The sequence below is a fragment of the Rhea americana genome, unplaced genomic scaffold (genome assembly GCF_003343005.1).
Source record: "Rhea americana isolate MKP2758 unplaced genomic scaffold, rheAme1 scaffold_26, whole genome shotgun sequence".
NCBI classification, from domain to species: Eukaryota; Metazoa; Chordata; class Aves; order Rheiformes; family Rheidae; genus Rhea; species Rhea americana.
Window position 1 is genome coordinate 226409 of NW_028186379.1, and position 72089 is coordinate 298497.

Genomic DNA, 72089 nt, shown 5'->3' on the forward strand with positions numbered 1-72089 from the left:
GTTTATACCTAAACTTATCTTTAAGATCATTGGGCAACAGGAGAAGGGTGCTTTGTTTGAGATGAAGGSATTACCAGATCTTGCTGTTGCTTTTATTAATATCTAAGTTGCAGTAAAATTTGGGAGTGGAACAGGGGAAGACACTGTTGTGTAGAAATGTCAGAAAGAATTCCAGTCCATTGTGAGCCTATCATCTRGAAGTAGGAATGTTCCAACACTTGCCTGGAAAGGTTCAGTCGCTTTATTTTTTAATGTTTCTTCTTGTCTCAGATAACTTCTTTTGGGGTTTCAGTGCTTGATGTTGATGGAGAAAGTGCTTCTCTTTTCATTTTAAGTAGTCATCTGCACATGACACATAGAATTAGCTAAATTTACCATAAGAATGATATGATTAGTAACTTAAAGGATAAATTTATAAGAATAAATAAATGTATAAATGTTTAACATTTAAATCTGTCTTCCCCAGAAAGTGAAAGACAAATTGTGCCAAAGAGCTATTGAGAAGATCAAGATAAACTTAAACAAAGATGCTAATAGGAGCAAAGACCGCTCTGAAAGGACAGAGGAAACGGGCTGCTCTGAAAGGACACAGGAAACTAGCATCACWTTTTCTCAAAATAATAGTCAAGGTAATTCAGCAGAACAGTTATTTAGTAGGAGGTATACAAGTGGGTGACTTGTGCACATCTTTGTTACAAGAAGTCTTGTTTTTTCCTCTATTAAATGAATCTACTTTTTGAAAACAAGGGGRAAAGGTAATATTTGTTAAATACACATGCTTTTTGAAACGGAAAATACTTCAATATGAATATTTTCTATTGCTTTTTGATCAATTTTTTTTTCTCATTTTGCATATTACTCTAGTACACAGCCAGTGTTGTATTTTGTATATAAAACTTYGTATACTTGTATTGTTGTATTTTGAGGTCTGCACTGCAATTYTTCCTTTTCAACAAAGGCAATATTAAAGTAGACTTTTTTTGTAGCAGTTTGGCACACTTACCTGCCTGCTAAATACTAGTGATTGCAAACTCCCATTGAGAATGTGACTCACTAATTCAAGAGAAGGAATCAATTACTTTGTTTTCTTTGCCAGACCTGCTTTGTGCAGGCAGTATTCTATTACAGCAATAGGTAGTTGATATCTGTAGTGTCTGGAGTGTGATACTGRTGCCTTTCCCTGTTGCTAGTTCATATATTGGAGGCAGAGTTTTTATTCATTTATGTATTTTTATTTGTATTGCTATTTTAAGAGCTTGAAGTGGAGGAAGCCAGAAGACTTTACCTTTTGCACAGCTTGTGCAGTTTCAAATGCCTTAGTAGTGTCCTTTCTGCTGGTGGCATAGGCAGTCTAATGTTTTTGGTAGAAAAGCAATGAGATGAAACTTAATTAGCTTTTTCTTAAAGCAAAGATCTTGATATGCAACTGTCTGAAGCAGAGGCTACTTTTTTATTTGCATTTATTTCTTTTCTAGTGGATTACTTYAAAGCTTTAGTGTGTTTCTGGAAGTGTCTAATTATATCTTCTATATTTATTTGTTTAAATATTTATTGGATGGGGAACTGGAGGCATGCTTCTGAGAAAACACAKCTTCCTATTTCTAGTTTACTATTAGCTGTTAGCAGAAAACAGTTACTTTTTGGTGTGAATTTCTCAWGAAGAATGAATTTTGAGCACTCTTTTTAAGCAGACTGTCCTTGCATCCTGTAGGAGAAAATGTTGTTCTCTCTCCCTTGCTACTCATACATTTGGGATCATTGAAAGTAAAGGAACATTTACTACTTCAAAAATGTATGAGATAGCTGTGAAGCAGAAAGGGAAACAACCATTACTTTTTGTCCTTCAGTTGCAATAGGKGAGATCTATATCAGAGGTTAGGAAAAACTTCCTAGGAATAACATAGATTCTGTAAGAGAGAAACTTCCTATAATTCTTAAAATTTTTAAGAGGAAGCTAAAATAATTTAGATTTTACTTATCTAATTTAGGGTAGGGATATAGCTATAATGACATGTTAAGCTTCCTTTTAGCCTTATCTAATTTACAGAAAAAGTATGTGTAAGATTGTATGGCTTTTTATATAACAGCAAAAATTTTAAGTACTAGTATTTTGGTAAAGTAAAACTTGATCATCTATGATTTCTTTCTGCACTGTTGTATTTAACAGAAAATAATGAAGAAGCTGATCATACTCCAGTCAATGAATTTAAAAGTAAAGCAACTGCAAAATCAAAATCAACAAGAAACAAAACTGGTAGAGGTATGCACTATCCTTTTCTGACTATAATAACAGGATTTTTTATTAAAGAATTAGTTACTAGGTTTTATAAACCTATACATGTAAAAATAATGCAGTCTTCATACTGTGTTGTAGTTTTTAAAAATCTAATTTGTTAAAAGATAGACTCTCTTGTGGAATCTTTTGGAGCAGTATAAATCACAGAATGGTTAAGGTTGGAAGGGACCTCTRGAGAGGTCCAACACCYCTGCTCAACTACAGTCACCTACAGCAGGTTGCTCTGGACTGCCTACATGCTTCTGAGCATCTCTCCACAACCTCTCTGGGMAACCTGTTCCAGTGTGCAGTCACTCTCACAGTAAAAAAGGTGTTTCTTGTATTCAAATAGAACTTCCTCTGTTTYGGTTTGTGCTCATTGCCTCTTGTCATGTCACTGGGCACCACTGAGAAGAGACTGGCTCTGACTGTATGCTTAATGTTATTTCAGAATCAGGGAAATGCTAGACAGTCATTCTGTCTTGCTGCTGTCATGAATTCCTTTAAAAACATAGGAGCCAACTGCAGAGTAATTACAGTGAAGCATGAAATTTAAAATGTAATTTACAGATTTCCTGTGGCAAGGAATCTGTTTGAATTCAGATGTTTAAAATGGTGCGTTAAAGATCCATACTTCCTAAGAGAAGTGTCTTCTCTGTGCGTTTAACTTATGTGTAATGAAAATATTTTCCCCAGTTGCTTTAAAAGTTGGAAAGTGTGGCTTGCTAGACCCTGCTGGTTATCTTTGATACCTTTTAAGTATTGCCCTGGTATTTACTGCAGGATAAATTCTGATATGAAACATACTGCTTCAAACTGTAAAYGAGAAGTATTTTTTTATAAGTTTGAGACAGAGCAAATAGTTTCTCTCTCACAAATATGTTGAGAGGAAAGGGTATGTAGGCATCTGTAGCTGAATAAAGATTCAATCCCTGAAGCACCACTTYTATTTCTTAGTTTGTAGTGGAGGCTTGTAAATACGCTAAATACCCAGATTAAACCTATGCTAACTTAAATTCATTAAAATACACAGATAGCATTAGTGATAGTGATTAAAAAGTGGCTTAATTGTTTAGTTAAATATCACTACACTTCTATAGATGTTAATGAAGAAATTCAGCTTAAATGTGATTTCTTACACAAAATTATGTATAAATAATTAAGTTTTTGATAATGTGCCATTAGCTGCTCCCAACACCACAGTTGATAAGGAAAAGAAAAAAAAAAAAAAAAAACCTCCCTGGCTACAGGTTTTTAGGATAATTTCAAGTCATTTACAGTAATGTAGAAGATTTTTTAATATGAATACAAGTAGACTGTGGATTTTTGTGTGTTTAATAAATTCTATCTAATGTGATAACTAAGTATTATATTTTTAAGTGAAACATCAGAACAAAATAAAGCAGGTTTGTATATTTCTTCAATATAGTTTTAAGATGCAAAACTGTTTTAAGAAAAGAAGTAGTTCCATGATGTAAAAAGTGACTTTTGCTTACACTTAGGACAGCGAAAAGTAGCAGCAGAAGCTAGGTCTGTGAGCAGAAGAAAAAATCGCACAACTGTAACCTGTGCCAGTGACAGGTAAATCCCTCCTCTTCCACCCTTGCAAGTGTGATGTCAATTCTAGCAAAAGAATTTAATTCAAATATTTTTCCTCCCCCAAACTTGTATCTTTATCCTCTGYTCCTAACATGGAGAAGAATATTTAAGAAAAATTATTTATTTGAACTGATGAGGAATGATAATGGCAGGTTTGACAACTTCATGTTTTATTATCAGTGCCTAAGAGCATGTCATTCATTTTTGCATGTTTGGTACATAAATTATGTTCTATTCAACTTAGATTTCTGACTTCGGTTAACTTTTTCTAATGTTTACTTTTTCCATTTTTTGATTTAATAACTGCTGTGCAGAAGAATCTGGTATTTTTCACATTTGGCTGCTGCTTTTTTCTCGTTTTTTCAACATTTAATTGATAAGCTTATGGGAATGAGAGATAAACAAATAAACACAATACATTTCTTCCCTTTAGATCACATAGGCCGTAAGTGTTAAAAAGCCATTATCGTTAAAATTTTCCGTTGTACTCACTCTTTCTCATGCAAATAACCCATGGACCTTAGGTCAGGGTTAACCTTTCCAGTTTGCTTATTCAATGTATTCACTTTGATCCATTCACCACCTGATCTTTTTGTGGGTTTTTTTTTGCATATTTTGCAACTATAAACACTTGATTATCTTTTCTGATACAGCTATATCACTTAAACATAAGTACATTATTCTCTAAAAATGTCAAGTACATAATTAGTAGGAAGTGTTTTACTCTTCAAGACTGTTTTTATTAGGCATGGCTTTAAGTTTGTTAATATAAATACTTTTAATTTTTCTTATGGTCTTTCTAGCCTTAACTTAAAATATTTTATATTTCAGTGGTGATGAAATTCCAGAACCAGTCCCAATGTCAAGTTCAAGGCCTTCAAGACGAGCGAAAACAGCAGCACTGGAAAAAACAAGAATGAATCTTTCAAGCCTTCTGAATAGAGAAGCAGATGAATGAAGACAAAAGTAGTGAAAGTGTTCCAATGCTAATAGTTAATAGCAGGCTTGAAAAATAAGCTTTGTTTTGTTGTTGGTCAATTTAACTTCTATAATTATGATCATTTAAAATTGTAGATTTTTCTAGGAACTCTTTTATTTTTTAATACTTTTTTGATAATATATCCCAAATTAAGTGCATCATTTATGTAATAAAAATCTTATTCTTAAAATATAACCGGAACAAAACTCTAGTTTTTTGTTTTACTTTACAGTAAAGAATTTTTTTTAATCTTCAAATGAAGATTGTTATTGGTGGTAAGTATGGTTTTGTTTATCAAGAGTTACATATTTAAAGTGAATTAAAAAAAAAACATATTATTCAAAGATAATATTTGACATGGAGTGAGTGCTCTTGATTGCAGCACCTTTAAATATACCTGCCTTTAATGCACCTACTTTCTCTATTTGTTGGCCTGCATGTCTGGTGACTGTCAAGGGATATTTTATGGTTCATGTTAACATAAAATACAATCGATCCGAATTGTGCATTATGCTTACTGCAGGTGTATGTGTCTACTTTATTTTAAATAAAGTCAAAATAGTGTAGTTGGCTATTTGAGACAGTTTTTGGTATRGAAACCCTCTATCAATTACGTCCTTGTTACATTTGTATAATTTCCAAGCTGATCAGCAAAAACTCATGTTGATTACTTGACGTGGACATGTTACCTACTTATGTTGAATGCAGCTTTCTAAGGAAGTTCCATCTAAAATAAATATATTGCAGGCGATCTTCAGTAATTTTCAGAGATGTATTRGAGATGCTAGTGAATAAGTAGTGTCCCCAACATGCTATGCCCAAAGTACTAYGCTGTTTTCAGATTTATATATAGAAAATGGAGACTGGATTGTGTTGCTTTTCATCCTTTCAGTTTTTGCCAGAAATCTTTCAGACCATGAAATACTATGAAACATTCTTTGTGCAGTAATATTTGCTATTAAGAAGCTTATATAACTTTAAGTGTTTTTATTATAACTTTAGACAGAATTTTGAAGCTTTGAGCTCCTTCTGTTAATTTTTCTCCTTCAAATGCTTATTCTAATTTGTATTCCTAGTGTGAGTTTGTGTGTGCGACCACTTGAGATCAGTCATTGCCTGTGCCCTTGAACGCTTCCTGAACGTAGTTCAAAAGGGTGAAGTATATCCTTCGTTTTTTCCCAGCTGTCTGTCAATCAGACCTTCCCCTGTGCTTTAAAGTTTAGGCTGTTTTTATTCTTTATTATTCAGTTAAAAGTTTCCTGTCTTTGCTTTTCTCTTCTCTCTCCAGGAAGGAATGAGTGGCTCACTCTTCTACCACTAATAGGCTTTCAACAACTGCTGGTAGTTCCCTTTGTTTTTTTGGTCCAAATGAGCTTCTAGGAAAAGCAGGAACAATAACAGTTTTAAAAGGCTTCTCTGGAAATGTAGTTCCAAATAAGATGGAGACCTTGAGTTTTGCCTTCTTGCTGCCCCATCGTGCCTGGCCACGCTGCAGGTTGTCTCCCTGTGCTCTCTTCAGGTATGCTATTGTATGGAATGATCAGGCTCCCCATCAGTCACCTGTGTTAATCAGTGGATGTCTGTGCTGTGGATGTGGCTTCACTAGTATTTGTTAATAAAAGTATTGACAAACTGGACCAGGTTCATTTGAGGACTCCCAGCTGGTTGGGATCCGGAGTGCTTCCCTTTGACGTGAACCTGGGGGAGTGGGGCTTGGTCCATCTGGAGAAAAGGTGGCTTCTGGAGGACCTAACTGCAGCTCCTGGTTCCTACGACAAGGTGTTTGAGGAGATGGAGACAGGCTCCACACAGTGGCACAAGGTGGGAGAACAAAAGGCAGTGGGCCTAAGCTGAAGCACCATGGGGGCAGATTGGTATGAGGAAAAACAAGCAGCGGAAYAGGTTGCCCAGAGAGGTTGCGCAGTYTCTGACTTAAAAYGTTTTCAAGACTCAACTGATCCAAGCCTTGAGCAACCTGGTCTTCAAAATTGGCCCTACTTTAGGCAGGATGTTGGGCTACAGCTCTCTGGAGATCCCTTCCAACCCAAGTTATCCTGTGATTCTGTTTCACACTGGAAAGTTGACCAGGAACTGGCAGGTGATTTCCAACCCTTCTCTGCCCCCTAGCCTGAGAAGGGTTTTTACTACAAGGGATATACTCTTGCAAAATTACTWCTTCTTTTGAGAAGAGATAGCTGCTAAATTACAGGTGAGCATGATTTAATGCATGTGAAAAACACAACAAAAAGGCATTTGGCAGTCGGTATTGGCAATAATCARAGTTTAAATATATGCAGTTGAATTTCTCAGTGTCCCATACAATTGTAATTGGGTATGTTCAAAGGAGATAAGGAGCCAAATTCAGAAGTAGCTTACAACCTGGAGGCAAAAGATTTGGTATGCACTACTATTTATAGCTATAAAATAATGTTACTGATTTTTATCTCACGCTTGCACTCATTCTCTTGCTCTCATGTTCTCTCCTGGCTAAAGACAACAGGGTTTTTCCTTTGGTATTTTTGAATGCTGRTTTTGCTTTTGGAGGACACTGGATATAGCAAGGCTTTTGTGGGTTTTTTTTTTTCTTGTCTACCTTCTTAAAACTATTGTTTGTGTGGAGCAATGGGAGTGAGTTAGGTGGAACGTCTTGAGTGCAAGAGCCAAACTGGACCTGAATTACAGAACTTGCTTGCACGTGAAAGAATTATAAGCTAGCAGTGGTYTCTTACAAACTTAGTGATCCTCCAACATTTATTTATTCCCCACTAATCTTTGTTTCTTAACACCAGATTTAGCATTGTTGTTTGCTTAATCAACCTCTTCAGACAACTCAGTATTTTCTTTTTTCAAGATTTTCCTTTGGTCACTATTGAAATTTGAATGGTGAGTGCTACGACAATAATATAGTGTTTTTGAGGTGAGACACCCCTGTAACGAAAAAGCTATTCTGTGTACTCAGTTTGTTTGACATGGAGAAAAACCTCATGGCATCTCTTCCTTGAGACATGTGAATCAGGACACAGACCTCATTAGTTCTGTGCAAAAGCTGGTTTTGTACAAGCTTACAAACCAGCTTGTAAGACTGTTTCAATGTACCTTTTTGGCTAGCCCAGATTACTTACTGTTCATTGTGYTTTGGTTGTGCTCCATTCCAGAGCCTGTCCCCCAGGAAGTTTCATTCTCTCTTTGGCTTGCTTTCCCCATGGAATCCAAACACATTAAAGACCATCTAGACAGTGTGGCTTGGTGATGAGTGTTTATTAGGAATTTTGTTCTGCCTGTCTGACATTTCAATGACTTAATATCCTTGTGGGAACTTGTCAGACTTACCTGAATTCACAGGAATCTAATAACTGGATTGTATTTGCAACTAACAAACTTTTAGAAAGAAGACTCGTATCTTCATTTTATTAAATAGGACAATTTAAAGTGAATACTCAAACCCCTTGTTATATAGAATACAATGTCTTCCAAGGAAATTTTCTGCTGGAAAACTGGCTCTTGGCAAGTAAAGGATATACAATTTATTGAATTAAGGAATCTCTACACTAGTTGTTGAATGTATGACTCCAGAAAAGAGAGAGATCTAGTACAGTTTTATTCTAACATTTTTGTTATAGCTATAATAAAGTTTTGATGAATGAAGCACATTAATTTTACTAAAGCTGATTTAGACTTGAAATGTCTATGATGTAGTCAACTACAACCATACCTTTTCTGAATAATTTTTGAAATTTGATATTTACATTAAGTTTCCAAAGTACAAGAAAAAAATGAAATAGGAAGAGCATTTACATCCATTTTAATTCGTGGTCGGCATAAATTTATAAAAACAAAAGGGGAAGAAAGACCGTTTAGCAGAAACCTCAAAAAAGTGCAGATACAGATTTGCTGAATGATAATCTTTCAAGAGAGTCTCCTGTAGAGTTGGCCTTTCATTCAGACATTATAGTCAGTAAACACTGGCACACAAAAGTCCTCCAGATAAATGAAGATGATAGTATACTGCAGAAATACATGGTTGTTCAATATGTTTCAAACTGTTTATGAAGGAGATCTCCTTAGATAAATTATCTTCTCTTTTTACTGCTTTGCTTGGAGGTAGTCAATCTTCACCTGTTGCAGAGTTGTTTGAATTGTTATTACCATAAATCTTTACATGGTGACCTATGTCACAAATTACATAATATATTAATTTTCGTGCACAAAAATAAAACTGGAAAGTAATAAACTTAAAGAGCATAGAAAATCACAATACTCCTAAAGGGGAACATCTGATTCTGATACAGACTTGTACTGCAAAAATTTCATGATGGTCAGATGTGAAACTTCATGTTTTAAAAAAAGTACATCAAAATGAATAATGCTAGTAGTAATATAAAGCCAAATCACACAAGATCATTTCAAGATCAATGTAATAAATGCTTATTATTCAGCAGAAAAAAAAATCAAGAACAATGTACAAAATAATAGTGCAAGAACAGCTGCAATCTACTTGTTCTCATCAGTTTTGAGATTTTGGTTAAAAACTTTACAGCTGGCAAGAGATGCTGCTGCAAAACTCAGATTCCACTCAGTGGGCTGATTAAGGCACATCTTTATGGACTTCAAATGTTCGTTTTCTGTGTTCACGTCTACTGAATTCTGCGGCTCCGAGACTTTCACTTGTAGTGTGCTGTAAGAAAAGAAGTGGAGTTGAGTAAGAGAAAAGAATGGGAAGAATTTAATTCCCCCCCTCCCCCCAAGCATACAGGCATACTGAAAAGATGCAAAATGAGGCGGTGGTTGATCAAGTATATTGATTTCTTATCGCAGTACATTCCAGAAACGCCAGCTGAGAGCAGGACCTGACTGCGCGAGGCTGCCTGCGGTGTAAAGGTAGAGGGGGCTTGTTTACGGGTAGGAGTAGCTCGAGTCCTGTTAATTTGTGTCAGCTGTTGGTGTAAGTCAGTCTTCTGCTAGCGCAGTTGCTTTGCATAGGAGCACTAGTATTCTGTGGACTGGCCTAAATCAATGCCCAAATGATAGGAACTGATCACAGTAAACCCCTGGGCAGGAATTGAAAGAACTCCCTTCCTCTCCCCCCCGCCCCCCAAGTTACTGTTAAAAAACTATGCATGTATTAATCCTTTTATAGCTGTATTTATTAYTTCGTTTCAAATCTAGGAAAGTAAGTAATACAGGAAGGAAAAGAAACCAGCCTGTACGGGGATCACTAAGCAAACTGGCATGTAAATGTGGATTGATTCATGCTTATCACTGCCAAATAAAGCATGTAATTTTATACACTTAGACAAAAAAGAAAAGTTTGGAATACTCTCTTATCACTTAAAAAAATTATTTCAAACCTATTTATGTCTAATCTCTTTCTTACTGCCTACCATGTGCAGACATCTATAGCTGTATTAGCTGCAATTCACAGTCAGCATCCTTTTCAAGGGTTTCAAGAGCTGGAAGAACAATTCAAGTTGGAAATATTTCTAATTACTTATACTAAAAAAAAAATTCTATGTATTGCAATTAAGGGCAGGAAGTGATGTTTGTGCTATAAAATACCTGTACACACAGTTTCTGCTGTTAAAGGGGTCTTTAAGCAGCATGACTATCTTTTAATGGCTTTTACTTGCTAAATTTCAGGAATACAAGTCTGCCATGTGCACTAGGTGCAAATTATCAAGGATCTAATCTGCTCAAGTATAATGTTAACTTTATCAATTATTTAACTATATGTAATTAATCTTGTTGTACATATGAAGAYCTATGCAAAAGTGCTTATAACATGGATAAACAGTCTAATTGAGGACATTTAGTTATTTAAGGAAGTTACAGACTATGACCTAGAATAAGATTACTTTGTATTGCTCAARTATTATTGATTGATTTTTTTGGTTAAACTGACTTTACAGCAAGAGGGGAAGACAACTTGTGTAACAGTTAAAAAGTGACAGTTCACCAATATTTTTCATATATTGTCAGCAGCATGATTTTTATGCTTTTAAATTTTTATACAAGATACCTAGAATGACAAGAGCCTTTTTAACRTATTAGTAAAAGAGGCTGGACGTTTCTTGTTTACTAACAGTAGCTCCTATCCCTCATAATTAGGATATACCCTAATACTCCCTTCCCCTAACCTGTATTTATTTCCTGTATTTTCCTCATTTTTCTGTTTCTGTCCTTCTGACTTTGTACTCTTTTCCTTTATTGCTTTTTCTGATTTTCAGTCTTTGTGTTGTTCTRGTCTTTTCCTTGTTGTAGGAAACAAGGTTATACCGAGTGCAAGTTTAGATGTCACAGAGAAGACTTTAGTTAGCAAGGTTAATTTCTTCAATTTGTAACCTCTTCAGATTTGAAACTGCTCTCAGTTGCTGTGAGGAAAGCTGAAATCTTTTTCCAGTGGCTTGTTCCCTTCCTGACTATGGGATTAAGTTTATATGATATGGTACTAGGGCTGACTTCAGAAGTCTTGCAGCTTTTCTTATCCCTGCTACCCCTACTACTTCCCACGCTTTCCCAGGTAGCAAAACATGAACCATTAGCTATTGATTATTTCTGTTCATCACTAAGTGAAGTGGTAGTGCCTGTGTGCTTTTTCTGTGATCCACAAGCAATATAAGGCCTTTGGAGTCCAGATTACAAGCAGTAATAAACTATGAAGAGTGTGTATGCAGAGTGACTTTCTGTTTTCTTAAAGCAGTAGATGTGCAAGCCCTGATTAACACTGGGCAAGTGCTAGACAGCAAAAAAAACTCCAGGTTCAGGCTTCTCACATGATTTGGCATATTACTTTCATATATAAACTAGAAAAATGCRCTAAGTAGGTATGTCCCATTCTCTAACCAATACTATTAGCAATAACAGACTGCATACTAAGACTTGGTATAATTCTGAAGAGAATTCTTATTGTTAGCTTGGACTGCAAATCACAATGCAAAATGCTATAATATTGTCAGACCACAGTATACAAATAGGCCTCTATAATCATTTCCCTCTCCAAGGAACTGTCATAGTATTTATCAAGTAATGTTCACAACAACCATAGCTATGCCAAATGCTTTGCTTAGGTTGCAGAGATATAAAAGCCCAAAGTAAATGTGAGTCACTGTCTGGCAGCAACAACACCCTGGTCTTAAAGCATTAGTCCATTTAATGGGGCTATGTCCCATTCTGTCCCTCAAACAAACCGCATATGTTTCATTCGGAATGTGTGTGTTATCCAGGAAATCTTAAATTGCTCTGAAGSAGCCAAGCTCCTCTGCATCAGGAGTATTTTCACATTCCATTGACGGAGAAGGGGCAAAGCTGACTGTTGCTGTGAGCTAACYGTTTTCACTTCTCTGGAGGCTAGGAATTGTTTATACTTCTATGGATTCCTYGCTGACTGAGAAATCAAACTCTGGGAGAAAGCTATAACAGACTAGCTGTTCTTACTGAACAACTGAAAGCAACAATTTGAAAGCATAAGACTGAAAATGTTCAGACTGACACCATTCTTCAGGATTACTGTATGCTTTAAATTTTAGTTTTTGTACAAATTTCTGTACAAAGTGTAAGCAGGAGTGAATTGGCAAAGCTAGAGCCAGAATATATGCTGGTAATTATGCTACCCCCCCACCTCCAAAAAAGGCAAAAAAACCCAAAAACAAACAAACAAACAAAMAAACCCAACACATACAAAGTGGGACTAAATAAGGTTAGAGATCTACATTAATATATTTAACCAATAAGGACAGTTTTTCATCTCACTTTTCTTTTTCTACCAGTACTGATTTATTTTTTAGCTGTTGATTTAGTTAAAGGTATTTTCTAAAGCTATGAAAAAGGATATATTTAAATAGTGTTTTTAAAGTAAGTAATAGCATTAAAGTGTATAATCAACAYAGAAGTAGCTGAATTTCTCTAGCAGTAGATTCTATTCCAAATTTTATGCTGTTCTCTGTATGAAGGGTTAACTGTATATGAAGCATTCCCAGTAAAAGAAATAAACGCGTTTGTAGGACAATCCTTCCGCGAGGAGGAGAACTGCTGGTTACAGCATGATGCTACCAGAAGTGATGTGACGTCCTTTGGCAGCACTAGGAATTGGGCTGCAGAGTATCTGTCTCCTCTCTGCGTTCTCCYAGTGCGCAGTGCTTCCAGGGCTTGGACTCCATGTGACTTTCTAGCCAACAGGCACTTACKTACTGATCTAAACATTTTTAGAGGCTGTCATTATAAACTGTCCATTCTGAAGCCATCTGTTTACAGCAGTAAATAGGTATTTGGTTTTTATTTATTTGAGACTGACTCAGTTAATTAGTTTGAGTTGATTTTGGAAGTCAGACACAGGTGCTTCTGTAACATAGCACTTGAATTTCAGCCATGGGATATTCAATAGATCTGCTTTTACTAGGGGATTTGAAGACAGTGCAATAGGGTTAAAAGAGCAGTGAAAAAGAAAATGTGTTAATTCATCATACAAAGAAAGAACGTTTTAAAAAAACCTGAAGTTTCTTGATTTTTTTTTTTTTTTAATTACACTGTCATAGTCTTCTGACTACCCTAGGACTGCTGGTAAAACAATTACAGCAGAAATAGTTCCTGATTAACTCTTTAAAATTAGAGATTTCATATTTCAGAGGGTAAAGTAACTGGATCATATCCTTCTTGTTTCTCAAAAGGACAAAGTCGTACGTACGTACGTACGTACGTGTGTGTGTGTGTGTGTGTGCGCGCGCGCATATATATGTATAGGAAATGAGACTGTTCCTATTTTTTGATCTAAAATAATACTTTTTAAAAAGTACAATTCAAGGAACTAAATTGTGTGCTTCTGCACTCTCTTAGTATGTACTATATCATTGCTCTGTGGCTTACAAAATGTGYATGTGTGTATGTGAAGAAGTGGAAAAGGAGGAGGAACAAGGAAAGAAATATCTAAATAGCTTGCATCTTGTCTCTGCCTCATCGAGGGTGTTTCAGTATCAGCATGCTGGAGGCTGCACTGTGGGGCAGGGAAGAGCAAAGCACCACATCTTYCTGTATAACATCCAGCCCACCCACCTGTGCAAGGCAGGGCCCACAGCCACTGCCACCTCTGGCTTAACCAGTTAGTGTATATCTCTTGTAGCTGTGGCACTGCAGTACTGCATCACAATTTGAGCTATCCAAAAACGATGGTTCACTCTGTCCCCAGGGGCGGCAGACTCCACTCCTCTTGCTCTGCCAGCAGCTGCTATCACAGGGTTAGGGATGGCAGAGGGTACATTCCTGCCCACTCTGTCCTTACTGTCTGACTTGGTCCTGTTGGCTGGGAAGTTTTCCAAGCCCTTTTTGTACCCACTGACATCACATGTATGTCTCCACAACGTCCTGTAGCAGCTACAGACACTCACAATGCTAACTGAAAGTCCCTTCTTTTATTTATTTCCTATTAGTTTCAGTGTGTGAGATATGGAAAACAAGTAATTCTGCTATCACCCCATTCACCATCTACACCTCAAGCACAACTTAAATCAACCTTCATTCTTCTCTCCAAAATGAATAGTCCTAGTCTTTTTATTTAGCTTTCCTTAGTAAGGGAGCTGCTCCAGCCCTGTAATCGCTTTCATTGCCCAACTCTAACGAACGCCACTGTTCTCTGTGAGGTGCAAACACGACTGCACAGAGTACTGAGGACGCGGACACATCCAGGGTTTATACAGTGACAAAAATAACAYGTCCGCTGTCTTGTCAACACAATATCATGATACCTCACATTTTGCTGGCTTTTTCTGGCTGCTACTGCACATGAAGCCAGTGATTCTAGAAACTTGTCAGTGATGACTCACTCCAAGATCTATTTCTTGAATTGTGAACCTCAATTCCCAAATCGGTATTACTGCCTCATCTATGAATTCAGGAAAGGAACAATGGCCTATGTTATTCAAATAAATGATAGCAGCCAAGAGAGAATAATCCCGATGGCCTCTAAGGTCTTATCTCATCTCCTTTGGCCACGCAGACCTTATGTGTGATCACCCGATGTGTGTGATTACAGTCTCCAAGCTGCTGGAAGCTAAAAGGCTTCCCTCTTGCTGCTAAAAGCCACTCCTACCATTAAAGCAAAAGGAATTAAATAGAAAGGGCTTTGAATTCAATCTTCTACTAAAATAGGCAACAAGGGGCCTTTCAATACTGCTAAGATTTAAAATCTTTGTTCTTTTCCATGTTCCCATTTGAAACTACTAGAATACAAGTATTTCTTTCTGAAATTGTTGTTCTTTTAATACTTTAGTTTTACCCAAACAATCAAGTTTAATAATAGAAATACTGATTTTTAATAATAGGAGGTGAGAGGAAATAATAGGCTGCCAAGCACAACAAGAAAATAATGTTCTTTAAGCTTCTTATTTTTTATATAGTTTGGAACTTCATTTCTCAAGACAAACAGAGGAACAGACACCTACTGTATGCAAATGACAAAGTTTTAAAAAAGAGTGTGGCTAGCTCAGGTGCATACAACTGCTAAGTCAACCACTATSTACTAAATGATAAGGTCATAGAATAAAAGAAATCTACAAAAATCTTTGTATACCTCACTTCCACTTATCAGACAGGTTCTCAGTGTAATATGAAGTAATATTTTTCATATGACTGGATGGAACCATACTTGGGAATCTAAGAGAAAGAAGTGCCCTGGAAATAGCTGGCATACTCAACTAGATCTAAGGGAGTTGAGACAGACAATATCCAGGGAGACTTTCAAAAATTAGAAAACTTGGTTTTAGCACAGCTGAAGTACTAAGTACTAAGAAAAATAAAACCATAAACAAGACAGAGATGAAGGTGAACTGAGTGGAGACAGAAAGACAGGATGAGAAGTCAGAATGGGTTATAGTACCAGATAGATTTTTTTTCTCTCTCTTCACGCATTTAACTGAGAAAAGTTTTCTTGGCTTGAGGAAAAAAAAGAGTGAGGACAACAATAAAAGGCTGTTTAAAAATAAAGGAAATAATAAGAATATGGAATATAAAAGGCTGGCAGGGATTTGCTGAGCACTGGTGTCATATCGGTAAAAGAAGCTGACAATTTTCTGAAGACATGCATTGAAATAGCCACCCTCTGTTCAAGCGCTAGTTAAACTTGCACAGAGACAAAGTTATATAGCAGTGCATGTATGTTGCACCTATCAGTCAGGTCCATCTTCAAAGAAAATACCACTAAACACCACRTATTATGCATTTTCAAATAAAASTGTGGTAAATGGAATACAACATAGYTTCAGAGTGCACTCTCAGAAATCATTTCTTCCTCCAAACCAGTTATCTATAAAAAACTGTTTCCCTCCTTTAAACATAACATTTTAGGCAACTTAGAATGTCTAAATAGCAATTTCAAAGCAAGAATATGGACCGGAAACCAGTATTTACCAAAAGAAAAAAAAATCATATTAAACTTGTAAAGCTGTAGAAAAATGAAACTCTACCCTGATAGTTCCCCAAAATACAGGACAGATTTAAACCTATGCTGTCAACTTTGAGGATAGTTAAAGTTTAGGATAGTTATAATTATTTAAAGCAGCTATAGAAAGTTATTTAGAACTGAGATGTACTTTTGTTAAAAATGGCGATGCTTTGTGGAATGAGCTGTAGCAGGAAAGAAGAGAGAATGCAGATGAGTGTGGAGTGACTTCCAGAGTGAATGGCAGGGACCCTGGCAAAGTACAGTGCCACGGGGGGAATAAGCAATCATACACATACACAGTTCTTTAACGAAGGAGTGGAGAGCTTTAAAGAATCACATATTAAGCATAACATATTAATTCAACAASGTTATATTACTGTAAAAATACAAATAAATATGATATATAAAAAGCAGTGGGATAACTAATACTGGAACAGATAGCACTGAAAATGGCATAATCTTCATTATGGGAGCTAAACATTTTCAAGAAATCATCAGGCAGAACCGTTTGGGCCCATCAACCTTTCCGAAAATGTGGGCACGTTTTCCCTGAATCTGTAAGAGTGGAAAAAAGGGTAGGAAGGTGCAGGGAAAACATAGCTAGTCTAACTTAAAGGGAGTAGAACAAAAGAGTAATGCTGACAAAATTGAATATTGAGGAAAAAACAGAAAGTGAACATTAGATGACAAGACAAGACAAGTACRGAAAGTAGCTAAGTCAGTCAGCTGAAAGCTGGCAATCTAACAATTAAGAAGAAGAACAGATGGAGGAACTATGAAAACTGAAGTAATTCAAAGTACACCTTATGAGGTTGAAATGAGAAGATGGAGASACGCTTCTGAAGAGCAGACATTACCTTATCAAGGTACACTGCCACCAATCAAAAAAGAATTTTATTTGAGTTGTAGCTTGGTTAGGAACCTGACAAAAATGTATGGAATATATTATAATTATTGCAGAGTTGTTAGAAAATAAAATAGAAGTCGTTTCACTGCTACTCAAATAACTTTTTAAAAAACATTGCGGACTCTCTAACATCTTAATAGGCACTATAAAATTCACTTGCTAACAACAGAAAATAATTAATAATGCCAATTAACTTCTAAATTGGGACTTCTCTCCAAGTTCCATTTGTAGTATTTCAAGAAAGGGATTCTTTCTTAAAATGGTACGTTTAAGGTGGCCACATAGCCTACATATGGAGATATGTATCTGTAAAACATAGATTTATCTGTTAAAAAGCATAYCTTGGGTTACCAAAAATAATCTTTATTCTGACCTGTTTGTTTTAAAACACCTAATAGTATCTTTCAAATAACTAAGTAGTCAGCTTTGTTAGTGAAGAACGCGTAAGTGTTCTCTGCCAGCTACAAGCACAAGCACACCATCATGTTTCACATTACATTAAGGCCACAGACCACGATACTAACTCAATTATACTGCTTAAGGGCAAAAACGTCAACAGTGATGTTGCAAGTGCTGCGTGTATGCAAATGCAAAATGTGGCTCTTATAATGTTGGGTTTTCCCTATAAAACAGCTTCCGTTCAGATATATCCAAATAGTTGTAGGTCACAGCAAAAATATCAGGTTTAACTGGAATCTAAAGGCTATCGAAAGCTTTTTGAAACACTTGATAACCTAGGGAACACTCAAGACTCAAAGGCATTTTAAAGGGTAGAGTGTCTTTATTCTTCCTGTTCACTATGGGAAGCCTTATAAGTACCGTTCTTAAAATATTGCCAAAATTTGTATTTAAATTTGCATTAAACTTGTACTAAAATGTCTAATTACAGCAAAATTAAAGGACAGTGTTAGCAAAAGGATAAGCAGTTAATAAATACAGCAGTATATTTGGCTTGAGAMTCTGAAGAAGGTGTCTGAACCTCAAAGAATGCACAATCTAAAGCTGTCTGACTGGCGGAAAGAGGAATTAAGGAAGGAAAACGATCTGGCCACAAATACATGCAAAGAGCAGCCCAGTCTTCTCAGCACTGTTAGAAATCTTCACCTCGCATTATTGAACTAGACTGTACTTTTGGAAGGTAATTAAACAAGGATTCTAGTTTAAGACACTTTACAAAAATTAAGTGCAAGAAGAACAACGCTAGTGTTTATAAGCAATACAGGAATGTGCAATAGACGCAAAGCATACATGCTTCTATGSATTAAAGTATCTTTCCTGAACAGGAATATTTTCCCACAGCAAGACACAGTAATGTGGAATTGTCTCAGTAAGTATTCCTGATCGTGTCATCCGTACCATCAGTATTCCTGATGATGGTCAGACTACGTAATACTGTACTGACAGTATTAAAGAAAAATACAATTTTCTTTTTCTGTATAATTTATCACGTCCATAGAAATTTTCATGTATTTCTTTGCTATTCATTCCAGTTGATATAAATTATATGAAAATTTTGCACCATTAATTTAAAACTGTTTTCTTAAGGATACACTAGTACTTCCTTTGTAACGAAGCAGTATTTTATACAGATCTACACTATTTTCATACGAATTTTTCATATTTTCATAAGAAACCTGGCTTAGCTGATCAGCTTACATGTGGATAGCTGCAGTGACTTCATGAACCTACTCATGCATTTTGCTGACTGAGAGTTAAAGATACTTAAATATTTTTTTCGTTATCAAATTAGTTTCAAAGAAAGATGACTATTTTTTATTTTACAACTTGTGACCTGTAACTAGCAGAATTATAGCAAAATCTATGCTGACGTGTACAATCAAGACTTAAGAATATACTTTGTACAAACAAGTTCTGCCATCACAGACTATTGTTTGATCTYTCTCCTTTTCCTGAGCATCTAACATCAATTGCAACTCTTTAGAGCACTAAACTCTTAACAGAAGGCAGCATTTTAGAAGGGGTACGCACTTGCTACATTTTCAAAATCACTATAGAGGGCTGCAAATACTCCTATTTTCTCTTCTGGAGGAAGGTTTAAGCAAAAATATAGAAACCATGTTTATATAGTGTTATCAATTTCCCTAAAGAAAGCTACAAAGTTGAACAATAATTTTCTCACAACTCAGGGCATGTAGGAAAGGATGAGAATGAGTTTCTCAGTTTTTCTGGAAATCACTTGTTAGCATATCAACTAAAAAAAAAGATGAGATAATACTGAATAAAATGATGAAAAAGAACCCTTATATATAACCTTGGGTATGTAATTCATATACAAAAGCTTAATGAATGTGTCACTGAACTACAGAAAGACTTCAGAGTTGTGTTCTTTAAAAGCAGTCTATAGCTCAGATAAGTATCCCAAATGTATACACCTTTTAACTTTTTACTGACCTAGTACACTAGATTACATGATGGGGGAGGAAAGCCAAGGGGAGGATCATTGCACTCGGCATGTGGAATTCCAGAGTGTTAAAAAAGACACCAGAGTATTTGACTGTGGTAGATCTGCTACAGCTGTATTAAGGGGAATTGATGCAGAGACCACTGAGTTTATTACGTGAGAATGGATGTATTAGTATATAGTTAACTAAACATATGTAAGTTTACATTTCTGCTTTTATAGCTCTGCATTAAAAAGCTCCCCTTACTGAGAATGCCAATGTGTTTTTCTATATGTTTGCTATTAATTTGCTTAGTTTGTTTTATGGTTCTCTGCAAAAAAGTTACTTCCTTGCTGACAATGAGTTATAAAAAGCTCCATCTGCCTACTCTGCATCACGAGTGAAGCTTATTCTGAAGCCAAGAAACACTTCTGGTGAAAAGCCTTTGAGAAGAGATCTAAGACATGGCTGTTGAAAAGGTTTTCTCAAAAGCAACAGATTTAATGACTGTTTCAGTAYGTCTCTTTTGCATTTTAACTGACTTAGCATTTTAATTTGTCCCACAGCRGGAGAGTAGAATGTGTTCCTTCAGGAACTAAAAAGCTTGAGAGATTTGCTAAAAAACTTGGTTTTGTCACTAGATCTTTGGTGTGGGACTGATGTCTTCTTCCACTGTAGATGTAAAGTGATTCACTTTGTAGAAGTAAAAGAAGTAAGCAACAACGCTGGAATATTAGTAYCATACTACTATGTATCTACAAAAGGTGCAAATGTACCCTTTCAAATTTAAAAATATTTCAGGTAAGGCAAGGAAAGTTTGAGAAAAGTTTAAAATAGATACTACTTTTACATGCAAAATCAGGAGTCCAGACTCCTAAAAATACAATGTCCTGTTTGCAGTTAGATTCCCTAATTTTGTATTCAGCTTTGAAACGACTATATAGATTAGCAAATTCTCATTTCAAGCACTGAGCTAACTTTATCTCATTAAGATAGCATTTAAAAATAGCAATCAAACATAGTAAAAAAACTAAAATTGAAATTTTAAATCCTCTGCCAACAAATAGAATAGACTTTTTTTAAAAAGCTCTAGACTACTTGTCTAACAGCCACATTATAAGAGAGAAAATGGAAAAGTTCCTATTAAATGAAGAAAATATTCCAGCTTCAAGTGACCAGAATTGATTTTTAGAAGCTTTTTCATGTGGGCTCCCACCCTAATAAGAAGGGTCAAGATAAAGTTTATCATATAATCAAAGCGTGTGATAACTGCCTGCTGCTGTGGTATGTCCACAGCTCCTTTTGTGATTCCGATAAATCTACATCTACTCTTGAAGGAAATAATAAAATATTTGTTATATGTTAAGCTCCTAAAATGGAGTATTTTAGCATGCCCTATTTTATCACTGGAAAACAGTTTCTCTTGTTTTAGCTTGGCTCTCTTGAAGCCTTTTTGTGTCTACTTTGGCCAAATCCAAAGCATCTGAACGTGGTCTTCAGCAATACTAAGGGAAACACACTGAACCATCCTCATGGAATGAGGCTAAAAGCAGGCTTAAGTGATTTTCTTTGCTACCATAGGCAGTAAATAATGTTTCACTATTCCCAAAGAAAATAATTAACATGGTCATAACAGATTTACAGTGAAAGGGAACCGCCCTCAGCAAATTGAATACATTGTTGAAGCAACAGTTTACAAGCCAAGTAGTGTTAAAAACATGCACCAGTGTATCTAACATCCACCTTACCTTAAAAAAAACAAATTAAAAAAGCAATCAAATCTCTTCCGTTGCTAGACTGAATGCATGGCTAGTTCTAGTTGCTTAGAACTATCTTAGTCTCAAGAATTCCATTGACTCTATTCTGCTTGTACAGTTTTAACAAAAAATGGGTATGCACAACAATTTGATAACATTCTCCCTACTTGCCTCAGTGCTTCATAGCAAAACAGCATCACAACACCTTTCAACAATATTYGGCAAGGCACCCAGATCAATATTTAGTTCTTCTTCACGTTTTATCATAAATGTGTGTATAATAGCATTTCAAATATGGCAACAGAACAATGACATAAATTATCATCAAACATCAACAAAAATGCCATCCAAAGAACATAGGAATGAATAATGATGTTTTCATGTGCATAAAACTTCCAGATGCAGGAGTTACGTTTTGAAATGCATGCATGCACAATTAGAAATCATATTCTTCCTTTTTAGCCAGTAACTGTATGCTTGACTAAAAATGTTTATATGATTTCCTTGGCTAGTGCAGACAGTACACAAAGGTGAATCAACATGCCAAGAGAAGACACCTTTTCTGTATCAGACAATCCCCTGATACTGCAACAGTACCCCAAAAAGCTTTGGGTTCACAAGCTTGGACAAAGTTCTGGAATCACAGTTCTCTAGGTTTAACATTTCTTTCATCAGTGAACTTCCTGTCATATCCTTTCTAAAGACAACAACTGATGTGAGAGGCTATGAGTAAAAAGGGAAACTAACAAAAATTGAAAATGAAATAATGTAAAATCTTAAAATAGTTATCAGATTTCCTAAAGAGTCAAAACTGAAGGAGGAAAGTTATCAGGTAAAGTTATGAGTCCCAATTAGAACTAACATGAGTCCATATTACAGTAACAGTTCTTACATTTTTATAGTAAAAAAAAAGTTTAAGATGAATATAACTTGAATGCAAAATTTTCTTGACTATAGTCAAAATTATGAAATAAATTAAGTATGAGAGAGCTCTTTCTTGATTTGCAAAAAATGGATATATATTACCCTTTCCCTTTTCTAGTTCTAGCTTTTTTATAGCAATCCTGTGTTAGGGTTTGAACTTTTTAAAAACAAATTTTTATGTTGCATTTGGCCTGAAATCAGTGAATTAAAATACAAAATAATAGCATAAATATATATTTTTTAAAAATGYACTTTTGGAAAAGTAGGATTATACTGAATGAGCTTAATACAAAGAATTTCATACATTGCATAAAGCACAAAAGACATGAAGTATATCATATTGTAGTAACTATAATATTGTTTACATTACAACTTAAATTAATCATTAGTTCACCTTCATGGATAGTTTTCTTCATTATAGAATACAAAGAGGGACATCAGATTTTGTTACGATGTTTTTTTTTTTTTTTTTTTTTATTCTCTGGGCGATATATTCAGATTAGATAATACAATATTGTTTCTATAAATTAGTACTTCTGCAGTAAAATAATTCCTATTGCAAAACCTTCTTCTGCTTTGGTGAGTACTTAATACCTTACTTATTTTATGAAAGCTAGAACTTCTGTTCAAGAAGTTCTCTTCATTTAAAAGAAAAAATAATTTCACAAGTAGATCTCCTTTAAATGGACTTTCCGAGATATTTCCAGTTGTATACAAATGTGTTGTAAATATCCTGCTTTAAAAAAATGGATTTAATTTCAGACTAGCCTAAAAATATTCCGAACAAATACACTTAGYATGATAATTTTATGTTATTCTTGACTAGAATAATTTCATATTTAAAATTGTTCTGCAGGGAGTCAATACAACAAACCCCTTAGAGTCAGCAAATTTCATTTGGCATTGAACTGACACTGAAACAGATTGAATGAATACTTCTCAGAAGTATATAGTACTATTTGTTACTTTAATTATAAATCCATYAGAGATTTACACTAGAAATCATTAAATGACAAAAAAAGTTTTTCTTCTTCATTTTATAGGTTAATACCTTTTCTCATAATATTAGAAACTACACAGTAGAATGAAATTCTGTTCCTGTTGAAATCAATAATCAGCTGCCCCTAACTTAAGATATGTCAGAATTTAATTTGTTGTCTGTCTGAATTATATTAGCTAGCTCTTTTTCTTCCATCTTGGTATGCTATTAATAGCCATAATAGATTGTAATATACCTATTGTAGTTGAAAGACTACATTGTAAATTACTATATACATTTTAAAATTGCATTTTCTGTACTATTCTGATGCTATAAAATGTTAATTTTATTATTTTTCTGAAATTAAAATGAATATCATGCAATAAAAAATATTCAAAGTGTCTAGTTATTTGATTTATCCAATTCTTTAAGTTTACAGTGTTAAGGTGAAGGGGGGAACAAGAACTTACCAAGTTCGTACTTGGGATAATAAGTTGCCATTTGTCCACTATTGCATGATTGTCTCTTATGCCTTTTCCTTATATTTGTATCTGTTGTCTCCCATTGTGGACTTTTTCTTTTGTTTATTCTGATAAGAACTTCAGAATTACTAGCAGGATTATCATCATGGTTTACACCACTACTTAATTTTCTGCTGTGAAACTGGTCATCCAGCCTTTCAGTCACTTTAGAAGAATTAGTTTCTATGGACGTTTCCATTTCATTTTCTTGTTTCTTTAATGCATTTTGTTTAGTGGAATGGGACCTTACAAGAGGATGTCTTTTTTCTTCCATATAGGCCTGACTGCTTTTACTTTCAACACCTTCAGGAGAATAAATGATATTATTTAACTTAAATGAATTGTGCTGCTCAATATGGTTGATTTTTCTCAGAAATATTCTACAATCTCTAAAGGTTTTGGCTTTCCATGCATTTTGAAACAGTTTATCTTGGCTTTGTTCTTTTCTAACATTTTGTTGGCTACAAATTGTTCCATTTGTCTCAGCATGTGGTTTAAGTATGTTTGCTAAACCAGGATGTGGGTTAAAGTCAGAAGATCCCATCATCTGTTGGGCAAATGCACCTCTGGCTTCATTTCCAGTTGGCAAGACACTACTCTGAGATTCCATCATAGTTTCAGTGGTCTGGATTTCTACAGTATTTTTTTCCTGGAGCTTGGACATTTCATCACTGGTTTCCTCACTTGCACTTTTAAACAACTGGCTTTGGCAGAAGAACTGTAAATTTTTCTTTTTCGATTTCCAGCCTCCTGGAGCCTGGTTATATAGCTTTTTTGTTTGTCCCCACCTATCATGTTGTAACTTGCTAAATTCACTTCTTTTTAATCTGGCTAACGTGAAATTACTTTTCATGCTTAAGACTGGAGAGCTGACCACATTATGTAATATTTGTAATTTCCCTGCTGGTTTTGAAGGAGAAGATAGTGCAAACTTTTTAAAGTGCTTTCTGAAAGGGCAAGTACTAAGATCAGATTGTTTAGTTTCCATCTTTATCTCTCTGGTATTAACTACTTCTAAAGGATTGCGAGCATTTGCCTTTCTCACTAGAGAGAGAGACTGTGTTTCTGTAGTCTGCATAAACCAGGCACAGAGTTCATTCATATTACATTTTTTCTGAAAAAGCATTTTTATAGGTGATGTTTCAAGTTCTACAAGGCAGGAGTCTAAAGGGTTTGACATTTCAGTGTTACAGTCTCGTTCAATGGGATCCCTTTTTTCACACACCCATTTATCAAACTCATTTCCCCCCACTCGCAACCAGGTATTCGTTATCTGTTCAAATCTATTATTTAGTTCTTCCAACAAAGTGTCGCTTGAAGTGGAAGTAGCCCACCACCTGAGAGACGGCTTTGATGAAAAAATGGGATCTGATGATACTTCATTAATGGGCCTGAATTCATCATCCTCAGGACCCTTTTTTGCATTCCCTGAATTTCTCATTTCTGAGGTATCTTTGGATGCTATGCTCTGATTTGATTGCCTAYGTTTATCCTTTTGATCTTTAGCTTTTCTCAAGTGGAGTTTGTAAGATTTATGTAGCAAGGCACTTCTACAAGTGAACGCACTAGAAGATGCTAACGAATGTAAAAAGTGGAGCGAGGGTTTTCTGTCTCTGACAGAATGTCTCAATGGAGTTCCACATTTTCTTGATGCTGYTGTAATAACTTTGTCTGATCCATCCTTTCTAGAATCTTTCTGAATGCTCTTTACTTGACCCACTTTATTGCACAGCGGATTGCTTTTCTCCTGTGGTATGTTTTTTTCTAACACGTTCTGTTGTTGCAAAGGAGGCAAACAGTTGCTGATACTCACTTTTCTTTCCTGAGGTGAAAATCTATTAACAGTCACTGATATGCCAGAGATTTTTACTTTTGCTGGTCTACCAGGTTTTCGAATGGTGGTTAAAGGTTTCTTAACTGTCCGTATAATGTTGTTGCAAGGATGTGGTGACGCTGGGTTACTCTTGATAGGTCTAATATAGTCATAACCAGAGACCTCATTTTCAGTAGTAGAATTCTGTAAGGCTTTTACTATTTCAGTCAAAGCATTTTCAGTTTCTGCCTTTTGCCTTGCTTTATTATGATCACTGGCAAAATTGGAATCAACATGATGTGTAGGCAGAACACTGATTACATTTAGATTACCTTCAGAAACATGTCTTTTAGTTCTTCTTGACCTTCCAAAAACAACTGTTACAATAATATTTTTGTTACTGTCAACTTCTTCCATTAYTGCTGCATCAGATTTGGTACTTTTCCCACCACTGCTAAGTTCAGTTCTATGTTCTCTACTTTCAGTTAGGTCTGCTTTTGGTTTAGGAGGTCGTCCAATAGGTCTCTTAATCTGCTTAACCACTTGAGGACCTATTTTCTTTGGTCTACCAGGTTTTCTTTTTAAAACCAATTCACTGCTACTGCTTGATTTCTCCACAGTTTCTTCATTTTGTTTAGAATTATTTGAGTTAGTTTGACCAACAGCACCAGAGCCTGCATTTGCTTCAGCATAAATGCAACTTGATTCCTCCTTAGTGCCATTTTCATTGTGATTACAATCCTTGATATGGATCGAATGAGAAAGGTCTCTTGTGGCCTGTTCTTCCAACACAGTGTTTGTTTGCCCCTGCAACAAACAACTCTCTGTATTTGCTTTAGAAGATGCAGTTGCAGATGTCAAAGTGTATTTGATTCCATCACTACTATTAACCTCTGAAACAAACATAAGCTTAATAGGGCTAGAGTAGTTTAAGGCAGATGAGATCTCTCCAGCTTCACAAGTTGTATGCAAGTCCCCATTACTGGAAGTTGAACTGGATAAATCAAAGGATGAAGATTTCAAAATGATGTCATTCATTTCTTCATCTATACCCGCTTCTTGCTTACTTGTGGCTACACACACAGTTGTGGTTTTACCGGTGCTCGGCCCATGTGGATGTGGAAGGAAATTTTGTCCTATGCATCTTGTTTCACTCAGACTGAAAGGTAAGCCACTCCTAACAGCTGGGCTCATAACATGCTCATAAGCACAATCTTTTATTTTTTGGCTTATTTTGTAATTATCCAACAATGGATTGTTAGTCTTTTTGGCTAAGTTTATTGTATCTTCTAAACGCTCTACAACAACTTGTAGATTTGTATTTCTCACAATTTTGCTTACATTTCTGTCGCTACATCTTTCAGTGTGAACGTCTTTCTTTATTTTCATTTTTTCCATGCTTTCCAAAGGCTTTTTTGCTTTAGACGATTTTTCAAATACAATATTGTTTGTTACATACACAGAGTACCATCCAGGYGGCACAATGTTCCGTTTAGTTTTGCCCAAAATTCTCTTGCCTTCCTCATTCAGAGACATCTGATCAGTCTCTTTTATAGTTGCAAAATCTCCTTGTGTTTTTGAAAAGTTAATTTGATTGCCTGCAATAGGGCTGTTTTCTGAAAGAGACAGAAAGCCAGAGCTGCTTTGAAAATCAGCAAGAGGTAGTTTGAAAGATTCTGCTTGGTGTATTGGAAAGCACACTGGTTGGCTTTGGCAATTCATACATGGATTACTGTCAAGATTTTGCAAAGCTTTATCTTCTAACACAGTAAAGCTGCGTCTTTTGTTTGGGTATATCTTATCAAATTTTTTTGTAGATTTCTTTGCATTTCTCTCAGAACTGGACCTTTTCCTTATAAGAGTTTCATCAAGGCTTGCAAGTTCCCGCTTGATTTGCAAAGACTGTCGTCGAATGAATGGTGAATCAGGAGAATTATACATTGCAAATAAAGTTTCCTGACGCTTGCGAAATCTTGTTTGGATAATTTTATTTTCCATTTGTTTATCATGTTGGCTAAGTAATTCCATAAAGCTGTAATCACTTGCCTTAGCATTATGCAAGAGAGAAGTTATGAAGTTCCCCAACTTCACATCATTTTCTGGTGCCCTGTCACTGCTAGAAAATTTTACAAGATTTGTTGCTATATCTGTAGTTTCTATTGATTTTAATTTTTCATTAATACGGTCCATTAAATCTTGAAAAATAGCAGAATGCTCACCTTTCTCAAACTTCTCAGAATTTATACAGTAATTGCTGCTTTCTTGATCTGTTGATAACAATGTTCCGTCTGAATACTCAGTCACTTTTCCTCTGCATGTTTTACTTTCATGTTCAAACTTTCCATTGCTTTCTTCAGCTGGCAAGAGGGATGGAGGCTGGTTGATGGGTATTTCAAGTCTGTTGTTGTCTAAAGTTGGAAAATCTGTAACTGCTCCTTCCAATGTTTCAAATTCTTTACTCTCTACAGGTGATAGTGGAGGTGGTGATGGGCTGCGAGATCTACTGGAATTTTTAATGCTGTTCAGCACATCGCAGTCCTTAGAGGAAGATGTACATGCTGCCGCTTTCACAGAATGCCTGTTTTCTAATTGTTCAGTGCAGTACCTATGAGAACTACATGTTTTGTTTACCACTGTCTTAATACATCCAATTGTTACAGCTTGGCATGACAAACAATGGAAATCTTTAATACAGACAGACAGAGGTGGTAAACAAGTATTTGGTCTTTGATTTTGTAAACAGCACCTTTTTGTCAGCAGATGTCCATTGCAATTGCAAAATGAAATGTGAACATCCTCTTCAGTGAGTGAACTGGGAGTTTCAGAGTGGACAAAATGTGTTTGCCTGCAACTGCAAACTATAGAAACATTTTCATCTTGTATTAAAAATTTTAACATAGCCAAAGTCTGTTGCCAGTGATATGAACAAAAAGTCTCCAAAACTTTGTTTAATGTTGATTTTCCTTTTTCCAAATTAGTTGTTTCCTCTGATTTTGCATCAGCTGTTGAACTTGAACTGGAAATGAAAACAAATCRAAACAAAACATAAATTACAGTAAAATACCATATATAATGCCTGTTATAATGGTTAAACTCAAGATTAAAACCCTGAAGTCTGCAAAGCAGCTTCTATTCTACTTGTACAATTCATTCATCTTTGCAAATTTCACCTGAAATGATGTGTATCTTATACAGAGCGTTGATAGTCCTACCATAGTAAGAAGTGAAATAACTAGAAAGAAATTAATGGACAAAACCAATACTATGAAACATAGTTTCTCGTATCTAAAAGTAATTTCAACATTAAGTTCCTGATGTTTCAAACTACCCTCATTAGCAAAGCAAAGCCTCACCACCAGCTTGGGAGTTAGCATTGCTCCCATTCTGCAAACTCAGTGTTGAGGCACAGACAGGTTAAGGGCCTTGCCGAAGGTCTTATTTGAAGCTTGTGGCAGAGGCAGTAATAGATCCATCTCTCCTGCATCCCAGCCACAAGCTTCAACACGACCATCTATAACCCTAATATGTACCATTGTGTATTGAATGCTCTTCAGCATACTATTTAAAAATCCTTTTTAGGATTTACTTTTCAAAGGAGACTGAATCTTATCAGCCTAATGAAAACGTTTAAAAACTGTTCTTTTTAGACACAAGCTTTCCTTTCCATTTTTAAATACACTGCAGGATGTAACAGGCTTTTCATTGCAATATATTACATGTGCGCACACACGCACAACACGCATGGATTCCTTAATAATACAGAAACAGAGATAATCACCACTGAAATAAGTAAATTCTGTGTCAAAGATTAAAATCCTTTAAATCTCAAACACAGGGTAAGTCTTTATCTAAATAAGACTTTAAAGCAGTTGTTCTCAAAGATATTCACTCAGAATAAAATCACTTATGAAATATTACCTTAACTATTTAATTCATTTCTCATCAATTATTAAAACTAGCATCACTACTTACCTAATAAATCATTTATATTGAAAAGCTGAAATTTTTCCATGGTAGAAATTAATATAGATCTCTCCAACTAAATACAAAATCCGTATCTTGGATAGCAACTATCATCAGATAGTTACCATCTAATTCAAATGTTTTAATGAAACCAATTGCACAAGCAGAAAGTATTGTAAGAATTCTGTTTTAGAAAAGTATATATTGTTTAAACATATCACCAAACTCTGAACATGACACTAACTTTTCACTCTAATATGATCTCATGTAATTTTTTGCATTTAATCTATATTTTAGAAAAACTTCATTTTAATTAGTTTTACAACCATATTGATCAAGGAATAAACATTTTTAAAAATTAACATATTTATATAAAGTTACCTATTAATTTATTAGTTTATATTCAGTGTAATTAGTGCAAAAATAACTTTTTGCTTTAGCTTTCTCACTGAAAATTATATACATATAACTTTTTATTTTCATTGTCCCCCCTGAATTTTAAAGTTTAGAGCTCATAAAAACCTAAAATAATCCTGATATTATTGGTTGAAATTGTCAGAATTTAAACGGAAGTAACTGATGATGTTAGAAGAAGAAGAAAAATCTTGCAAAATAAAATAAAAAGAACATCACTCAAGGGCATGTTTTTTCAAGATTTAACTGTTTTTTGAAATGCCACTACATTGACAAGAATTTGAACATTACTCCTCCGATTTAACTTGGGTCCATTTTGTTACAGATTGTCCTACAAGTTCAAGAGTCATGAGATGTCAAAATGTATCACTCGTGAAAAGAAAGTTTATTCTAGTAATTCAATTATGCATAAAAATTAATTGCCCTCCTCACTACCATGACTTTAATGAAATAATGTTTTGAACAAAAGTTACATAGAAAAAAAAATGAATAAAGCACTAGGTTTTCAATATTTTGTTTGTAAATCGCAGTAAATTTGTTAAGTACTAACTTGCTAAAATGATGGCTATAGTACCTCCTTCTGTAGACTGAAGTCTCAAAAAAGGGAGATATTTGTCTTTCTAAGCTTGTAAGCTACATCTAATAGAATTTCACTCAAGATCTTTAATTGTAGACCACTTATAACCAAAGTATGAATAATTTTTATTTAATATATGCACACTGGTCAAAGAAACTTACAGAACTCTGAAAGCTTTTCAAAGCTACCAAGCAAGCTTTCCAAATGCCTCAAAACTACTTTGAATTGGCTACACGAAGATCTTTAGGATCTCCTAATATGATCCCTTTCCTGGTCATCTACCCTTGCATAATATGTTTATAATCTGCTTTCCCTTGATGTGCGTTATTTTTTCGGCTGATAGGCAACTTCATCTATTGTAATGGTACCACACTAAATGTTTCCCCCACGTTCGTGAAATACACCAACTCCTGACTTAGTCGCAATTTGGGAGTGGGGCTTAATATGCAAACAAATTAAAGCTTCAATGTTCCCTGCAATTCCTTCCTATAACTCTTAAGTTTCTGTAGTCACAGTCTAAATTAGTCAGGAGAAAAGCTCTAACATTAATGTCAAATAAAGAAGGATGGATTATCACTCTCACAGTTGCATGCTTCCTTCACATAACTATCTTGCACTTCATACAAATCACACAAAAGATGTTCAGAGAGAGCGGATAGGAAATGCAGGGGTTAAGAAGGGAGAGCACCAATACATGCTGCGTCCCCAGTTTCCATTGGGCTCGGTATCTCTGGAGACAAGGGTTAAGCATGGAATTGTATTATATCCCTGCGGGAGGTCACGGGCAGTCAATACCAAGGAGTGGGGATTTACTGGAATCCTAAATTGRCACTAGGGCTGAGATGTCTTAAGGTTAAGAACTATCTTTTCAGCATATTATTTTAGTTTGGGGGCGGGGGGGGGAGTAAACTTTGCCTTCTCCTCCTCTCCAGAAAACTGTTAGGAAAGGACTCTATTAGAGGGCTGCCAAAGGATTTCCTTCCCTAGAGTTCTATCTTCTGTTTCCTCAGCCACAGACAACTTTAGATCAATACAGCAACTTCACTAAAGCCTTAGAACAGCGTAACTGGGAACAAAATGTGCTGTCAAATACTCATATGGAAAAAATAGAACAGAAATATAAATTTGTACTTACTGAAATGTTCATTTTCTGGCTTTACTAATAAATAAATCTCCACCAAAAAGCAAATATAATTAGAGGCATAGATAACCGCATTAGGAAAATGAACATTCAGTTCCATTTAAATATTCTGCTTTTACTAATTTTCAGATTCAAAAATATTTTAATATATACATCCTTTAGTTTTCTGAATTTCTTCTCATTTATGAGTAAYGCATAATTTCTGAGAAAAATTCCTTCTTCAAAACATCTATTTCTGTTTTATAAATGTTCTCATAGCCACTAAATGCTTAATTTGAACAGGTTTTGATCTTATGCCACTGCTATTAACCTTGTGCCTCAGAGTAAGTCAAATGAGTCAGTGTACAGCTTTTCCTTTTCTTTTTTCCTTTTTTTTTTTTTTTTTTTTTTTTTTTTTTACTGAATGAGCAAATCAATCACACATCAGTGTTGTAAATTTATGTGCAAAAGCATTGAAGTGCTTTACTACAAATTACAACGTAGAAACACGTTAACTAAACAATTAAATTCATACAATCAGATTTAGGAATATAACAACACAAAGAAGAAACAGAATTACAGTACATTTACAACACAAGACAAATACATGGAATTCATTAGAAAATATTGTAATAAATAATTCATGAATTATAGTGCAATTGATTTATGCATAAATATAACTAATTGCCTAGAAATCAGTTGTTAACAAAATCTGTCAAAAATCAAGGCAGCCACAGAGTTTTACTAAATTACTGCGACAATGGAAATACTGCAATTAAAAAACAAATACAAGTTTTGTACTGTAAACAACTAAAAAAATCAGTCTCACTAAAGTTAATATACAATTTAATATAAAATTGTCATTAGCTACCAGAAATGGTTTAAACAGCTTTACTGAGCAGTAGTTCTAAAAACAGAGGCACTGTTTTTTAATATAAAATACTTGAGAAACATTCAAATAAGTAGAAAGCATGTAGGGCTTGCTTTCGCCTTCATTTAAAATTCTGTTGAAACATGAATTTTCAGAAATTGTCAATTACTAAGTAGTGACTGGTAACTGAATTTATAAAACAGTCTTAAAAGTATAATTTAAATGACATTTAATGGAATACACAGGGGTTGGGGAAGGAGAATTTACACATTTCCCTGCCTTTCCTTAGTTGTGTAATCAAAGGTTAGCCTAATAATTAGAAACAAATAATTCTGTTCCTTTTAAACACTTACAGGTTGAATATCATCTATAAACTATCAAAAAATATTTTAATATACTATTTCTGACCAAAAAATAAATACAAGTACTAAAATGTTGAAAATTAATTATAATATTACATACAAAACTACTGAGTACTGTTAAGTCAATAGTAAAATGATCCCTGATTTTATGAATCCTGTCAATTTTTTGGTCAGGTCATCTTTTAAATGATATAAAAAGAGTACTGTAACTTGCCTTCAATATAAACTTCTGACTCAAGTTTATAGCATTATCTGAGGAGTAGAAAACATCAGTATGGTACAAATATTAGGCAGTGTATTGAAGCCCTAAATTTTGCAAGTAAAACTGTATAAAGACAGATCTTGAAACATTTAGCTTTTTTCAACTTCATTTTCCAGTGGGGATACATTAACAAATTAATCCTTCTGGCCCTCACAAAATATGGCTTAATTATTTTATAATGAAAGATGACCCTGACATCTGCTGTTTTGTGACCTGCTTGTATTAGGTATAGTTCTGTCTAAAATAAGGATTCATTTTGTAATATGCAAGTAAACCTTAATCACTGAAGAATATTCAGTATAGATCTGAGAGACCAAAGAACTAATACACTGGTTGTGCAGTTTCACTTAATTTCTTAAGCATTTACTCTATTTGAAAATGTAAGTTGTTATCTTTTAATAAGGTTAAAAATACGGGATAGATTTTGCCATCAGTATTGCAAATACGTTCTCCGCTGAACTTAGTGGCAAATTTACCTAAAAATCAAATTAACTGGTGTGGCCCAAATGTATCTAATGTCCCACTTTATGTATATAATTGACATACACACATGCAAATTTAAGTGAAAAAACACATTTGACAATGTATGCATGTGCAAAAAAAATGTATAAAAGTTGGAAAATTTTTTTTCTAAGCCACATTAGATGTATACAGACATAATTACATTTTCAGAGGGAAAGGGCATTTATGTTCAGTATTGAATGTATGTAGCAAGTCCTCATTCTTCAGATGTAGACATATGCTTTGTGATATYACACAAAATTTTATATGTAAGTCCAATGTGACTACTTTGAAATGCATTTAAAAACTTTAATATGAAGGTAATTGGTCTCCCTTAAATTCTATTAAAAGTTACATATTTAAAGTGAACTGCCTAACTTCTAACTACCAAATTTATAAAGAATTTATATTATTGAAAGTTCAAAACAGCTTTACTGTTTAATATCTGTATTTCTATCAAGACCCTGAACTGCAAATTTGGTTATTAGCAAAATGATAATGTAAGTTGGTATTCATTTTGATAAACTGAAAATGTTTTGAAATGTCACAGCAGCAAATACATTACAGTTACAGTGAGGTTTTTCAATAGGAGTGTGACACAATCCTTAAATAAATTTTAAGTAGTCATAACATCAACTAACCAGCACGTTTAAACCAAAAAAACCATTCTCAAGCTCATTCTGTGCACATTATGAACATGCTCTAAGTTGCATTCCAACTTTCTTCTTAAACCTTACAAATTACCTTGTTTTTCAAACTAAAAAGAAAAATTATGTTAATAAAGTTTAAATTATTTTATGCTCTTAGTATTCCATCTTATTTCATATTTAATAATTCTATAACTACAGTAATTTCTCAGGTTTCGTAAGTGTACATTTTGTAAACACCAATTTCTTGCTAAAACAACAACAAAATTCTCTTAAAATGATAAAAATGCAGTTTATGCCTGCTAACATACATTTTTATTAATGAAATGTTTATTTCTTACTTGTATTGGATATTTAAGTAACGATGAATTTTTTTCTTTCACAGAATGTACTATATCCTACTAATACTTCACAAATCCACTTCCTTGTAAGGAACTAGCTCTTTTAAAAAAATCCCTTGATTTGTATAATCTGAGTTACTTACAATATATTGCAAGTATTCTGTGAAGTATAAAAGTTTGCAAACCATTGATCATTTATTTCTGTAATAAGATGGTTAATTGAATGGGTAGAGTGGTTCTTCACCAATTAAAAATTAGGTTTCACATGACAAATACTTGTTTTTCCAAAACATCTTTATGCTATTGACTACTAAATAAAACCTGAATCTTTTCACCTATTTATACAAGGATTATATTAAATACACACTATCAGAATTAAGTGAGCAACTCTAATTCTGTCCACAGTGAAAACCCTGAATAAAACTATTTTTCAAAAGGCATGTATGTGGTTTTTGAACTGTATAATTTCATGTCTTCTGTCAGAGTGAGCATATGTATTTCTCACACAGTGTGTGTATACAGACATACATACACACACACACACAAAACAATTCGCTAACAATTATTCTACACAGGCTTGCTACTATTTTTGCAGCTGCCAGTCCCTGAATCTGTCATATTAAATAAGCCAGTATCTGGTAATCGGAGTTTCTTCTTCGGCGGAGTCTTCAATGTTCCAGATCTTTCTTTTACTTTATATTCTAAAGTGCTGTGAGGTACCCCATAAATTCCTTGTGCTTTGGAAACACTCATTTTCCCACTCATTACCATTGCAATTGCTTCTTCCATTATTTCATGATCATACTGCCGATAGCGGCCACGTTTTTTCCTTGGCTGCTTATTATCTTTACGATCCAAACTATCTTCTGTATTTTCTGAGGTTCCATCTACTGTTCCATTCTTAGCATTAAGACACAAAGGAGAGAGGTCCCCATGCAGAAAGTAGGAATCAACACTTGAGTGAGTTACAGCTCCAGAACATTCAATTTTGTTCTGTTTAGGGAGTATATTTTTCAATTTTTGAAGAGCTGATCCTTCTAAGACTGAGGAGGTTTTAGAAACGTGGTACATAACATCCAGAAGACCAGCAGTATCAGACTGTGGTTTGGATACAGAACTTACTCTTAGCTGAGGAATTTTTAATTGTACAGTAGGACTTGAAGTTTCATATTGAAGATTTTCACTTTTTTCTTTAAATTGAGTGACCATTCTCTGTAGAGTTAACTGGTGGAGGTAACTGGAAGCTGTTGGGAATTTTAATTCTGAGGTTTCAAGTAGACTGAGTTTACTTTTTTCTGTGCGCTCTGCTTGAGCTCTTGCCCACAAGGCTACTTTTTGTAGGACTGCACAAGTTTCTTTACTGTCTTTAAATGAATAACTATCATTGAAATCTCGAGTTTTGTTTTTAAAAGGTGCAGGCTTTCCTGCTGGTAAGGCTTCTAAGTGGAGAAGTAAAGTTTTTTGAGGTATGCCATAAAGTATGCCTGCTTTATTTATGTCCAGTGCTCCAGACTGAATGTCTTTCAAAGCTTTTGAGAGCAAACCATCTGCAAACTCAGCACTTCTTTCCACATAGTCCTCTCTGTGTCTGTGTAGTCTCCTGGATGGATGGAATGAAACGATGGTAAACTGATGTATGAGAGACTCTCACACAGCTATGGAAGGGAAGGGTCCACTCCTTTATTATACTCCTTGCTTCGGTAACATCACTGCTTCTGATACTTTTAAGCCTTTGAGATGTGGTAGTTAAATGATTATCCTAGCAAAATGTTACAGTTCTGGTAGGACAGTGCGTCAAAATCATACGATGGCTTCTACAGCAGCCCTTCCAAGAACTTTATATCCTAGCTCAGTATTTGATAATATTCTCATGTGCTTGCTATACTCCCTTGTTCACATGCTTGCAGAGCAACACTGTTATAATTTTAATTACACAATTAACGTGCCGTTAAATACCCAAATCCTGAAGGAGTTTTTGTTAGTAGAAACGTGACGTTACCGCTAAACAAGTAATAAAAGAGTCAACCCCCTCATAGAAAATTTGCAGCAATAAGTACAAAACTACAAACAAACATCCCAGATTTGCACAAAACTAGGCTTTCTACAACAATAAGGTAAAGCGCTGTAATTAACAATCAAGTCCATCTTGGCAATATAAACGCAGTTTAAAAAACTTCTGGCCACTATTTATAGCTTTCCAATTACAAAGTCATATTAATTTTTAAAATTCTTCATATCAGCAAATTAATAAAATGCAATTTTACATCATTCAACAAATACTGTGTTTGTAATCCTATTTGTAGTAAGTAATTCTGTAACACGTACAGGTGACAAAAAAGGTCCTGCTATGGCTAGCGGTTGGGAAGATGCCAAAATTATAACAAGATCCAACAAAACAATGTGTTTCACTAATTTTGTGGTAGCTTTCAGCAGATGCAATACCATTCCTATTGCTGAATGAAAAAATTTAGCAATTTGCCACCACATGCCATAGCCAGAACCATGATGTAAGTATGACAATTAAGAGCTCTCTCTCTCTCTCTCTTTCCCTCCCTCTTGTATTAAGGAATGTTATAGAGAATAGCCATTTAACTTGTTCATGTTAGTTGAAGAGTATTTTAAATCTAAATATCAACATTGCACTTTTTGTCCAAAATCAAAGTTTCCTACATAAACTCTTGAAGAATATATCCACATTTCCTTTACCATCCTACTGCTTTTATTGTGCTATTTAATTAATTTTCAGTTCATTTTTAGTAACATGAACTAAAGTTTGGTGATTGTTCTGATAACTTTTCTTTAAACAGAAAAAAAGGAAAAAAGACAAATGAAACATGATATATACATAGACACACATTTATGAGTGACAAAAATTTTTTCAAAAGCAAAATATAAAACCATGTGTGTGTCAGTATATACAAATATGTTATGAACGTAAAACCTGACTGAAGAGAAGTGAGACTTGGATTTACTTCCTTTTACGTAAGCTGAAGAGAGTCCTAAATGTTGCTTACCCAGACACTGAGTTTTCAGAACACGATGGATCGTATTTTGATTCTTCCAACCTTGCGTTTTTCTTTGTAGAGAGATCTAGCACTCCATCCCCTGCAAAAAATGAGTAGTGATGACAGCTGTTGTTTAAGGATGATCTAAGAAATTTTCTTAGCAAATGTTTGCATCTATGGCACAATTTCTAAGTAGTTAACTTATCTTGGAAAATTTTTGGCATCTTATTCCTTAAACAATGTCCATTGCATTTTATAAATTTGATTTGTAACAAAATTTTTAAAAATTAAGAAAAGAGAAACTTATACAGAAACAATCAAATCTAAAAGAATTTATCTTAACATCATGACCACTTTCCAAAAAAAAAAAAAAAAAAAAAAAAAAAAAAAAAAAAAAAAAAAAAAAAAAAAAAAGGATGCTTAGATATGGCACCTTTTATTTTCAAAGCAACCAGAACTTGCCTTCATATTATTATACAATGATATCATAAACAATCAAACCTAGACTAAAATTAAAACATACATAACCGAATCACAGAATAATGTGATGAGGGACCTCAAGAGGTTTCTAGCCCAACCTCCTGCTCAAGTAGGGTCAGCTGCAAGGTCAGACCAAGTTATGGATGAGAAAAGAACAAAACCCCAGTAACTGGAAAGAGCTATAAAGTCAAGACAGTTTAAACATTCAGGACCTATATCATCAAAGGTGCTAGCAGTTTGCTTATAAATATTCCCACCACTCCTAAATGTAGTAATATAACAGTAATAGAAGACAGAAGAGGCCTAAAAAGTCACTGACAAATTTTACATTCAAGATTCAAATGAAAGAACCCTCTGCATCAAAGTAGCTACCACTGGGATACACTCCCCAAAGAGCTTAGCATCATGACTGCAAAAGAAAATAATAAGTTGCTCTAGGACATTCCAAGACTGTTCCTCCCATGTGCTTCATGCTTTATTTTGTTTGGAGGACAAGAAATATTGGGAAAAAAAAAAGCAATAATTCCCTATTTTTTTTTCAGAGACAGTGCAGGCAAAACATATTTTATTCTGCCATGAAGATTATTCTTTCTGAATCCTGCACTGCCTTAGAGTTACGTGGATTAGGAATGAAAAGCGAGATGCAGATGTTTCTRGACATAGATATTTCTAACTGAAAGACAGTAACATAACTCTGTTTGACCAGTTACCAGCAAGCTGCATAGGAATTAAGTATACTGTTAAACTCCCAATTTCTGCATGTGGAAGAAAGCAGAACATAACCCTGGGACTCCATTATTAATGTCAGGTACCAGTTACAGGTACCTGGATGCCATTGCTTAAATGTTCAGTATTGACTGATTCAGGAAGTGAGCAAGTCATGTGCCCATGGATACCAGAGGAAAGTAAAAAACTTCTTGAAGTGAAGATGAGATCATCTAGTTATCTTCAGAGGCAGAATTTGCTTTGGGTCTTGGACGAGCACTTAGCCTAGATCTTACTGATGCAAGAAAATGCATCTATTTATCTGATAAATAAAGCTTATTTCACCCTCTCTCCTTAACAGACATGCAAGAACCATTTGCATAGTAAAAAAACCACAAGGCATGCAGTATTTATCATTTGAATCAGCCGTTTTAAAAATGACTGCTGTAAATACAAAGCACTTGTCTAAATAAAAAAGGAACCTARAGTATCTATATTGAGGCCATTATCTGTTTCACAGGAGAGACAGGATTTGAGTTCAAAAGATTTAAACACTGAGGATCTATCAACAGAGTAATGTAGAAATGTGGACTTCCTACTGTGTTTTTGCCACTTCCTAAAGAAGAAAAAAGTACTTTAGGAACAGAGTAACATTTTTTTTACACTTCAATTAAAGGCTGAAAGCCTTAAACAATTTCATAACTCTGTGTGTAAAGGTTAGGTTTATATAAGGTCTAGAGACTAACTCATTCTAGTGTACCACTGAAAAGCTGTTCTGAGATTATAAAATAAACTCCAGCAAGATTTGAGTAACCCAAATTTTCAAAATTCCCTGCTTTAGCCATAGAACACCATAGTACCTCTAAGCTTTCTTCAGGAAGACAGTAGAAATGAGGAGGAGCTAGAGCAACACACAGGCTCTTACAATAGATATTTCAAAGAACTATTTTTCATGAATCATCACCTAGAACAGAGCAAAGATTGAAAAAAAAAAAAAAAAAAAGCAGGCTTTCTTCCATCTTGATCTTATTTTTTTGTGTTGCCAGCACATAAGATATGAAACCATTTTCCAGCTACAGTCTTTTTCTAGTACTACAAGTCACTGCTGCAGCACTGAACAGCAGGACTAGTTTGTTTAACACCCGCAACACACTCCAGCAAACACAGCAGTGTAAGGTCTGAGAATCTGCAGTACCTTACACAATACAAAAAGTGTAAATTACAACCTAATAAATGCACGCCAAGCAACTATTTTCAGCCTCAGATGTTGTGCTTGAATCGCATGATTCTAAACTTGCTGTTTACCCTCAGTATGAGAAAGATTTAAATGTTAAAAAAAAGTATTACAGTACTTCAAAAATCTCTCAATGCTTCCATATTTTTGGATAAAGGATCAATGGACTTTCAAAATAACTGAGGACAGCTGCAGAACTTTCTTCCCATCCCCATCCCATTCATCTTCTGCCTTCTCTTAATTACTCAGATTTATATACAGCTCAGTGAGGAGCTGAACATGTCTCCAGGGACTTAATCCCCCCCATGGATGCTTTAGTGCTGAAACTGGTTATTTTTAATAACYAGTTGTTGAAGTAAGCAACAGGCTATGGTGTTGATATCAGAAAAATAGCTTTTGTTGCCCTCAGAAATAACCCTGCATTAATCTGGATAATTGTAAGTCTCTAAAATCTGTAATTCACGCATAGCTGGGATATGTCAAAGCACACTGGACACATTTTCTCATGATTTAAAGAGCACAAGGTATTTCTCTACCTAGATATGAACTGGTCTCTGCTGATCACACAAAAAAGTAAGAATTTCACAATTTCTTAAAGCTTCTACTGTCAAAAAGAAAGTGGGTTTAACTTTCATCTAGAATAGGCATGTTTAGCAAGGTGTATCTACATCAAAAATGTTTTTTAAAATACATGTCATCTAATTACAGATGGCATCACTATGAATACACCTCAGTTGCACAGGACAGTTGCTATTGTCCCTCAGAATTGCTGCTGATCCAAATTAAGCTCAAAGTCCAAAGCACTCTTGTGATTATACTATTATTAGTTTTCAATAGCCATGTTCATCAAAGCAAGGAAATATATTTCATTTTTGTAAGTGACAATGGAGACAGAATTCATTTTTCTTTTCCTTGTTTTACTCTTACTTAAGTAAGTTTCACTGACCTATAATCAGTAAGGCACTAAGTAGGAAAGTTTCATCACAAACTAATTTTCTCTTTCTATCACTCCAAACAGTCTAGATTTAAAGAATCACAAAGTGTCTAAGGGTTGATACAGCCAGAATGAAGTTTGATTTTGGAACATTCAGTATCTTCTATCTGTTTATCGTCACAAGGTTTCTTAACAGCTATTTCTTCAACAAAATCTTCAGTCACTGTTTTCCTCTGTCCCTGCTGGCAACAATTTTCTCTTGAATTAGAATACTGGTCTCCAGCAGTAGGGAAACCTCTCTTTTATTCATGGTGCAAAAATCAAATAAAAAAAGAAACACTATAGCAGGCCCATTTTAGCCACAGGCGAGTTGATTTAGATTCAGTATTTTAAAATTGAGAAATTTTTGTGCCAATAACTGAAGGTATGCATCCAGAAGTGAGGATATTTATCTTTTAACACACACAATATGAAAAGTTCTTTCAGAAAGAATGTTTTCACAGTTCTCATGTAATTTTTTATGTGTGCATAAAGGAAAATGTATTAATTTCTCTTAAGTGTTAAGTTGATGCAATAATAATTTTCCCTCAAATTTAATCAAATAGGATAATAATTTTATTTCTATGTACTATTATGACTTTGAATTGACAAAATTTATAAATATTTGGCAGACATAGATACATTCTTTTAAAGATAATTAAGACTGAATACAGTAGTAAGAAGTACTAAGGTACAGCAGTATGATTTTGTATTAAATAAGCAGATAGAGATGTTTACCTTGCTGAGTATTCTGTTCTTGAGTTCGGTTCACAGTGAGGTCTAGAGGGCTATCCTGTTCTTCCTGAAGGGAGTTTTCCGTTTGGTTCATTTGGATACTTTTACATATCAGACCTGGTTCAAATGATGAACCATTTCTATTCTCTTGAATTTTGCTACTTTTAGAAATGTACTCAATCGCAAACTGACGGATCATCTTTTTCATTAATTCCTGAGCAACTAGGGGAATGTTAGGATCACAGTTCTGAGGAAGATCTAGGAATAAAAAACAAAAAACAAACACACAGGCAACAGATCTATTAAGAAGACAATATGTAATTACTTTTCTTTAAGTAAATATTTCTCATAAGCACAATGAATCAAACACATTAAATTAAATGTCTAGTAAGTTTTGCCGATAGTATTCCGAACTGGAGGACATTTTTAAGAGCATGTTTCATACATATCAGTAGTTTTTACCTTATTCCACTGTCACAGCATGCAAGTCAATTAAACTACACGGGAAAGAAGATAAATAATGTAAATATCTGTGTTAGAAACTGTACTTATCACATATAAATAAGTTGAATTTTCATTTGTAGACTCATTTTCAGTTTGGATGATAAAGAATTTTGATTAAAAATAGTGTAATAGTTGATTCCAATGAACAACCACAACAAAAATAATTATTTGAAAACTGTTTAAAAAGGAAAGCAAAACCTCATAATAAGTGTAACTAAAACTGCATTTGAGAATCACTGAAATAAAATTATTCTATAAGGAGAAATACTAAAATATTACCAAAATAAAAAACAATCCGTAGTTTAGCATAAACAACAATTAAGCAACTTATTAAAGAAAGTGAGCAGTATTACTTATGTATCAATGCAATCGCAAGACTGCAATATATCATTTCTCAAGAGGGGCACAATTTCCCTATGCTCAAAGATCTGTAGCAGTAGTATTCATTTCACTATCCCACTCTATCTTCTTATTTCCTTCAACTCTACACATTTATAAAACATTGACATCCCTTCCAAAGTTTTATTTAACATCTGTTCTTTCTTGAGTCCATAGACAATAAGCAGCTAAAAATAGATTTCATCAGAAGTTTGACAGGCATTTAAAGCTTTAAAAAAAATGTGCAAGTGATGCAGAAGAATCAGCTTTTAGCTATGTCCTGACTGCCTGAAAGAAATGCCAAAGGATGTGATGGCAGCTACTAGGTTGCTTAACTTAAGCCTGAAACAGATAAATAACAATCGAGTTTTGTTTTCATGGAGATGGAGAAACCTAAAGGACTGGATCTTGGGGATATTTCAGTCAGCCAGACATTTTCATGAATAATTGTAAATAAATAGTTTGGAGTATGGCAGGATCACAGAGTATGTTTGCTCAAGCACTTTATGGTAATAAAGCTTTATAAATCTATCAGCAAGAAAGCAACTGCTAAAACAGACCAAGAAATGCTCAAGATAAGATAAATGAGTACGAGATTCTTTTTGAGGCTTACTCAAAACAGAGTTTGAGTGTTTGGAGTTTTCATTTTCACCAGGAAGTTATTGCAAGGACTGCAAACATAGCTACACAGTAAGAATAGGATGTCCTGTTAAGAGTATGCAAGAGAGCAGCTGACTGTTTAGATGTTTTTGTCAATACTTATTGGCTGGCTTTTTAGTAAAGCTTAATCAGACAATCTGAAGCTCCAGCATTTCAAAGACTGACCATATGCTAGACATTTCGCCTTCAAGAGAAATTATGTAGGGCATTACAAAACAAGATGGCTTATGGTTGAAAGCCTACGCTCTGAAACTCTTTCAACTAGATCTCTACCTCAGTTTCTAATACCTGTAAGAGTTTTTGGAGGAGGCAGAAACAGAAAACCAAAAAATCTAGGAACAGAAATGAGAGCCTGTTGATGGAGGGGGAAATCTTAGAGTTTCCATAGGAAGTGAAGAAATTACTGATGAGTACCTCAGTTAGAAACGAAACAAAAACAAACAAAAAAACTGACAGTAAGTAATCAAGCAACTAAAAACAAAATATATATGAAATATCCTTAAAACTGAACAGTCTACGAGGTAACAGGGTTGGAATTACCCTGCTTATAKAAGAAGTCACTTTGATGCATGCAGCCAATAAAAAAAAAATTAAGAATTTTGGAAAACAGGTAACCATCACAGCAAATGGAAAACATGGTTATTTCACATCCTGATGTGGTCTATGTCTTTAAAAACAAAAAGATCATAGAACATGGGGTGTGTCTGTCATTAGCCAGAAAACACAAAAGTGCAGGAAACACAGGAACAAATATCTGCTTATCATTATTAACCAACATCAATTATTATAATATTACAAGACAAAATTTCTTCAGAACTGCCAAGTTTCTATTCCCTTTCCATTCCAGATTCTTCACATTGGTAATATCTAAACATGACCTGCTTTCAGACATTCACAGGAAAAGTCTGCTTTTCCAAAACAAAAAGGACATCTTTTAATCTAGTTGGAGTAACAAAGGTTTAGTTTTTTGTTTTTTTGCTTTTTGTCCTTTAATATTTTCTTTAGGACTAAGTATTTTAACTCTTTTCTAATCATTTTCAAATACTATATTCCCCATTGAAAATTAAATACAATAACATTTCTTACATTTCCAATTGCTACAACTACTGCTCACTTGTAGATTAAGCTAATTTACTATAGAAGGCAACACCATGAGAAACATATCTTAAGAGCACAAAAACTGTATTCCTTTCAGATGAAATAATCTTAAAGACATGTCCCAGGGACAAAACTGCTAACATTTTACCTGACAATGGCTATCAATCCATAGAATTAGACCAGAATTAGTCTAAGCTTAACAGCCAAAAATTCAAATAGTGTGGCTATCACATCCTCAGCACCAACTGCTTCATTTTATAACACATTAAGTCATCACAGATTTTGGAATAGTGCTCAGGTGGTCTCTAGTCTAACCTCCTACTCAAAGCAGGGTCAACTACAGCATCAAACCAGGTTGCTTTATTCAGTTKGATCTTGAAAACTTCCACAGAAGTAGACCGCACATTCTCTCTGAGCAATCAGTTCCACTGCTCGACTCTCTCACGGTGGAAGTTTTCTCTTATATCCAGTTAGAATGTCTCGTGTTTCAAATTACTTCTGTTATCTCCCATTATCCTGCTATGCACTATTGTAAAGAGCTTGACCCTGTCCTCTAGATAACCTCCTCAGTGGTACTGAAAAGACACTATTAATTCATTCTTATGAATTCTGTGTTGCTTCCTAATGCAGACGAACCTATAGACACATATCTTGTATTATGAGGAGGAAGCAAAGAAGTAAATCTGAGTATTTTGAGATTAATTTTAAATTTCCCACATATTTCCAAATGATACAGAACAGAAACGTGAGAAATGCTATACATTAAAAGGAAATAAGAAAAGGTCATAGTTTTTATATTTTTAAAACATATATGCCATTTTTGAAAAGAAAAATTAGTGTTCTTAGAGGTAAATACAACTTTATACAATATTTTATTGTTTCAATAGAAGATTCCTAAGGGGTCAGAATAGTATATACACACTTGGTTGTACTATACAGCTTGTAAGTGTATATTAGACAAGTATGTGATCAAAACACAGAGATCAGTAATTTTAAGTTCACAGTGATAGTCTTTTACTGCACATTGTAAATATTTAATTAGTACTATAAAATTTGTAAATGTAATTTAATATACTTTAATAGAAGAAAATTATTAGGTCTCTGAATTTGATATCATTAGCAAATATTTTTTCTTGACTATCAGCAGATGGCACCAGATACACTTTGAATGAACTGAAAAGTTTTGATTCTAAGATGTAAGGAATCATGATCAGAGCTATTACAATTTTTAAAATCTATATACCTACATCTGTTTGAACTTCTATTTTTCACAYAGTTATTTTACACCACAAGGCAGCTAAATTTACTCCAGGGATCATGTGTGTACATTCACACTATTTCATACCCTGTAAAATAATCTTTAAGGATTTGGAGTAAAGATAGCCCTGCTTCCCTCTAGTTCTTCTCAGAACAACGCAGAGCCTCCTGATATTACTAAAATCAGAAAAGGCTAAGTGAAGCATTTGCATGCTATGACCTGAGACTTCTGCCTGTGATGCTGTGAAGATTCCAGTCAGAACGCAAGACAAGGCAATAATAAAGTTGCTTTGAAGTTTTTATGACTAAAAGTAATGACTGATTACAATTCAGGCTTAAGATCAAGACTTCCTCAGTTTATGTACTACATCATCTCACAACTATTCAAATCCATGTTCTTTACTATACTGTACATTAAGACTATATGTGATCATTAGACTTTAATCTTGTTTGCAAGACTGGCTTTTCACAGGCTTGCCAAATGGATATACTGCCCAGGAATCATAACCAGGTCTTGACACCTCTGTACCTCTGAGATACAGCGTAAGCAAAGAATAGGACTCTCAGTAGCAAATGCAATTATATTCCATGGAATAAGAAATGCCATAGGTATGAACTGAAATATTCTGGAACATGAGTGAGACATTTAGAAACAAGGAAAAACTTCAAAAACCTTAAAGGGAAATAGTGTTGTTAGTAACACAATACTGAAGCTATCTGAAAAGTTTCCTAGATTCTCTAGGCAGATCCAAGTTTACTTTATCCCCTTCCTTCTGTAAATCAGCTCCTTAATTTATACAAAAGCTTTTCATGTTTCTATCTCTTCCTGATGGATCATGTCCTGAAGGTGTAAACTGATTCACCAATGTGAAATGTGAAATGACTTTTTGGGTTTAAGAGATCACATTAATGTCACAAAGAAAAAAAAGAAACTTCCAAGAACATACAGTATGTATCATTGGAAACACGGAAAATTAAAATTCAATCACCAAAATATCTGATAAAGCTCTTAAACAACTTTAGCTCTGCCATGTAATGATGATCATATATGCCACATTTGATAATGTTCAAAAAGAAGAAGAAAGGTTTTTTTTAAAGCATATTATAGTTTTTCTTGTAACTGACTCTTCGACAAAAGAAAATGGATAGACTTTAAGTAGAAAATTCTAATAATGAACTCTGCTTACAGCACCCAAGTGGGTTAAGAGGGATGGTATACCTATGCAGAAAACAGCTGGTTTTCAGATACATTGTTTAACAAAAACAACCAGTGTATCAGAGGCTACAGAAGGTAACAAAAATTACTGCAGCTTTACTGAAGTTTCTGCTGAGGATAGAACTTCCTGCAAAAAACTACCTACCAAACTAGTCTTTCACAAACATAAAATAACTTGCACACATTAGACATATTTGGATCCAATGATCTCTCTCCAGACTACCTCTACCCTGTCAACAGTTTCACCCATCTTGGCAGTAATTGTATCATCCCCGTCAAAGGAAAGATCAATTATCTCTGTCTGGGATTCTACAGATAATTCTCATTTATGAATGCCTGAAGATTGTATTCAGTAGACAACAATATTTACAACACTGCTGCATGTCTGGAGATCTTCTGCACTAATTTCATGATGTCAGAAAAACAATCTGCAAATTAAAAAAACCCAACAATRTATTAACTTGTTCTGAAAATCAAAAAATAATTAAAATGAAACCAATAAATGCAATTCACAAAATCATTCACTAGTCTTAGAAGCTGGTCTTAGAGGCCCTGGATGAAACTGCGCTGGTTATGACACCAGCAGACAGTATATGATCCTGAAGAATTTACAATCAAAAGAAGTGAAAGAAAGCATTACTTCTATTTCAAAGATGACAAACCATGAACTTAATTTTTTGAAGACTGAAATTGTATCTGTTATAGTGCCAGATACAATAACAATTCCTTAGTTAAACAATTATTTCAAGAAAATTTTTAATACATTTTTTTCCTAAGAATCTGGTCTCAAAAGTCTATATAAAATTCAAAAAGCACAAAGAACACAAAGAGTTAACTCCCCGCAACTAATAAAGCTCTTCATCTTCCTCCTGCAAAGCCAGGACAATTACTAAACACCTCAAAAATTGGCTTCACATGCTCTTTACTGATACAACAATTTTTTCCTCTTCACCTTCCAATATTTGAACAACTTACGAGACTTTGCTGAAACTTAACCTGAAGTAATAACCCTAGAAAACTCTTCAGCAAACTACCAGTTACCCAAGAATTCACAAGTCCTTCAGAAGACAACAAAAATAACCTGAAGAGACTTTCCTATTTGTTTTTTAATGGACAAAACCTTTCTGACTCAAACACACAAGAAAAATGTAAAAAAAATAAACCCTTTCGCTGAGAAATTTCACATAAATAACTCAGTCTGGACAAGATGTGGTTATACTAAGGTTCATTTCTCCCATGATAAAAGCTCCTTTCAAGTAGAGTCAAACAACAGCATATGTTTTAATACCACACCTCAACAGAATCTTCACTCAAAGCATGAAACAGGCCAATCATGAAAAATTCTGTATGTCAAAAGATCAGGAAAAAAAGCTAAGAAAGGAGAAATTTGAGCCTATTAAAATATTCCTTACGGAGATGCCATGCAACTGGGTCCTTGATTAAAGTATAATAAAAGTTTCTGAAGTACTGAGGTAGCAACTTAACTGAACATTGTATTTCAAATGGAAATTAACTGGACGTAAAACCAAAGAACATAGACTCAAAATGCTCCATTTAGATGTTTTTTTAAGCCCTAAACAAATTCTAGACTGAACAGACTCATGCCCTACACAGAAAAAGATTCTACTTGCTCAAGCTTCAAGGGCACAGTACACTCTTCATACTACACCTAGGCAAAAGGAAAAAATATCTTCTCCTTTCCCTCCATCTATGAGGGGAAAGAGAATATAATTGATTCTCTCTACTTGAAGTTAGAACAAGAGAGAACTGCCACACTTAAGTCTTACTCATCTATTTTGACATCCAAATATACCTACTAGATCAAAGAAAACTTGTACTACGAGTACTGAGTACCACCACATTCACATTTCTCACACAGAAATTTATGGTAGAGAATGAGTATTTCAACCATTGTTGACAGTGACTAGTTTATTGCCAAGTGACCTAAATGAGAGTAGATGACAAGTCTGCTTGGTTCATGCGCTGCAATAACTTAGAGAGCACCAAGAATGAGCACAGAATTCAGTAACTCTGCATTTTCCTTGACTACTTTTAGACAAGAAGTTTCAGCCACTGACTTGCATGTATCTGAAATAGGAACTTAGAAATGAGAAGATTCAAAATTCCTTTATAAAATCTGTAAGGCACATGGTTTCATCTAAAAGACTTTTCTTGTTGAAAACTAAAAGTGAAAGCAGTTTAGGAACAAAAAATGTTTAAATGCTAAAGAATTCCAGAGAAAGGCATCTGAAATTGATGTCAAGAGAAAAGTGTAGCTCATGGGAAAAAACAATAATAAATAGAATGCAATAGGACTAACAGCAACGACAATAAGGAAGAGATAAGCAGTGCTTCATTTGCTGAAGCTAAAGATGATAAAAATTCTCAGGAAAAACAAAGAAATAAAGAACGAAAAAAGAAACTGCATTCAGTAGATTAATAAGAATTAGTTAAAAATGAAAATCAGCTCTAAATCATTTCATTCGTATAGATTTGCCAGATAGCAATGTAAAAGACATGCTTTTATTACCTTTCTTTCGAAAGAGTGCATTTAGATAATTTTCTGCTTGGCATTCAATCTTATCAGTGTTGGACTGGCCCTGAGATGACAGTTCCTCCGTAGGCGTTGACTGTGAAGAACCGATAACTGATGCACGATCCTAGAAGACATGAAGATTACACCTCTTTACTGAGGAAAAAAAAAAAAAAAAAAAAAAAAATCTCTCATAACCAAACTTTCTATAGTCAAAATGCAATATCAGCCTATTTGCAAAATTCAAATCTCTAATTTTTACTTTCAGACCAAAAACTGGGTGATAGGAGTTATGCTTGATAGCACATTCATACTTACACTGACTGTTTCTTTGTGTAAATTACAAAACGAACATTTCTCATCCATAGACCAGTCAGTTAGCTCTTCTGGCTCACAGTCTTAAAAGAAGAAAAAAAAAACTAGATGTTTTAAACAAGCAAAAATGGATTTTGAGAACAAAATATACATCCTATAATTCTCTTAACTGTACTAAAAAGTAATCTGACAGGCATTTATTTGTACAATACGAAATTCTTCAGATATTTCCAACTTCTAATTTGGTTCATGCGGCTCACTTTTCATTTTAAGGCAGATGCCCTCTCCTGTTTGAAAGTAAAGCCATATCTTTTGATTGATTGCCTATCACAGTTACTGGAGGCAGTTTCTGAACACAGCATACAAAGCTCTGAATACCAGTTATTACTGCTTTCAACAAAAGTTTGCAAGCCTATGAGCAAGCTAAAATAGAATTAGGATACAGTCTCTTTGCTATTTATGCTGCCTGTGTTGTACTTAAAATATTTTAATTTATTTTGTACCATCTCTATAAATAAGCAAAACTCTTATGTTCACTTGTAAAACTTGATTTGTTCAGATAACTTTAAAATACATTATATGTTGCATCAGAAGGCAGATTTTAACCTAGTGAGAATACAGGACTTAAAGACATCACCTAGATGACATCCAGTCTCCTCCTATTGTAAAAGGCACATCATATAGAATCATAGAATGGCAAGGTTGGAAGGGACCTCTGGAGATCATCTAGTCTAACCCTCAGCGTAGCCCATACAGGGATTGAACCCGTGACCTTGGCATTAGCAGCACCATGCTCTACTCAACTGAGCTAAACCTGCCCCCCAATATATTTTCTTTAATCAAGTTATCAAGCTCCCTTTTAAGAGAAATCAGTGTTGCCACCACATACTCCAGTCTTCCCAAACCAACAATCATTGTAAAGATATTCCTAAACAGACTGTGCTAGTAGTTAAAATTCATCTTCTAATTTCTTGTTTAAAATTTACTCATGACAAATTATTCCATTTTGCTCTTGTAACGACATTGTTCTTACACCTAAATAGCTATCACTCCTAAGTATCTAGCATCTTGAAGTATTTAAAGAGAATACCATTATCCCTTCTTTACCCTTCATGTTGCAAGGCCAATCCAGTCCACCTCTTTCTCTCTTGTGCGATATAATCACCACTGTCTTCATCTTCTCTGCACTCTTCCCATTTGAATTTCTGTTTCCTCAACACAGCTAACCAGGTCTCAAGATGATGTCTTTCTTTTACTGCTTTTACTTTTACAGTGGCATAAAGTTTTCTTAATGCTCTGGTAATACCTTTCTTACAGTACCTATATGAACCTGATTAACTAAAACACCAAGGTCTCTCTCCATCCCAGTTATTTCTACTTCCTATGCTTACAGCTTTTAAATATTCTTTCCTTGGTAATCCCCAAATACGTTTCCTTCTTTTTTTGTATCACCAAATTACAATCACAGTTCTGTTAGGGAGGTTCTTGAGGTCATCTGCTTTCAAAACATCATCATAGTTTTCTCTCCATTGGTAACACCACGCAGCTTAGTATCAGACAATTTTACCAGCATATACCTACATGTTTGTAACCCAGTCATTAAGGATATTGTTAAGGAGAGAAGGGTTAAGGACTTTTAAAGGGATAAAACTTGCAGGGTTGCATCAGAATTTTACCTGAAAATCCACTGGTAGATAGTGTGATTTATGGAATCAAGGTAAAGCTTATTCTCTGCAGGAAACTAGTGACAGATTCCAATTTAGTAGCTTCAAATAACTGCAGCATGCTTTATTTCAATCACAGCTAAAGTTGTGAGGCCACTTCCTGAGAGAACGAGCTTTTGCCAGCTTATCAGTAGTACATGCTTTTCACCTAAAACCATCCATACAGCACATGAAGGCAGGATAACTCACCAAACTCTAAATAATCCAAACCTGCTTGTATGTGTTTCTTTCCAAATTCACACTACTCTAGATACGAGTATCTGATACTCTATTAGTTTTCCTGCACACCCCTGTCTTGAGCAGCTGCTAGTTAAGCTGCCCACATTGTTTTAAGCGCAGAAAAAATGTATGCAATACTTATATTACACCATTATGATACCTTCCAATCTAAACTTCCTAAGGGAATAATATGCATATTGTAAATCTCTCATAAAAGCTCCTATATGAGGGAAGCAATTACACAAAAATATCCTCTGCAATCTCAATAAAGGAAGCATTCAAGGGCAATCTTATTTAATCACATCAGTATCCATGTCAACAACACATTTTAATTAATAAGGTCACAGACTTTCATATGCAAAGTACAAAGACAAAAATCAACCACAACACAAATGTAGTCACAAATGCCCAGATATGCACACTGGCAAGGAGAATCAAGACAACAAAGCAAAACTCCATCTAACTGCAGTTTCCACATGAAATAAAATGAAACTGGGCAGGGGAGTAAGTTCCTAAGTTAAACACGAACATAACCCAAGTAACTCTGCATTGAATACATCTGTTATTACTCAAATCTAGTTTACTCAGCTCCAAAATATTAACTTAAAACAGAATTCTGTATTAACAACCTGTTACATACTCCCAGGGATGCAAAATGAAGGTTTTGACAGGTTTGACAGTTGATGATCAAGAAAAACAGACACAGGATTTTCTTGATTGTACAAGTAAGAACAATAATGAATTATTTTTGTTGAATTAATCTAGCTGTCTCTGACCGTCAGAGCTATTGTTTCAGGATGTCTGCAGTCTGGAGGAAAAAAAAAAAAAAAAAAAAAAAAAAAAAAAAAAAAAAAAAAACAAATAACTAAAAAAAAAAAAAAAAAAAAAAAAAAAAAAAAAACACTGTTTCATAATGAGTTCATGTTTTCATAGTTTTCTTTGCAACCACAATAAATCCATTTATGAGTGTTGGGATTCTGAGCATAGCTCCAAGACAGGTTTCAGATTCTGATAGAAATTCTTTTGCCTTGGAATTCTGAAGTACACTCGGTTCTACTATTAAGAATCTAAGTGAAGAGCAATCCTTCTGTGTCAGCATACAAGCGACATTTGAGAACTGTCAGCTCTGTATGAAAATAAATTTATTCAAAGAACTGTAAATAACATACGATAACATATTAAGAATGCCTGGGGGGTTAAGCAAGATTGCCAGAATAAAAGTGCAAAATATAAAGKTGATGGATCATAGCCAAAGAATATTTGGAAGATGGGGAAGAGGAAGAGAAAAGAACAATTGCTGTTACCTGTAAAAAGAGCAGTTATATCACTCCTCCAGTAGTTACTGTAATACTTTGACTAAAAGAGAAAGCCTAAACATTTTGTAAGGGATTGTCCCTTAGCAGTCAAAGGTTACAGGAGAAACAGAAGAGAAAGAAGAAAGGCTTAGCTCTTTGCCCTAACAAAATTACTTCAAATTGTCCTCTCAGTACACATCTTCCTTCACCTTTGCAGAGTTTCAGCAGCAGCACAGGAAGTCAAATAAGTCCTTGTGCACAAGCGCTGTTTCTTCTGGCTCATTGACATGGGGGGGGGGGAGGAACCTTACCCATGTTGGCCTCTGTATTCAGTCCTTAGCTACTTTTATACATCAGCTTTAAGACCTAGACTCACTGCAACTGACTTTAGGTACCACAAATCTCTTTTGAAAGGCTACCCTCAGAGAACCTTCTTCCTCACCTGAAATCAGTGTTTACCCAAGGAAAAAAGCAAATTCCTAAAGGAAAGTGCCAGGATTACTGCTTGATATATCAGATATACCAAATATGCCAAACTACAGGCATCCAACAGTCTCAGGTCAGCATCACAGGAAATACACCACAGAGGCCACCAACATTAGTCAGATAACAGACTGACAACCATACTCTCATGAAAACTGGAGGCAGAGATAGAAAGTGTATTTTGCTTAAGGAGCTATTAGTTGCATTTAATTTAGGATCATGGTGATTTCCCTCTTCTCAGCATTTTACCTTGCATTAGGGTCAGCTGATAAAAATTATGCTAACATCCTCAAACACTAGTCAGTCCATCAGAAGAAGTTATTACAGACTGTGCAAAGAGCATTTAGTGGTGGGCATGGATTGGATTGCTTGAAATCAATGTCTTTTAATACAAGGCTGTTAAAATTATTTCCATTTTTAAAAATAAGATGGTGAAGTTTGACAAAATTGGCATTCTGTTATCATTTCTTAAGCTATTCAATCCTTTGTTTCCCCAACCCATTTTTTCCTCAAGCAGTCCTGCTGAATTGTTGAGCTGGGTAGAGAGGAACCTCATGAGGTTCAACAAGGGCAAGTGCAGGGTCCTGCCCCTAGGGAAAAATAACCCTAGGCACCAGTACAAGCTGGGGGCTGACCTGCTGGAGAGCAGCTCTGCAGAGAAAGACCTGGGAGTGCTGGTGGATGACAAGTTGACCATGAGCCAGCAATGTGCCCTTGTGGCCAAAAAGGCCAATGGTCTCCTGGGGTGCATTAGGAAGTGTTGCCAGCAGGTGGAGGGAGGTGATCCTGCCCCTCTACTCAGCCCTGGGGAGGCCTCATCTCAAGTACTGTGTCCAGTTCTGGGCTCCCCAGTCCAAGAGAGACATGGAGCTACTGGAGAGAGTCCAGCATAGGGCTACGAGATGATCAGAGGACTGGAACATCTGCCCCATGAGGAACGGCTGTGAGAGCTGGGCCTCTTCAGCCTGGGGAAGAGAAGACTGAGGGGGGATCTTATCAACGTGTATAAGAAGTACCTGAAGGGAGGGTGTCAAGAGGACGGGGCCAAACTCTTTTCAGTTGTCCCGTGTGACAGGACAAGAGGCAATGGGCAGAAATTGAAGCACAKGAAGTTCCACCTGAATGTGAGGGGCAATTTCTTCCCTGTGAGAGTGACGGAGCACTGGACCAGGTTGCCCAGAGAGGTTGTGGAGTCTCCTTCTCTGGAGATCTTCAAGGCCCGCCTGGACGCAACCCTGTCTACCACGCTCTAAGTGACCCTGCTGAGCAGGGAGGCTGGACTAGATGATCTCTAGAGGTCCCTTCCAACCTGAATTACACAAATTAATAGAGATACCTGTAGCACTGAAGAGCTTCCACGTTTACCTCTTAAAATAGGAAATAATTGTCAAATAGATCTAAATGTAAGACAGTTAAAAAAAAAAAATCCTACCCTCACACTTTGTAACACTTTCTACATTATTACAAATTAAGCTCCCCAAAATTATCTAGCTATCTGTCACAATTCCAAACAAACCATCCCCTTCCTTTTTATATGGCACTGCTGATTCCTAATAAGCACATTAGAATTCCTGAGGTGCTTTGCACTTTCCTTCATCTTTTTAATTTCATAAAAAACTTGAACAATATTAAAGATGGGTTCTTARTAGAAATTTTCACACTATTACCTTATATGTTAATACCTGCTACAGAACAACCTAAGGAAAAAAAAAATCATTCCTCTCTGCAAAATAAACCTTTCATCTTCTCTAAAGAATTATTTTTTCCTGGCAGAGGGAATATGGTAAAAGTAAGAACATTGCTTTTCTCTACATCATTCTGTTTTCCTTCTGTCAGTAATAGAACACAGAATACCTCCTTCCCCAAATCTTCCCCAAAAGATAAATTACACACATGCCAGATGATTAGAAGAGAAGCTTTCTGACAATTTAGTTAAATATCTAGAAGTAGAATGTAAAAAATAATAATTTACATGTGAATCCACTTAGTCAAAAATGGGAATAAACAAAGAATCTGGAAGCCCTAAGGATTCAATGACATAAAAGTTAGTTCAGAGCATGACCAAGGACACATGCCASGATATAGAACTTGACACCACTGCAACCAGAAGCTGCACTGACAAAACACTCAGGGAGAAGCTGATACTGAATAATGCAGGTGATGAGAATAGTTAAGCAAGCACAACTTAGTCCTACATACACATTATATAAAAACTTTGAGATAATGAAAAAATCATGACATCTTCAGGTAACTATTTGCTGTCACAGCTGGCTGTTTAAATTCCTGATTAAATTCAGTTGCTCTCTCAGTGAAATAGCTTATAGAGTTCACAAGATATTTTTTATTCAAAAGTAAAACAAATAAACAAAAGAAAAACCCAACCTAGTAAAAGTGAAGTGCATCTTTTACCATTTGGGTTTGTCATTACAATTTATCTTCTCTCAAGCATCTTTAAGCACAATAATTTCATCTATAGATCAAACTACTTCAGGACAAAACTAAAGAGGAAACAGCAATTAATACAGACATGTTAAATTTCACATCCTTTAATTTTTTTTTTACTATGTTATGAATAATAAATAAAATCAACAATGTAAGAGGAAAAATGCTATTGTAGCTAAGGGGCCAGTATTTCAGCCAATTTCCCATTCTTGCATGGCGCTATGTAAGAAAAAAATATATAATTCGTCATAGGTTTATTTAAAGAAGCAGGTATTCTTGCTGACGAGGCATTAACACTGCATGTTGATAGTACTTGTTCAGTGGTTATGATAAGCAAAACAGAGACCTTACTAGATGTAGTGATTTGGACATGATGCTAAGAGTCTAAAGTTCTAGTTCTGATTCTACCAACCATGCATTTTCTTAACTGAGGCACTATTATTTACTTTGTCTCTTAGTTTCACCATCTGTAAAATGGAAAGATGGTACTTAAATTACAACAGGGGAAGATTACCAATTTTACTTAAGAGTCTTGTTAAGTCTTCATAATGCACTTCAGATACCTATTTAGAAATAGTCTCACATCCTATAAGGACTACCTCTGCTCGTATTTGTACAAAACCTAACAATCTCTTCCAAGATGGCTCTGTACTGTTATAAATACTTTATCTACAAACATGAATCAAAAGTAGTGAGGCAAAGAGGGCACCCTAACACTCTTCCTTCCTCTTTTCACAAGTTGCTCCAGAAGCAAAATAAATGCAACAGATCTGTCAAACATATGGACATAGGCTTCAACTGCTCAGAAATTCAGACACATTACTGGCATTTTTGCAAACAGGAGAAAAAAATAGTTTTAATACTTTACATTTTAGATTAACATAAGTTTATACTTGTAGTATAAAAAGTCAACAGCGCAGTCCAAAGTCACTTGGGCAACATACATAAAACAATGGAGATGAAAGATAGAACGTCACAAGAATTCTTCAATAACGAATACTAACTAAACTAAAACTTTTCCCGGAAGACAGCTCAAATATATACATGCAACAACTGCAAAGAAGTAATATAACACTGTATTATGCACTATCAGACTTTAACATTTGTATTCTGGTCATTAACATCCTAAATCTCCAAACTGCTTTCAGCCTTACAGTATAAGAGACAGAAAACACCCTTAATTTTCTTTCAAAATTTATACCTTTTGATATCAAGGAATAATTAAACTTTAATCAGTAATTGATGTAAAGCTTAAAACTTTGCAATCCACTGGAATTACAAACAGGAAAAAAAAAAGATACTGTACACTATTACAAGATTAAGAATGCCCTGTTCCCTTTCCAAAGCAAAAACATGCTTGTTTCAATCACAGCAGATGGGAGTACTATTCATGAAAATAAACTTCAGCCCAAATTTACACATATCTTTAATACTTTAGAAGTCTCTATTGGCATGCTTAGCTTTGTAACCGGCAGAAACATATTCTTAAAATTCTAGTAAAATAGCATTTCAAGTTCTCCCCTTTCCCTTGAAAATATTGTGTTAAGCACATGAGACAGGCCAAGGAACTTGCATAATCAGAAGTGGATAAAACTGTAATTAAGTTAAAGAAACCATGCCAAAGCTATTTCAAGCAAACAGACGCTGTATTTGCCACTGTCTCATGTACCAGCAGTATACAAGTTACAAGCTCTACAAAACCATATTATCAAAAAATAAATCATGAAGAAATGAAAAGGTAGGCAAAGGGACATTCTGATAATAGAAGGAAAATTCTTATAAGCCATGAAAATGAACTTGACAGCACACTTCCTTTAAACACTTCAAGGCAATTTTTTGTCAATGGCTAATAAGTCATCTCATACTTAATTTAATTAATTAAAGAGTCAGGTGTTATTAGCAGTTATTTCAGTAAAACCAAAAACATATAGGATAAGGATAGGTGCACATGGGTGGTAGAAAAAGCAAAAAAAAAAAAAAGAAAAAGTTATTTCAGTAAAACCAAAAACATATAGGATAAGGATAGGTGCACATGGGTGGTAGAAAAAGCAAAAAAAAAAAAAAGAAARAAAAAAAAAGAAAAAAAAGAAAGAAAGAAAAGGGCAAAAAACCCCCCTAATTTTCTAGACAACTACAACAAAGTAACATTCATAACTTTCCTTTTCCTGATTAATGTTGAAAGTAAGCTGAACCTCTTGTCCTCCCTTTCTAAGGATTGTCCAGTAAGAGTTGTTAGCAGGGGATGCAATATTCCAGAAAAGTACATCTTTCCATGCACCTACTCAGGCATGCTTAGTTTATTCAAAATTTCCTTGCATGAGAATAATACCTAGTGACAATTTTACCTTGTACATGCACAATATAGACAAGAACAATATATGGTCATATATGAAAAACAAGTAAGAAAGAAAACAACCGAAGATTTCCTTTTCAGAATTCAGTACGTGCTTTAAACTAACTAAAAGAAGAGCTAGTAAAACAAAGCTCATTGCACTAAAAGCTGGCTTATTTACCTTCAAATAAACTGAGGTCTCTTCGTAGCCTTGGTCCATAAAGCCCTTCTAAAATACTTTCAAAACCTGAAAACAAAAGAAACATTTAAAATAGTAAAACAAAAGTTTCTTAAAAGAAAGCAAATTAGAGAACACTGGCAGCAAATATTTTGAAATTCTGCAGTAGTTAATTGTTGCACTTATCACACAAATATTTATTCCTTCTTCTATAGTACTGTTCAACAGAATTAGAAGATAAACACACGACAAGGCAACTGCCATCTGCACAGAATCAGCCTATTAAGCCATGCCCCAACAACCTCATTAGACTTAAAATAACTGCCACAGAATCTTAAAGGTGGAAGGATTAACCTCATAGCTCTACTCAAGTGAGGCAGTCTTTCCTACATTGAGAAGTAGGATCATATTTAACAAAACAAAAAACTTTGAAACCAAAAACTTCTCATTTTAGATTACCAGCATAATCTGAATAGGCTAATAGTTCTATAAATGTAAAAAAGAAAGCTTATTTTGCTTTCTACGTCATAACAGTTCTCTCTTTAGTCCTGAATATCTGTACAAAAACGTTTTAAAATTGAGGATTAGATAAATCCAATTATTTTCCAGATTTACCAGCTAGTCTGTGTTAGGTATTTGGGAAAATCACTGCAGCCAGGGAAAAGATAGATCAAACCAATAGATAGCTGAAGAGGAGATCCAAGTGATTTGATGAAATATAGCGAGAATTTACAACATCTTCAATGTAATAAAAAGGAAGTTTAGTTCAATATAGACATTTTCCAACTGTCCTCTCTTTTCTCCTACAGACTTCCAAATAATAAGCCTATTTTCAACTAAGAGGATAATTCAAAGCAGCATTCAGATGTTCTCATTGTTTATATTCAAGACCTATCTATATTAAAGATGTAGTTATTTCACAGTACTTTGTGAGGCTGCTTTATCATTCCGCTACATAAAACAGACAGACATCTTCAGGAAACAATTACCATCAATAGAAAACTCCTGGAATTATAAATTTGCTCATCAGCTGTGATGCTCTCTAACAACACAATGTACTGCTGTTGGATCACAAAATGACATTAAACTTACTGTTTTAGATCGTATATACTAGTATGAGAAATAAGTATCTACCATACTCTAATTAACATGTTATATATGCTAAAATCCTAAAGCAGATAAGTTATCTTAACACAGAAGAGCTGTTTAGCTTGATTAGTCATAATGCCTTAAAAATTAGYCTTTCCATTTTGCATTCATACAATTATAGTGGTATTAATACATTATTTCACATTACACAATTACATTCAATATTTTGTAATTATTATGAATCTATGATTTGCACTGTAAGTATAGATTCTTTTTCTCTTTTCTTTGTAATAAATGTACTATGCAGGAACAGAAACACAAATTAATTGACAGAAATGCTGTCCTTTCACAGATTTTTGAAAATACAACCTTCAAAAATCAAAAGCAAAAATTCAAGACAAGTGTACACAAGAAGTTATCTTAAGATACTATCCACCAATGTTAGACACAACATTAACACAAATTCACCTACTAGCATTGCACAAATTCTCCGTTCTTCCGGCTTCAAACAATTATGGACAACACAAAAGCAAAAGAGATGAAGTTTGAAGTAAAAAAAAAATAAATTTTTTTCTAAAACACAGGTGTGACAAAACATAAAATACGCTATATGTGTAATTGGTTTCATTAACATTATACTGCAAGCCACGTTAGTGAGCAGTTAGCCAATATTTAGGTTCTTGCAAGTTATTATCACTGGGTGAAAACACCATTGGTGTGAAGAATCTCTTGGAGACAGTTCTGATTCCAAAGGAACATATACCAACTCCTACTACTCTGCACTTTATAAACCAAATAGAGAATTTGTTTACAATTCCAGTCAGCACTCAAAAAACTCCCTGTACCTCTTAACAGCTGTACTGTTTTTTCCTTCTTTTTTTTTTTTGAGGGGTTAGAAGACGTTTCTTGTTTCTGCCTTTATTTTACTACTTGCTTGTCCTACTGCCTGTTTCTGTCTATGCACAAAGATCAATACACAAAACCCAGCTCTGTGAAGCTTTCATTAAAGAAACTGCTATTTTCAGATCTCTATACAGCTTGTATTAAGGATGACGATTAGCATATTTTTTCCCCCTTCTGAACAAAGGACACACCAATCCGCTTCACTGCTAGTTTACCAAATTTAGTTTCATCTCACCTATCCAAAGTGAAAATACTCCTACAAATTCTCCCAGAACTTACCCCTGACATTATGATTTAGACTTACTCACCATGAATATTTACTTTTTTCTCCTTGGATACTAGATCCTTTCTTTTAAAATATATTTATATGACTTCAAAACACAGAGCCTTTTTCCAGTGCTTATTCTAAAGTTTTCCCAGCAAAAATGTATTCTTTTTCCACTTTGTACAGTTTTCTACAAGGTCTAAGTTCCTCTGCTCCTTTTTTCAGCAGGATTGATGACATTTAGAGCCCTAAAACTCATCTCTTACAATCCTCCTTTATTAAATCTATTGCTTTCCTTAGAGGATGAGGGAGGCTAGAAGCTGTGACTTCCAGTAATAGGAAGGGGTCTCTCTTCTTCCCCCGATAGACATTAGAGTGCAGAAAAGCTATACAGCCCAGGCAATAAGTGAGGAGGAACAAGTTGCATCAGGTTTGGCATCTGAGCCAATGGATTGTCACCCATGTCACTAAAAGAAAGCATTAGCTGATAATGGTTGGAGACTCCCGTGTGTGGGGAACAGAGGCACCTACCCACCAGCCAGACTTGCTGTCTTAAAAGGTATGCTGCTTGCACAGGGCCCAGACCTGGGATGGTACAGAAAGACTTTTAAGGTTCACCTGGCAATTGTAGTAACACTATTTGACGCTCATGTATATGGCAACCATGCCAGGGCACAGCTTCAGTAGATCGAAGCTAACTTCAGGGCAGCAGGAACAATGGTGAAAGGCTCTAGGGCCCAGATGTAGATCAAGGGGAAAAGCTCTGACAGCACCAAACACATCCTGAGGGTGAACAACTGGCTGCACAGCTGCAGGCAAGACTTCAGCTTTTATGACAACAGGATACTCTCTGCCTAACAAGGACTGATAGTGAGTGACAAAATCCATTCAGTAAAGCAAATCATAATTTTTAACAGGCTTGCTAACCTAGTTAGGTGGGCTTCAAACATGGTTTATGAGGAAGTGGAGACTGCGAAGCTATAGGTACAGGACAGCACAACACAGTCTCCTACATACCCCTTGAGAAATTTGCATAAGCAGGGACCTATCCCAAATAGCGTATATGAATGTACGCAGCAGAGCAGCAAGCACAAGGAAGTCAAAATACATAACTGACCTCACTGGTATTACAGAGATGCAGTGAGATAGTTCACACAACTGGAGCACGGCAATGAACAGATACAGGTTCTTTAGGAAGAAATAAACTGGGAAGGCAAGAGGGCATGATTTACAATTTATGTGGAGGGCTTGAATGAATGGAGCTTTTCTATAGAATAGACAGTAAGATAGTTGAGAATTTATGGATCAGGATCGGGGGAGGGGGCAGCAACAAGAGGAATATCATGGTGAGTATTTGCTACTGACTTTTAAATCAACAGGGAATGGATGAAGCCTTCTAAAACCAGGAAAACGTTACAAAGTCACGGGCCATAATTCTCACGAGGAGTATCAATTACTGTGACATCTACTGAAAAAGAACATAGGGACATAAGCAACTGTGGAGATATCTGAGGTACTTCAAGGACAGCTTTTGATGACAGTGGTAGAAAAGCTGAATAGGGAAAGCATTCTGCTGCACCTGCTACTCATTAATAAGGAAGAACTGAGCAGGGACATGACAGCTGACAGCAGTATTACCTGCAAAAGCCATGAGACAATAGTTTAACWTCCTGTGAAAAGTGAAGAAGGTGAGTAGCTGAATAATTAGTTTGTGCTTCAGGAGAGCAGACTTTGGTTGTTCAAGAAACTAGTAGGTAAGCTCTTGGAGGGGGAGGGGGTAGGGGGGGAGGACTAGTGGAAGAGGCAAGGAAGAATCTGGGGCTCAGGAGATCTGACTCACTGTTGGAGAGTCTCCGCAGAGCACAAAACTGCACTGTGATGTGCATGAAGCAAGCAGCATGTCAGTCTGGCTGAACAGGAGACTCCTGTACAAACTCAAAGTCAGTAAGGAAGTATACAAGAGCTGGAACAGAAACATTGCCTAAATATATAGGGATGAAATTAGGAAAGTCGAGGATCAACTGGAATTGAAACTGGTGAGGGAATGTGGAGAGTAAAAAGGCTTCTGCTGGTACAGCAGATGCAAGAAGATGACTAAGCAAGAGGAAATCCCACTGTTGAATGAGGTAGGACATCCATGACAAAGGGTGAAGTACTTTGTGCTTTCTCTTCCAATGATTTATATTGGCAAAGGTCTGCTCTCAGGCATCCCATGCCACTGTGACTAGTGACAAACTCTGGAGGGCATGAAGTACTATCCCTGCAAGGGGAAAACCAAGGTGCGGACCACTTGAGCGAACTGCATGCAGAAGTCCATAGGAGAAGATGGGATGGCACGTAAGGGAACTAGCTGATATCACTGTAAAGCAATTATCTATCATCTTTAAACAACTGTCAGAACAAAGAAAATTCCCAAGTGATTAAAAAGACAAAAATCTCATGGCTTGCTTCTGTCTGTATTGACATGACAGTGTAATCTTCTGTTCAACTGGTTCAGTAAGAGAAAGGCCAGGGGGCCCAGCAGTATTAACTAGTAGCAGTACACAGACCTACTTCATATAAAGATGTCTTTGTCTTACCCAGGAGCCAATAACTAATCTAAGTTTACCATTCAGCACAGAGCAGCTGCAAAATCCACTGTTAATGCAGCCTCATGAAAAAGAGGGAAGCGGAATTAACAGCTTGGGATAAAAGTCTATTACTACTATTAATGTCAAAAAACACTTAACAGGGCATCAGGCTCACTTAGGACCTGTGTGGAACATGCTCCGGGCTGCTGGTATACCTATTAACCAGCAGAGACATTTGATCAACTGTTCTCACAGTTGCTGCTCACATAAAGGAGTGGGCCAAAATCAGGACCTGTTGTTTACCTCTTTTTTTCTACTGTATGCATGGGGGGGGGGGAAAGAGGGCATAGTGCAGGGGTTAAGGCATGATAAAGCTAGAAGTAGGGCTGTTTTACTACCTTGCCTAAACCTGAAGTTTTAAAGTGGGCCAGGGTTTATGGCAAGGTCCTGTTTCAGGTAAGCTATTGTACTAACTCTTTACAAAGTCAAAGAAACTGCAAGGGTAAGAGTAACTACCATTATTGAGCAATTCAGCCACAGTTACTCCGTGAAGTATTCCGCTGTCTTACTTAATATTCTGTTGAGCCTCTCTTCTGCCAGTTTGCATAGAAAAAAAAAACCTCCATACATTAAACAGAATTATTAAATCCAAAATAAAAATCCTTAGATTCTTTTTAAAGTCTTAATGAAAAACTAGCTTTCAAGTGCTCACAGAGTGACACAATCTATTTCAGCTTTCTATATCATTTTATTACTGTCAACTACGTAGTACCTGCCACATCTTAAAAGTATATCTATTAGAAAGTGTATGTGATACAAGTATGAAGTACAGGCTGTAAAATTCTCTGTTATGAAAAACAGAGTAATGGTTAAACTGATGCATTCCATGTAAGTTTCCCAGGTGGCGCAGGTTGTACAGACTTTTAGAGAGGTATTCAAGGAACCAGAGAACTGTCCCTCACTGCATGACCAAACTACAACCATCTTTCACCTACTCTTTACATAGTGTGGCTATTACTACGAAGGCTACAGTGTGGCTATTACTACGAAGGCTACTCCCCCTGTTTAATCTAGAGGCTAGTAAAGTACAGCTGAGCTGTATTTGTCACTGTGGGAGCTATCCATCTATTATTTTTTTTTTTCCAGCCAAAAACACTTTGCACCAAGTCTAGAGAGAAATAATCACACAATTGTAGGCTTAGTATTTTTAATACAATGACTGGCCTAGGTAAACTTTGGAACATTGTAATTTAGCAATTTTACAATATTTACAGATTGAGGTCAAAAATAAAAAGTATAAGAGTTCAGTTGTACATTAGCAATTGTCTTTCCACAAGTTGAACTTCCATGATAGCATTTAGAGAGGAAACAGTTATTTTAACCTCCTGGTAAATCCCAAATTAATTCCATGTCAAACTGTATTCTCCTTCGTCCCTCTTCCTATCGTGTAGGTGATCACAACTGAGATTGCAAATGTTTTCAACAAATTTCTTCAAACAACTCAGACCATATGTTACAAGAACAGCCAAAAAGAACAAATGTCACATAATAAATTGAAGCTGACATTTGAGTATTGCTTTCAAAAGCATCAGCTGGCTGATCAGAAGATAGGGGAGGTGATTATTATACAGTTGCAAAGAAGACAGTAGTATGTGTAGGTTAAATTAAAATGCTTGATTTGGTACCTTCTTCACTAAATTCATTTCTGGTTCTCCTAGTATTGTTTATGGCCATATTAATTCATGTATTTATATCTTCTTTCTCAAATAAATGTCCACTCAATAAAAGCAGATACATTTCCATCCTCCCTCAACTCAGTGCTTTGCAAGTCACCTTTTTCTTTTTTCATTTATATGTTCTACGTTTCAGTAGCAATCCAATTTCAGTGCTTTAGCTATTTTTTTAAAAGTCATTTTATTTAAAATAGTAAAAATTAACTTAATCCTTTTTTATTAAAAGCATCAAAAGCAAAAATACAAGAATGTATGCCTATTTCTCTTTTACTCAGTGCTAAGACATAATACTACTACTAAATAATCTCAAGAAAGAGAGACTCACAAGACTCAGGCAAACAATAATTACAACTGATATTTTTCTACATCACTTGGAACAGGATAATTTGAAATCCATGTAACTACCTTCTACACTTTTGCCACAGAGAAAAGCAGAAATACTGGTGAGGGAAAATCCTGTAATTCAACTTCAAGTCATACAACTGGCATAAGTTACCAAGGAAAACCCGTCATTTATACTTGTCCCCTGTTCGCTGTAGCTTTTTACAGTTTAGGAAGATAAAAAGCAAATGGACTGATAAAATGCTTTCAGTGAAAATATTTATGAATACATTCGCTTTTTGATTTGGTATTTATCGAGATCACAAAGACAATGTTCTGTTCAGATCTCCAGATGCAGAGATGATAGGTGTCATTTATATAGACATACAAAATTCAAATGGAAGAGATGCATGAGTAACAATATTGCTTATCTGATTCATACTTATTTTTCACCTTAATGCTGAAAGGTTCCCCATCAGAAAATACACATTGCTTTTGTACACTGTGTGTAAAGTTTGGTACATAGCTAGTGTTTGCAAATCAAATTCCATTTTTTCCCCATTCTTCAGCATATTCTCATTCAAGACAAAGTGTAAGAGTGCTATACACTGCTTTGATGGACACATGTATGAATATTTTATTTACTATATTGAAACAAGGTTATGTTAAAAAATTGCAGCCTCTTGTGGCAATGAAGGGGGGAAAGAGGATCTTGAAGCTCTGTAAGATCTTTGTATATTTAAAAATTCAAATATAATTCATAATATAGCAAGCCATGAAGTGGAAGAGATGGAAGTTCTGGTAAGAAGTTAATTTTTAGACAGCATTAAGTTCTGAAGATTACAACACATGATTTGCTGACTTTATTAGGTGAGTTAAGGTCAGTTGTTTAAAGTGCAAATAAGTTATTAGCTTTTTAAATAAAATAAGGCATCATTGTTCCCCAGTTTAACAAAAAAGGAGCTGTTAAATAACATGCATCATCAAGGAAAATCTACATCTGCCGCTGGGTTTTGAGTTCTTGTGCTCAATATTCTAAACAAAGTAAACGGAACAAAAAGTTACAGGAGAAAAAAGTGTGCACATTGTAGGCAGTATGAAGTTTAGCACACTAATGTTGCCTTCTGAATCAAAGCTGTAATGTTAAAATAGGTTCATAATTGCTGATTTCAATTCTTAGAGGACTGTAAAATTTAACAAATAGTCTTTAAAATGTAATTAGGAAAATCCAGAGAATAGGATTAAGCTTAATGAGATTGTGCTCATTACTGCCAGACACAGCATTAAAAAGAAACTTATTTTTTGGTGTTCTATTATGGTATTGTTACTTCACTCAGTGCTAAAGAAACTGGAGTACAGCTAAAAGTTTAATCCATGCTTCTGCATTTTCCTTTGGCCATGGAAACACTACTACGTAGTCTTCATATAAATTTTGTTCCCATTCTGAAATCACACCCCGCAACCTATTATTTTAAGGAGTACTTCCTGACCTATAATATCACACRAACTGTAGAAGGAGGCTCAGAAACTAAAGTCACATTGGAAATCAATTATGGACAAGCAAGGATAAGACGACAGGCCCTATGAACACTAGTGTCCTAGACAATAGGTTAACCTTCTCCTTAATGACTAGCCTCCTTTGTCCCATATGCTTTTATTTAAGTAGTAATAACTTCACAGCAAGGTACAATACCAGCTGAAACCTTCACTGATAACAGTACTCTGAAACTCTCCTTGTGCCAACAATGCTGAAGTTACTACACAAGAGCAGGAAGAAGCATTTTGTTTAGGCTTTCTAGAAAGGCACAAAGAAGTTATCTGTGTATTTTTTTTTTTTTAAAYAGATTACTGCTTTCATGAGAATGGGGCTTAGAACATATGTTTTATCATTTTTTTTATTTCTAATTATATAAAATTATAACCTTCCAAGTTATAACCCCCCAGCTATTTTACAGGTGTTCCTTGTGTTCCATTTGTTCAACACTACAGAGGGACACTTTTCTTAAAAAATGAAGTGGTCTTCTGCTTCTAAATGACTACGCAGAAAAAAAAAAATCTACATCAGAAACTTTGAAACCTCTTAAGAATAGATACGTTTATTATTTGTCCATCATCAAGTTAATTTGGTATATCAGACTATTCCCAATTGACTTAGCAAGCATTCTATAAATTTTCTGTAGCACTAACTTAACTATTGGACATTTTCAAAAATTTTACATCAGTCTWCTACTCTTATTACACCTACCTATCTGTTTCTCATTAGGATACAAACAGCAGCTCCCTTATTTGTTAAAGGAGAAAACTTTGTATAGGAGAGTTATTTTCGTATTTTGTAAGTAAAGAGCAGAACGTCTGACAGTAGCTCGAGATGCTGATACTCAAGTTTCTTCTACCTCTGTTCTCCTTCTCCCTCCCCCCCCCCACCACACACACAGGGGGGGAAGATGTATTCATATCCTAAGTCTGGTTTTGTTTACTTATTTATGTAACTATCAAGTCCACAACTAACCTCTTAGATTCCTTCCAAACTTTTATTGTTGCTTTAGTAGATTTTTTAAAAATGTTATGAAGCCACTGAGGTGTTGAGTTAGAAAGCAAATGAACTTTGCCATTCATACAAACAGTAACAAAAAATAAGCTAACTTGGATATTCTGAACAGCAAGACACAGATCATGGCAACAAAAGCAAGGACACTTATCTGGACATATTCTCAGTTAAGAAATAGTCTATTTCCCTTGCAAGAACATATATAATTCAGGACACCTTTTGCACAGAGGATGTAATAGCAAGAAGGCTGTATAGGGATACTCATCCAACTTGTATCTACTTTTTGTCTACAGCACCAAAGAAAGCATTCACAGAATAGAAAGTTCCAAAACATTTACCTCAATACACTCGTTTTCTTTACTGTATTGATTCAGAACCCTAAGCAAACAGGAACCAACATACCAGAGATTCCAATGTGAAAGGGAGGAAATCCTCTATTTAGACTCCAGCACAAATTCAGAATCATAGCTAAAAAAGATATTTGTCCTCCTCTAATGCAAATCTTGACTCCAAAAGTTAATCTAATTGAGGACACTGCTGCTGCTGCCAGCATAGAGAGATTAGACAACCAGAACTTGCACACACTTGCCAATGAGATGTGAAATGGGACTACAGAACAATTTCAGTTCTAATAGGCTGCTTTTCAGTTACAAAAAAAATTCTTGCTTTCAACCCTCCACATGGTGCTATCTTCAGGAGGTGCAAAYGATGAACGTATATAGCTTTCAAAAAGAGTATATATGACAAAAGAACCAGTTAGATCATTAAGCAGTTCAGTAGAATGCAAAGACGGAATAATCCTCCAGTGCTGGGAGACTGGCATTGGCCATACCTCAGAGGCAAAACAAAAAGAGGAAATGTCCTGTTCCCCACCCTCTCCCYCTTCACTTGTTTATTTTAAAGAGAAGTGTGGCAGCCGACAGAAACATTAAGATTCGTAAATTGAGACCAAAATTAGCATTAAATCAGAGATTACGTCAACTTTTCAGGTACTTGTAAACCACAGTAAAAAAGATGAGATTCATTTAAAAACGAAGCATCTCTACACTTCCAGTAATCTTCTGGGCCAACAGAATTACTGCCCTTGCGGCCCTGTAAATAAGGAGAGGGAGGGCATGTAACACCTTTTACTGTAGCTTCTAGCTAAAATTAAAGTTAGATCTAATCTGTAAAATGGCATAAGATATTTGGTAAGATGCATGCATTATCTGTAATTTGAGAAGCATAAGCAAAACACCAAATATAGTTTGCTGTTGGGTAAAGGAAAAGGAAAGTGCTTAAGTGACAATTAGTAGAATTTAATTCCAGTTTTCTCTTAAAAAAAAAATCTTTCTTTGAACAGTGGTATAATCCCAGCTGTCACACAGGGAAAGTTACCTTCATGTGAAGTTAGTATGCATCTTACTGGACATCAAGATTAACCTTTACGTATCTGCAAGTCAACAAAGGGAGTACGACTTTCTGTTGCTGCTTGTGGTGACCAGCATCAAAGCAGCAAACATTCTTCTTTGAGAGAATTCTGCCTGTTACATGACACAATTCATGGCTTTATTCCTTGATAAAAGTTAGAACTACTCAGGAAAAAGTTGATCAAATTCAAGTCCAAGTAAATCAGATGCATCAGGCCCTTACAGTGATCTCAGAAAAATGTCCTTATAGAAGGCACCTAYACCCAGCTGAACTGTCTTTTGTCACTTCTACCTCTGTGTTCACCATTTCTTGGGTCTTCTTAAGCTGGCCAGCCTTGCAGCAGAACACAGAATTGACCACAGGCTGCTAATGGCTCCAAGGCACCTTAAGTATGTTTCATGTGAGTGTTGGTTAGAAATTCTTCAGCCACTGAAGATTACACAACCTTTCTTTGTTCAAAGCACTACATCAAAATACTATCTTGATACCATATGTTGCTCTGAACTGTTCTAGTAACAACTTGGGCTGGTTACAAGTTTCTARTTTGTACACTTAGTGAAGAAAATCCAGACAAAATAAGTCAGTGTTAATAAGCTACCATCCATCTTGAAAATATGCTTGATATGTCCTTACACAGCATAAGGAAAGCTATTCCCCAGACTAAAAGAGAAGCAACCACACGTTTCTTAATCATGATTTTAGGGTACAAAAGAGGACCAAAAAGTTCACCTATTTTACCTAAAAAGCTCAGGGTTGCTAGACAAAAGCTTCTTTTCTTCATGAAGGCCTAATCAAATGTTSACTTATTCTTCACTTTTCTGTGAAGTCCATAAGCAAATCTGTAACAATAAATAGGTCACAACATCACTTTACTACCACACATCTTACCAGCATCTGGAAAGTARTTTAGCAGTAAACTAATGAATAAATAGGTCTGGCATGCTTCCTGAATTATCAGAATTAAAGAACATGAAGCCTTCTGCTAAGGAAGAGAAGCTGGCTGGAAGCTGTTGGAGAAAATACAGTTATCAGAAAATGCCAGCTCACTGAGCCAAAAAAATATTTAATTCAAAACATTCCAAGTCTGATGAGCTTTTGAGAAACTGAAGCTTAGGATCCTTCAAGGTTTCAGAAGCTTTCCATGTTAAATTTATTGTCAGGCATCAGTTACAAGAAAATGGACTTTCTGAAGAGACTGACTTTCCACTTCATGTAAATTTTCAGGAGGTTTTTTTTTTGTTGTTAATAATCATTTCAAAGGGCTTGTTTCTCCTCCAAAAAGTTGTTTCAGAAATTATGCAGTTAAAACAAACAAACTATTCTTATCCCCCAGCAGATCCTTTATATTGAGGGATTATTTGTCAGTCTCCATTATAAAACAGTAACTACAGGATTTCAAACCTGCAACTAGACTGCACTCATACGGCAGTTCACTGAAATCAATACTTATTCCACATCTACTGAAGCTACAGAATCAGTATCTTGGTATCTGGATGCCAAAACATCACTTAGTAAACAAACTATCAATCCTATAAACAAACTGAAGCTTTATATGCTCATCCTTTATTAATACTAGACTTGAAATGTATTTACTGCCAAAAAATGTTATTAATACATACAAACTATGAAACAGTTTATCAAAAAGTATTTTTAGTAAGCTTGGACACACCACAACTTCATCAGGAGATGAATGCAGTGTACCTTTCAAACTGGCAGTTAATTTGATAGGGTTTTTTTAAAGTTTATTTTTCTGCATTTTATGATACTTAAACCATATACTTCCACTTTAACCTAAAGCTTATTTTAAGAATGACTGGTTAAAAAAAGCCAGACATGCTACTCCCATTTGGTTCAGCAAATGAGTCAAATCAAAGCTGGCACTGTCAACTAGGTCAACAAAAACGAATTGCTCATACCTATGCAATAGCTTTCCTTGAAGGAAGAAATATTAACCACACTTTTTCTGTAAGACTCTTTCTTAGGATTCAGAATAGAAATATGTGCTGCCTTAAATACTTTAGTTGGATTGGAAGAATCCCAAATTCAGGTAAACTGTGATTTCAGATCTGTTCTTAAATATGCCCAATGCATATAAGTACATACCACACCTCCACTTACAYGTCATGGACAATCAACCTGCAACTTGTATCTTAGAAATGCAGTTATTTCTGTTGAACATGGCATAACCTGGCTAACAGGAACATGTACTCATGTATATGAGTTTTTAAACATTCAGTATTTTATTAGAAGTGCTAGATCTCCTTATTTTCCACTGAAGACTGAAAAAGGAGAACTGTGAAAAAATTTTAGGCATTCTTATCAGATAATAGATGTCAAACAGAAAAGAAAAAGGAAAACGAATTCGTCTCATTTTTGCTTTTAGCTTTGGATGTACTTCAACAAAGAATTTTAAGGTCATTAGCACATATCTGTATAAACTTTTGATCAACATCTTCCCAGTCATTAGATGGCAAGAAAACACCAAATGGTCAGTTTCAATGTTCTGGACTCAAATTTGCATCTGGAGTGGAACAGAATTCATGTAGTCCAAAAATGAAACCCTATACCTCTTACTTACTGAAATATTCTGTAGTCAAATTAGAAATTAATTACAGTAAAATATTAATAATYACTTTCCGTAAAACTCACATTAATAACTGTCCAACCTAAATTTGGGGGAGAGGCAGACAGAGGAAAACCAGATATTTCAAGTACCTGGCGACAGGACTCTAAATACATGGGGAGACATAGACAAGAGCTCCTGCACAAGACTGATAGGTTTAAATACAGCAGGCTATCCTGATTTAGAAACAATCCATTCCTCCTGTATTCCAGCACTACCTCC

The 72089-nt window shown here is 35.1% G+C and overlaps 2 protein-coding genes across 2 annotated transcripts in view; one reads left to right on the plus strand and one right to left on the minus strand.

Annotated features, from left to right (window-relative positions):
• Nucleotides 1-5048, plus strand: part of NCAPG (non-SMC condensin I complex subunit G) — a 29405-nt gene extending 24357 nt beyond the window's left edge. Inside the window, exons 18-21 of the mRNA XM_085307487.1 lie at nt 467-629; nt 2168-2260; nt 3778-3856; nt 4706-5048. Of these exons, the coding sequence (XP_085163613.1) occupies nt 467-629; nt 2168-2260; nt 3778-3856; nt 4706-4832 (462 nt within the window). The 3' untranslated portion in view covers nt 4833-5048. The remainder of the gene's footprint in view (nt 1-466; nt 630-2167; nt 2261-3777; nt 3857-4705) is intronic.
• A 27283-nt stretch (nt 5049-32331) lies between these two features.
• Nucleotides 32332-58469, minus strand: LCORL (ligand dependent nuclear receptor corepressor like). The gene is made up of 6 exons (XM_085307488.1): nt 58409-58469; nt 49736-49815; nt 49415-49544; nt 41775-42029; nt 37654-37744; nt 32332-36239 (listed from the first exon to the last, which is right to left on the minus strand). The coding sequence occupies exons 2-6, from the start codon at nt 49781-49783 to the stop codon at nt 35207-35209; spliced, it is 1557 nt and encodes a 518-aa protein (XP_085163614.1). The 5' UTR covers nt 49784-49815; nt 58409-58469; the 3' UTR covers nt 32332-35206.
• Nucleotides 58470-72089: the final 13620 nt, after the last annotated feature.

Coding starts and splice junctions, on each gene's coding strand:
- LCORL (XM_085307488.1), bottom strand. CDS start 49,783: ATGGATGAGAAATGTTCGTTTTGTAATTTACACAAAGAAACAGTCAGT. Junction 37,745..41,774: donor AGAACAGAATACTCAGCAAG/GTAAACATCTCT, acceptor CATTTTTTGCAG/GGGATGGAGTGCTAGATCTC. Junction 36,240..37,653: donor TCTGAAAACTCAGTGTCTGG/GTAAGCAACATT, acceptor CCATCCATCCAG/GAGACTACACAGACACAGAG.